At 34.1% G+C, this 72,089-nt stretch overlaps 6 protein-coding genes and 1 long non-coding RNA gene across 7 annotated transcripts in view; 6 read left to right on the top strand and 1 right to left on the bottom strand.

Moving 5' to 3' along the window:
* The window catches only part of LOC111884451 (membrane-associated progesterone-binding protein 4), a 2,450-nt gene extending 2,004 nt beyond the window's left edge, over positions 1-446 (bottom strand). The window contains exon 1 of the mRNA XM_023880777.3: positions 93-446. Within this exon, the coding sequence (XP_023736545.1) occupies positions 93-200 (108 nt within the window). The 5' untranslated portion in view covers positions 201-446. The remainder of the gene's footprint in view (positions 1-92) is intronic.
* A 20,750-nt stretch (positions 447-21,196) lies between these two features.
* LOC111884382 (succinate--CoA ligase [ADP-forming] subunit alpha-2, mitochondrial) lies at positions 21,197-24,430 on the top strand. Its single transcript, XM_023880697.3, has 7 exons — positions 21,197-21,501; positions 21,923-22,132; positions 22,232-22,402; positions 22,532-22,655; positions 23,450-23,511; positions 23,618-23,699; positions 24,002-24,430. The coding sequence occupies exons 1-7, from the start codon at positions 21,274-21,276 to the stop codon at positions 24,136-24,138; spliced, it is 1,014 nt and encodes a 337-aa protein (XP_023736465.1). The 5' UTR covers positions 21,197-21,273; the 3' UTR covers positions 24,139-24,430.
* Positions 24,431-28,162: 3,732 nt separating this feature from the next.
* LOC111884370 (chaperone protein dnaJ C76, chloroplastic) lies at positions 28,163-30,827 on the top strand. Its single transcript, XM_023880678.3, has 4 exons — positions 28,163-28,656; positions 29,092-29,348; positions 29,435-29,618; positions 29,711-30,827. The coding sequence occupies exons 1-4, from the start codon at positions 28,282-28,284 to the stop codon at positions 30,347-30,349; spliced, it is 1,455 nt and encodes a 484-aa protein (XP_023736446.1). The 5' UTR covers positions 28,163-28,281; the 3' UTR covers positions 30,350-30,827.
* A 1,894-nt stretch (positions 30,828-32,721) lies between these two features.
* On the top strand, positions 32,722-33,673 carry LOC128132753 (uncharacterized). Its single transcript, XM_052769688.1, has 2 exons — positions 32,722-33,030; positions 33,101-33,673. Exons 1-2 carry the CDS (start codon positions 32,722-32,724, stop codon positions 33,671-33,673), a joined length of 882 nt encoding a protein of 293 aa, XP_052625648.1.
* Positions 33,674-37,961: 4,288 nt separating this feature from the next.
* Positions 37,962-40,445, top strand: LOC111884422 (uncharacterized). The gene is made up of 3 exons (XR_002847761.3): positions 37,962-38,387; positions 38,902-39,420; positions 39,855-40,445. It is a non-coding gene; the product is annotated as an uncharacterized LOC111884422 (long non-coding RNA).
* Positions 40,446-43,157: 2,712 nt separating this feature from the next.
* LOC111884348 (uncharacterized) lies at positions 43,158-45,202 on the top strand. The gene is made up of 4 exons (XM_023880655.3): positions 43,158-43,470; positions 43,545-43,697; positions 43,774-44,023; positions 44,098-45,202. The coding sequence occupies exons 1-4, from the start codon at positions 43,174-43,176 to the stop codon at positions 45,051-45,053; spliced, it is 1,656 nt and encodes a 551-aa protein (XP_023736423.2). The 5' UTR covers positions 43,158-43,173; the 3' UTR covers positions 45,054-45,202.
* Positions 45,203-55,193: 9,991 nt separating this feature from the next.
* Positions 55,194-57,554, top strand: LOC111884363 (cytochrome P450 CYP72A219). Its single transcript, XM_023880670.2, has 5 exons — positions 55,194-55,637; positions 55,722-55,948; positions 56,038-56,279; positions 56,363-56,747; positions 57,051-57,554. The coding sequence occupies exons 1-5, from the start codon at positions 55,355-55,357 to the stop codon at positions 57,474-57,476; spliced, it is 1,563 nt and encodes a 520-aa protein (XP_023736438.1). The 5' UTR covers positions 55,194-55,354; the 3' UTR covers positions 57,477-57,554.
* The last annotated feature ends 14,535 nt before the right edge of the window (positions 57,555-72,089 follow it).

The raw sequence follows: 72,089 nt of genomic DNA, 5'->3' as shown, positions 1-72,089 counted from the left end.
TACGCAAGGGTATCTTGATATACACAGCATCTGGAAAGTGGGAAGCGGAATCTGGACGAGGAAAGAGAATAAAAAGGGGATAATATACATACTGGGGGTGATGGCGATGCAGGAGGACTATTGGTGAGTGGATAAAAAGCGAAGAGGAGAGATATCAGAGCGATGGTAATGGCGATTCCGACGAAAGATGAAACCCCCATTCTGAAGGGGTTTTGAGTCTTCCCCTTTTCAATTGGAGAACAACTTTAGCTCCGGAACCCCAATTTCCTCCAAAAACTCTCTGCTTTTGATCGGATCTAATTGCAACAAGATCGATTTTTTGGTTCCTTGGAGTACAATTTTGCGATTTGAGCAGCCCAAAAGCGTTGAACAGATTGATAAAGATTTGATGAAAACCATGAATCGCTTCCGAACACCATGGAAGTAGTTGATGTATATGACTATGGTTATAACACTTCAAACAAAGTCAATCTTTTATTAGGAAAAAAAAAAATCTTTTATATCCGTTTTTTTAAACAGCTAATTTTTTAAATAAAATAAATTCTATATATTTTTTGAAGAATAATATAACTGAATCTAAAGACTGATATTTTTTAAACAAATATCTGGTTGAGTTGATTTTGATGTAGATTAACGAAATTGTAAATTATTGAGATGTATATATAAATTATTTATATTAAAATTACAAATAGTATATATTGTTAAAATAAAAATGGGTCGGAAAGATGAGGAAATTCTAAGTTTTAGGACCAAAATTTCATACATGTCCCTCTTAAATTTCAAAATATTATATTTATCCAACTTAATTTTTCAATATCATATTTATTCTTCATAAACCTTCAAAAGATTATATTTATCCAAATTCTTTTTTATAATGTTTTTAATATTATATAATCATTTTTTATACCTTAGAATTATTATAATAATTAAATTTTTTAACCTTATTATCCTTACATCTATGATAATGGAATGTGAACTTCTAAATTGTTGGAATGTCGCCCTCTTGACAAACAAAAAGATTCATCTTCAACCCTCTTTATGGAATGTATATTTTGATTGTTTAGATTTTATTGTTGTTGATTATTATCATGTTGTAGATGGATGATATTTTAGATATTACCAATTGATATTTTGATGTTTAAAAAATACATATACAATATTTTGATATTTAAGAAGAGCATATATGATATTTTGATGTTTAAAAAGGACATATATGATATTTTGAAATTTTATTAATGGTAAATATGATATTTAGAAATTTTATGAAGGGTAAATATGATATTTAGAAATTAAGTTGGGTAAATATGATATTTTGATATTTAAGAAGGGCATATATTAAATTCTCTTAAACTATTATATAAAATATATTTTTTTGGACTAAACTGTACAAATGGTTCATGTGGTTAGCTAAAAATTGTCACTTTGGTCCAAAAAGATTTGGATTAGCACCAGAGGTCCGAACTTTTCATTTTGTTGCGAGTTTGGTCCAATTTGCTTTGAACTTTTTTTATAATGACTATTTTGTCCTTATCTTTTTATTTTCCAATTTTTTTATTTAGTTAAACACTTTTATAATTATGAGAAACATAAAAAATAAAATCTCTCTCTTTCTCTCTCTCTCTCTCTTCTGTATAGTTCATATCTTTTGCCTGGTTTTTCAAATAGAGAAAAATATTACCACCACGACCATTGGTCGGAGATATGAACGCCACCAACACCACCGAACGGTACCACCGATCTTTTACAGTGAGATTGTTCCAGAATATCAGTATAGCTTCCTTATCACTAGGATTGCAAATTAGGGTAATATCCTTCTCATATTCAGTAATAGGGGTACCTGATTCCATATTAGAACAATCCTCCAGCTTAATAATGTTATGAGAAGGGTCAGGAAGCTTAGTTATAACATCATCAACAACTAAAGGGATAGGAATCGATGAACTAGAACCATATTTATCGAATTCGCACTAACTTTCAAACTCAAAAATCGATTTTCTGGGAATTTCACTTATGTATCAAACTTTTTGACAAGTAATGCAGTCGATTTAGGTTGCAAAGGGTCAAAATGATGATTAGAGGCGTCAACATGAAACAATTTTGAGCCATCAATCGATTTTGCACTTATTACCCCTTCCGATGTAAAAACATCGAGATTCAGATATGTAGGATACCTAGGGGTGTCAATTTATGACACGACACGACAAAAATACACGAAACGAAACGAAATCGGGACGAAATCAAACTTCGGATTCGTGTTCTTGTCGTGTTCGTGTCAAGATTAAAAAACACGATGTCGTGTTCGTGTTCATAAATTGACACGATTAAGCATTTGTTTTTCGTGTTTATCGTTTTTGTCGTGTTATATATTTTTAAGTATGAATGAAATACACTAATATTTATGTAATATTATCTTTGTCGTGTCGTTTCGTTTCGTGTTGTCGTGTTTTAATTTGTTCGTTTTCGTGTTAATGAAAAAAATACGACATCGTGTCGTGTCGTGTTCGTGTTATACAAAACCTCGTCGTGTCGTGTAGTGTCAGACAAAAACACGACACGACTTCCCGATTTGACAGCCCTAAGGATACCCTCCGTGAAAACTAACAACAACTAGATTCGTGGAAAGAGGAGAAAAGGGCAGTCAAGACGAGAAGACGAAGGAACTAAAACACCCACCTGAAAGTCAACTACAACTCACCTGAAATCTTCAATGCCAGATTCCCCCTCTTGTATTTCCAACATATTAGGTTTGATTCATTAATTTCCCATCATCAAGAATCTTGGAGAACACGCAAAAGGACTTCATTTATGGGTTTAAGGATGGTTCATCCGAGAGTCAAGATCTTCCTCCTTAAGTCCTCTGATTTTGTTTTTCATCAGAGAATACAAATCAATTTTGATCTTTGTTTTGAGGTATGAGAATGGAGGGGTAGCAAAAGGGAGAGGCTACCTTTTTTCCAGTATGTATGTGTGTGTTTTTTTAGGAAGATGGCGGGTGTTTGTTTGGGGAAGAAGATTGGGATGGTGGAGATATTTTGGCCCGTAAGAGAGAGAGAGAGAGAGAGAGAGGGAGAGAGAGAGAGAGAGAGAGAGAAAGAGATTTTCTTTTTTATTTTTCTCATAATTATAAAAGTGTTTAAATAAATAAATAAAAAATAGAAAAGAAAAAGATAGGGGCAAAATAGTCATTATAAAAAAGTTCAAAGCAAATTGGACCAGACTCGCAACAAAATGAAAAGTTTGGACCTCTGGTGCTAGCCAAAATCTTTTTGGACCAAAGTGACAATTTTCAACTAACCACAGGGACCATTTGTGCAGGTTAGTCTTTTTTTTTTTTTGCTAAATGTAGGGATAAAGAATAAAAAGCTGTGGGCTTAAATTGTAAGCATTCAAAGGTTATAGGACCAAAACTGTTATAAAATGTAATTTTTTTTTATCAAAACTAGAAAAGAAAAGTGATGGGGCAAAACTAAAAATAATGAAAGTTTTAGGGCTTAAATTAAAAACTATGAAAGTTTTTAATATGAAAATTTCCTATAACAATGGAGCTACAACTAAAAATTTTAAAGTATTAGGATAAATAATTAAAAACAATAAAAGTTTTTATGCTAAAGTTGAAAGCAATAAAAGTTACTATTCATAATGTCGCATTAAATGGCAACAATTATATATATTTAATTAGTTTATAACCCGTGGGAACACGGGTTATAAAATTAATTAAACTTTCATAATAAAAAATTATAATTATTAATCAATAATTTTAAATAAATTACTAATTAAGAGATATATCAAAATTTTTAAAGATATTATAACTTTAAATTTAACATATAATTAGAAAATGTAAATTTGAATTTTGAAATGAGTTGCCTAATATATCTACATGTCACATTTCATAATATTAATGAGAAGTTGTATTTAAGTGACACTTGGCAAAAAGAGATTAAAACTATTCATTTATTAGAATAGGGATTATTTATAATTTGATAGATAAAATAGAACAAACTTGTTAATGGAGATGATATAAGACAAAGTGGGTCAACAACCATAGACCAATCTTGGTTTCGGTTGAACCGAGTATTTACCTTTTTTTTATTTCTAAATTATGTTCTTTTTTGTATCAAAATTTAGGTTGTTTTGTTTCCTGAGAAAAAATAATATTACAATTCTTACCCTTTTGCATATGTTGTTTTCCTCTATTATCGTATCCTTATTTTAATAAATGAATAGTTTTAATATCTTTTTGTCAATTATCACTCTAATACAACTTCTCATTAATATTATGACATATGTCATGTAGATATATTAGATAACTCATTTCAAAATTCAAATTTACATTTTCTAATTATATGTTAAATTTGAAGTTATAATAACTTTAAAATTTTGATATATCTCTTAATTAATAATTTATTTAAAATGGCTTATTTAAAATAATTGATTAATAATTACAAATTTTTATTATAAAAGTTTAATAAATTTTATAACCGTTGTTCTCAGAGGTTATAAACTAGTATCTAATCATAGTGTTGTCGTAATTATTACCTTCTCTTTTGTGTTTCATTCAAACTCAAGCCTTTTGAATTTCCTAATGTTCTTACCATAAAAAAAGATTTAAACCCACTTTGTTGTTTGTAGTTGGGTCCCTAATACATGAGCATCAAATATGCAAGGTTTCCAAGTGAAAGAACTATTTGTAATCATTTAAAAAGTCGGGTAATCAAATATGCAAGGTTTCTAAGTGAAAGGCTTATTTGTAATCACTTAGGTGTTGTTTAGTTTTTGAAACAAAACCTCTTCAGACCTCTTATTGTTGTGCGGCGTAGTACACGCGCAGCACTTTTCATCTCGAACTATTTGTTTTTCAAAAGTCTTCGGATTAAAAAATATCTACGCGTGCTCTTCTTGGCGCAACATTTGTTTTGCATCTTCCTACCTCTTCCAACATCTTCTTCTTATTTTCTTGCTAAAATATTGATTATATATTACTGAAATCTTATTTCACATTTTTTTTCGTTTCTTTTTTCTTCTTGTTGGAAAAAAAATATATTGAATAAAAATAATTTGTTGCTAAAATATTTTTATTTTTTGTTAAAATATCATTATTCTTTTGCTAAAATATCATAAATTCTTGTTGAAATGTCATACATTATTAAATTTACGATATTAAAAAACTATTTTAGGATTATAAAATCAATTTATTTTAATTTTTTAATATCTGCAGCAGCATGCAAAGTTAAAAAAACAAACACGCTTCTTATTACAGTCTGCAGCCGTTTAGTCCATCTCTTCTGCTATAGAGGGTTGCAGAGGTGGTCTGCATACATTATGAATTTTTGCTTCAAAAAAACAAACAACACCTTAGAGAATTTTTGCTTCAAAAAAACAAACAACACCTTAGAAAGTCATAGTAATCTTTATATCAAAGTCCTCATCCTTCACATTGAACTCTAAATACTCTTGATAAAGAACTTCTAAATATGATTCTTTTGTGAAGAACATTATACGTACCTTGATACCTATAAGGCCACAATTAATAATCATCTTTCACTTTTTAAATGTCACATCAGTTTTTCCTCACTCTCCATTCACTCATCAAAAGACATGAAATGATCACATTTTCGCTATCTTTAATTTTTCCATTTTAAAAAAAAGTATATATTTTATACAAATATTACACTCGTTTTATAGGTAATTAAAAACCATGAACTTTAATATAGTTTTATAATATTTCTGTGTGTGTGTATATATAATTTAATGAATATTAAAATAACTGAAAATAAAAATAAAAAAGGCTGACCAATCACACGAGGAGAGAAAGTAAGGGTTAATCTCCCCTCAGCCTTTCCCCGCACCCCCTTTCCTGCAGCCTCGATATGGTGTTTCGGGGTGCAGTTCCCTTTCCCACTCCATACCCATCGGTCTAATAAGGTTTGTCTTAATAAAGATCATTCCATGAAACAAAAGGATATAGTGGATTTGATTTATGTAGGATACAAGAACTTTCTTTTTTCCTCCAAATCTATGATGAATCACAACTACCAAAATCGTATTGATTTCATTCAAAATGGCGATAGTGCCTAGTTTGATGGAAATAAAGTCCCTAATATCACTACTACAAAATGGCAAATAAGACCCGCCATATAAAACCATCCAATTTATGGAAAAAAAAATAGGTCTTCTTATGTAAAAACCAGGTGTTTTAAATGTCAGACTTATATGACTCGGCGTGAAAGAAATAACCAGGATTTATGTCATACTTAAATAACCCGGTTTCCGTGTAACAAACAGGACTTTTAAATATATGATTATATGACCCGGTTCCTAGAATACAACTGCGTTCCAGGCTTGCAAGACACAAATTATAAAAGGGTTATAGGACCCGTTTTTAAACAACCGAGTTTTTTGACATACAAGTTACACAAAGAGTAAGGTTATCTCTAGGAGTGTACTTGAGCCAATCTACCGTATATAATATCAAACCTAAACACAAATCATATGGAGTAATAAATTGAAGCTCAAATAAATCCAAACTTTCAAGATTGGATCGAGTGTGCATTAATAAAGAAGAATATATTATTTATTTCATTTGAAGTAAAATACAACTAAATTTTAAAATTCATTTAAATGGAATCAGGAACTTCATAAGGCTTGAGTTTAAAATCCTTTAAAGTTTAAGTAGCAATGAACCAACAAATAGTCAATTAGATTTAAGGGACAATATAATAAGTCTTTGAGCTTCAAACTAGAGATATATGACATTTATGTCATTCAATCCAAACACAGTATATGAGTATAACCTACACTGTCACCATACCAACTTATGTTAAACACATTTATTTATTTTTAGACCATGATCATTCCACAGGTTCAGATGCGACTTCAAACTTATATTTTATTTGTCTAAGAACTCCAACGAGCTTAATGTTTATGGTATCAACTGCACTTGCAGCTGCAAGTAGCAAAATAGAATTTCAATAATCAAGTTAGAAATTCATAACAATGCAGAAATTCAGGAATCAAAAGTTCCTACAACACAGTTCATAAATTTAATTTTTTATCATTTTATAATCCCCACGCCGAATTAAAAATCTACAAATTTAAATGTAGTTGAATCAGTTATGACTATTTTCCACAAAATCCAGTTGAAATTTGAAATGGGATCATAGAACACATAGTTGCAAACACATATAGACCAACAATGGTAGCAATAAGTGCCCTTTTGTAAGGGAAACCAAAAATCTAAGAATCATTAAAAAAAATTAGAACCAAGTTACTTTCATCAGCAATATAAATTATTCAAATTTTTTACTGCTGAATTTCATTTACATATAATCAAAATGAAAACCATGAAATACTTTATATGCGCCAACCAGTATCATCTTGCTCTTTCAATATTAGGGCCACAAAACCTTTTAGACAGAGATGAGGAATTGATAGTGTTTACCCTGCTTCAATTTATCCTTTTCTTGGTATCAGACTAGTTAAAGATTGAACTAATCTGATTGTGGGGTGATGGGAGCAAACCCAAGGAGTTATGTATGTATATATATATTTGGAGGGAATGCAAAGTTCATTTCGGAAATGAAAACCATTCGAGGGAATGATAAATTGGTTTTGGAGGGAAATAAAATAATATAGTTTCTATATAAAAAGTAATATTTAATTATTTATTTTATATATTGAATACAGTATTTTAATTTTAAAATTATTTCTCAAATGTGAGATCGGTGATACTAATTATTTTGTAACTTTATTTAAGTTATTAAATTTTGATATATTTATATTTTAACTATTAAATATATTGTTCCTTTGATGTATGATATGATTTATTTATTTTTGTTGAAATTGACTAAATTATAAAGAATAGGGTAAATTTAAAAAAGATTTTTGAGATTTATTTCAGTTTGCAATTCTAGTCTAAGTTTATTCCCACCATCTATATGGTTTCAAAATATATCATTTTTTGTCATTGCCTTGGTTAAAAGCTCTATTAGACAACCCTCACTTTCCCTACACACATGATCAAACCTATTTTTTCGACATATCCTCAATTTTTGGACTTAAGGCATAAAATTAGATACTCGTCTGTCTTTCCCACTGGCACTATCTTTTTTTTTCTCAAATAGCTAAAAGGTTTTATAAAAAGACAATTAGCAAACAGCTAACAAGAAATTATCAAAGAATTACATAGGAATAGGAAAAAGAGAATTTAAAATCCATGAAACTCTACGGATGCTAATATGTCTATTCAAGTTCACAAACCACGTATAGGAATGATCCACCAATCTATCAAACAACGAATTCTTTCTAACAAACCGGTCACCGAATAAAATTCATTTTCGAAAATTCCACATCAGCCACCACATAACCGTGATGATAGCATCCAAGGTTGCTTGCTTCATGTTGGAACGAGGGATTAAGTCAATCCAGTGAAAGACGTCTTCAATCTTTAAAAACAAAGGAATGGTAATGTCACACCATCTCCCTATTAATCTCCATAAGTCGATCACCACTTGTCAAGAAAGGAAAAGGTACATATTGTCTTTAATTTTCGAGTTACAAACAACAGAAGGAATATTCAATCCTTTTTAATCAAGATTTATCCGATTAAGGCATCTTTTCAATCAGATTCATTGGTTATGTATATTAAGTTTCATAAAAATGTATTTATTCAATCTGGTAGCTACACTCCCTTCAGGAAGACATATCATCGATTTGCCTATGCACTTAAGATATTGTTGTTGGATTAGTGTCTAAGTCCATAACTATTTTGGTATGTACTTGACCCGATGGTGCATGGTCCTTTTGGGTTGCCTTCACCAAAACAACTTGATTGGAGAAATAAATAAAGAGAGAGAGAGAGGTTATTATGATTTATTAATATGTTATAAGAATAATATATTAAAGGAGAAATCATATTTGTTTAATTAATATTGGTCAATAATTAATTAAGAATTAATTTTGTGATCAAGTGTAATTAATTAAACTAGAGGGGCTGAATTGTAATTATGTGATAGTTACAAAATAAGGTAAGGATTATCTTATATATATGGTGAACGAATTTGAGGTGTAAATCCCTTAGAATTCGACTAGGATAAGGGTTTCTAGGACTTATCTTATGGTTGCTTGGTGGACAAGCAACTAGATAAGGATAAGGACTAAAACCTTAATCTTTACACCTATATAAACCCCCTAGGGCTTAGGAATTCGTCTAACCCTTCCCAAGAAGTCCTAAGGACGAATTCTAACCTCCTTCCTCTCTCTTTATACTTTCTCCACTTGCTTATGGTGTTTGTAAGCCATTAGAGGAGTGACACTTGTGACTCTCAGCTTTCCAATGTCAATTCAAGGAGGAATTGGATTGTTATTGCTATATAACAATCAAGGTATGTTCTTAAACCTAATTACATGTGAATTTCGATTTCCATATGCTAGAATTAGGGTTCAAAGTCTTGGATTCAAAGTATGTACAATAGAGAAACCTAGATCCAAGCTTTAGGGTTTGTATAAGCACATAGGATGTCTTATGACCAAAACCCATCAATTGTAACACCCAGAATCAGAAAGACCAAGAAAAGAAAGGAAACCCTAAGTCAAAAGGGGGTCAACTCGCCGAGTCCAAGGAAGAACTCGATGAGTCGAAGCGGGATCTGTGTGCAAGGTTAAGTGACCGACTCGACGAGTCGGAGAGTGGACTCGGCGAGTCAGGTATGGGTTAGGAAACCCTAATTCCGGGACTTGGTACTCTATTTAAGCATCTTATTCTCTTCCCCATGGCTCATTTGCGGCCCTTATTGTCCAGAACTCGAAACCCTAGCCACCCAACTCCATTGTTGAGCTAGTTCTTGCCTTGAGAGTGAATTAAAGCTTGGATAAGGAAAAAGGACCTTGGTGGTGCAAGAAGAAGTTATAGATCCAGAGTTGGGGTGACATTTCAAACCATTTAGAGGTAAAAAGCTTATACCTTGGTTGTTAATCATTTAGATCCCCTTTCTAGCATATATTTGGTCACATTTGGACCATTTCCAAGGTCAATCCGAGTATTGAGCCATTGAGGACGAAAAGGACTTAAGATCTATGCATTTCTGAGCTTTAGAAGCTTTGAGGGGGCAACTTTATCCATCCATGGCTTCATTTCATGACCTAGGCCTTCTTTGAAGCTTGGATTAAGTGTTATAGCCTCATAACACCTTGCATGCACGCAAAGTTAGCAACTTTACGTGCAAAGCTAGCATTAGAAGTCCAGATCTATGAGTTGAAGGTGTTGGAATGGACTGTGATCGACAGAATAAAGGTGTCACAAGGTGGACTCGACGAGTTAGTTCTTGGACTCGACGAGTCGGGTCGCAAACCCAAACCCTCCTGTTTATGATTCGGATCAGTGGGTGGAGTTAGTAAAGGATTCAACCAAACTGGGTTCGTAATGGACATGAAGATCATAGTACTCGACGAGTTCAAGGGGGAACGCGAAGAGTCCAAGGCAATCTCCTTAGCTTATGAAGATGGACTCGACGAGTTGTAGAACAACTCGGCCAGTCGGTTGAAGATGGTCCCGAATGTTTAGTTGAAGGAGAACCCGCCGAGTTGTTGCTAGACTTGACGAGTAGAGTCGAGGTTGTTTTGAGATTTGAGGAGTATGGACTTGACGAGTTGGTAGAACAACTCGGCGATTCGAGTCAACTGGATGTTGACTCTAACCGTTGACTTTGACCTTGAGAAGGACCTTGACCAGAGTTGACCTAGTTGACTTCGGGAGGACGGTTAGGCTAATTGTTATTATTGGTATTGGTAGCTCGGGGAGCTAGTGGAGCAGCGGTTCAGAGAGTTGTCGAATAGCAGCCAGAGGGTTATCATCAGAGTCAGAAGTGCATGTGAGTTTCCCTTTGTGTGAATGGGTCTACGACCACAATGCCGACCCATGTAGTTATGAGTAGGAAGAACCGGGGGTTAGCCCTAGGCACTGTTTGCCAATATGATATTCAGGACCAAGGTCCAATGTCGGGCGGGTGCCCAAGGAATGGTTTGCATGATAGAATATACTTGTTGTCTGTGTGATACTTGTATGTGCCTGGTAGGGAGGTGAGTATGGGCGAGGTCCCGTATCTCACTATTAGCAGAGTATGGATGGGGTTCCATATCTTATCAGTAGCTGAGCAGGGGCGAGGCCCAGGTTAGGAACGGAGCGAGTGTGGGTTGGGCCCGTATCTCACTGCTAGCAGGAGTGTGGACGGAGTTCCCTGACTCATCAGTAGCAGGACAGGGGCGGGGCCCAAGACAGGCGAGGCCTTAGTACAGGAATGCAGTAGAGTAGTTATAGTTATGTGTTATGCAATATGTTAGATGTTTGTATATGTTTATGTAACATCCCAAAAATACAGGCCAAAAATTTCATTTTTTAAATACGTCATTATAAAACCAACAGTGTAATAAAACATTTGTAATATCATGTCATGTCAAAACCAAAGTAGAAATAATCAAACATGTTATCATAAAACAATATCAGAGTGTAATCCCAAAGATCTCATGTGCGGAAAACCATAGTGTGATGCGCTGCGATTGAGCCAGCTCCTTCCCTTTGATAACAAAGTACTTGAAACCAAAACAGAAAACCGTAAGCACGGAGCTTAGTGAGTTCCCCCATCATACCGCATACCATACAATCACATAACATACATATATTGTCAGGCATATCTGGGTGTCCGACCTACCCCTTCGGTCCTCTCGACCGGATACAGACTAGTCTATCTGGGAGCTGGCATCCCCTTCGGTCCTCTCGACCGGATACTGACTAGCATATCTGGGTGCTGGTCTCCCCTTCGGTCCTCTCGACCGGATACTGACTAGCATGTATGGGAGCTGGCCTCCCCTTCGGTCCTCTCGACCGGATACTGACTAGCATATCTGGGAGCCGGCCTCCCCTTCGGTCCTCTCGACCGGATACTGGGGACTATTTCACCCCCTACTACTACTACCACATAACACATATATCACATAATTTATCTAGCATGGCTGGGCATGACCGCCCCTTCGGCCCTATCGACCAGTATTCTGGGGGACTATCTCCCCCTACTGTCACTAGCACATAACATCATATCATACTAGCACAATAACATATCACAGGTAGCAGCAACCCTAGATGAATATCACAGAGACAGACATCTATCATACAATTCCTACTGGTGGGCTGGCATTGTGGCCGTAGACCCACCGCTACTGGAAGGTAACTCACCTCACACTGCTGAAGTCTCGTAGACACAATCCCGCCCTGCTGAAGTCCCGCAGACTCGACCCCAGCTGCTGGCTGACAGATTCCCGAACTGTCAACACCAAAATAACACCCAATTAATAATTGGATCCCACTACATAACCATAAGTACATTCTTTGGGTGATTACTACATTACCCCTAGCTTGGCTTATTCAAGCCCAAGGCCCAATCCACAGGCCCAAAGTCAATTAGGAATCAAAGCCAAACACATGGCCTAATTTTCCAAATTGGGCCTAGGCCTATACATGGTCTCATTCTAAGGCCCAACATCATATAATCATTAAAGCCCAAACTATGGCCCATCTATGGCCCAATTTTCCAAATTGGGCCCAAGCCCCTTACATGGGCCTTACCCTAGGTCCATTAACTTATTCTAGTCCAATTGCTTGACTTATGATGGCCCATTAATAACTCGATCATCAAGGCCCAATAATAAACCCAAATGAGATTAGGGTTTCACATAAAATGATGATTAGGGTTAAGTTTCCTACTTAACCCGTTAAGGACTTAATCCATTAAGTCCATTATCGCTTAGATTAATCTTTGCCAAAGTTTATTATTTAATATCTCAAGTTATTAAATAATTCTTGTGTGTCCCGATTAATTCCCCCAAATTAGGGTTTCATGGCATTAGGGTTTTCCAAACCCTAATTAGAGTTTCCAACCCAATACTAGTCCATTAATTAATTTGTTGGGTTTTTAGGTCAATTAGGGCTTTATTGGGCCTATTAAGCCCACTAGAATACCATTAAGCCCATTAGGGTTTTATTAGGGTCCATTGGAGTCCATTAAGCTTCATTGGGCCCATTTGAGCTTCTTTGGGCCCATTAGGGTTTCAAGCATTCCCAAACGAGTCAAATCACAAGACAAGCACACCGCCACCCGACACGGCGGCCGGTGGCGGCAGGAGGCGGCAGCCACCACCCTAAGGTGGTGGTTTTCAATTCCTTTTATTATTAAAATCTCATATTACATTTTACAAGGCTAATAATCGAAATAAACACACAAAATCACTACGACACATGGTGTTTCAAGGCGACAGCCACCACCTCACGGTGGTGGCGATGGCCCTTTCTCAATTTTCTGGCCAACAGAGCTACATACATCACACACTAAAACACAACAAGCTAGCACACACCTAAACACATAGAAGCACACGCATACAGCCACCTTCCACGGTGGCTGGTGGCGACAGGAAGGCGGCGAATAGAGGCGGCAGCAGCTTATCGACTTCAACAACCACAAAACAGTGGGGATGGCGGTTGGGGTTGCGATCTCGACAACTGAATCACGGCGAAGCAGCAACCTTTCTCTTCATCAGCCGCTAGGCAGCAGCGGCGGTGACATGATGGCTAGAAAGTGGTGCTCGGGGAAGGCAACGACTGGAACAGCGCCGGCAACAGCCGGGTGTGGCTGTGAACAACGACAGAAAAGGATGAAGGAGAAGGAATAGTGGCAGCGACTTCAACCGAGGGCAGCGGCTCCTCCATGGCTTGTTTCCTCGGCAAGAAAAGGCCACGGTGACCGGCGGTGAGCGAGTAATCCAGCAGCAACAACCACAACTGCATGTCGACTGTGACTCGACCCTCTCCACGACCGACTACACAACGCCTCCGTTGATCTTCATCTTCATTCGCAACGCAAAGGCGACGGCTGCACTTGGCTCGGCGGCTAGCGACCTTGATACAGTGGTGGCGACGCCGGAGCATAGGAGAAGGGAAGGTAGCGGCTGGGAAGGGAAGACATAAGGAGGGTGACGGCTGGTGATACCCTCTAGGGTTAGGGTTATGCAATGACTAAATACCCGGTGCCTTAAAACACATTCCCATATTAACATAATCGATCCCTCCTTCCTTCTTTTCTTTCAAAATAAGTTCATAATTTACACTTTTACCCTTGCCTTCAGAAATCTTTACAAACTAACTCCAAAATTTACATTTTAAGCCTTGATCTCATAAATTTTTTTCATAATAGATCCCTAAATTACCAATAAACCCTTAAGCCTTCAAATCTTAGCAATTTAAGTCCATTAATTACCCAACGCACCCTAACTTCTGAATTCCTTTTCAAATTAAATCCAGAACTTACACTTTTAACCCCCAACTTCTTAAATTATGACAATTAGCCCTTCAAGACCATCCTTTGATATATAACTATTTATTTTAGGGCTACTATTCGTTCATTAATTTATTTATTTATCAAATAAATAAACAGGGTATTACAGTTTAGCGGGCGGGGCCCAAAGACAGGTGGGGCCTAAGAAAAGCATATTTGTACACCGAGCGGGGCTCGAAGCCATGCGGGGCCTGTTGTAGCGGGCGAGGCCCAATATTTGTAGCATGCAGTTATGTGTATGGTATGTGGTAGGTTGGGGAACTCACTAAGTTTCGTGCTTACAGTTTTCAGTTTTGGTTTCAGGTACTTCCAGTAGCAGAGGGAAGAGCTCGGGATGATCGCATGACACACACCATAGTTAGTCAGCCTGGGATGTTTTACTCTGATAATAAGAACATGTTTTGAATTGATACTACGAATTTATGTTATGACTTATGATATGGTTTTATAAATATGGTTTTAGTAATGTTCTAAAAGAAATTGTTAGTCGTGATTTTTGGGTCGTTACAGATATCATAAACTGTTGCGCACCTCCCGAATTCCAAACACATACATCTTTAGAAGACAAAATTTCACATTCAAATATCAAAACCTACAGTTGTTGCACGTGGTCTAACAAGATGCCTACGGCCTACCATAATCGGTCTAGACCAATCCTGAAACATCCCAAAAATACGATCCAAAATTTTCGTCTTAAATCACTAACAAAACCATAAATATCATTTATCATATAAAAACCATAAGTCGTATATCTCATAAATATCATAACATTTGTCAGTGTATCAAAATCACGTGTCTAATATCAGAGTAAATCATCACATGCTAAAAATTGTGGTGTGTGCCATGTTGTCATCCTGAGCTCTTCCCCTTGCTAGCGGAAGTACCTGAGACCAAAATGAAAACTGTAAGCATGAAGCTTAGTGAGTCTCCCAAACTACCACATACCATACACATATCACATAATCACATAATCACATATCAACATATCGTGGGCCCCTCCCTGCTACATAGGGTCCCGTCCGGCATCAGATCGCATCTGGCATCGGGACCCGCCCGACATCGGACCAAAGTATGGTATACATATAACATATCAACAAACATATAACATAAACACATAGCATGAACATATAAACATCTCCTCGGGCTTGCCTCGACATCGGACCGAAGCCCGGTCCATATAAACATAACATATAAGCTAAACATTCCTCGGGCTTGACCCGTCATCGAACTAAAGTTCGGAACACATAAATAAACACATGCAAGAATCACGAAGACAACAAACATTCAAACATTCCCAGGGCTTTCCCCGACATCGAACCGAAGTCCGGAAACATATAATCTACATTGGGCTAACCTCGTCATCGGACCTAAGTCCGACATAAGCTAACATACATAAACAGGCCGACATTGGTGCCTTCGACCCGTTCCTACTAGAGGAACTCACCTCACAAGCTGGTTGTCGAATCTCTCGGTAAGGAAATCTCTATCGGCTGCTTCCACGACTTCCCAGCTAACATCATCACAATAACACATGGTCAATATCCAAAATATTTCTTAGGGTAAAATGACTACTTTACCCTTGGTCAAAGTCAGCATTCTTCGTCAAAGTCAATGTTCTGGGTTGACTCAACTCGCCGAGTTGACCTATCAACTCGCCGAGTTCTATAATTTAGAATTCCTGAAATCACGACCTAACTCGTCGAGTTCCTCTATGGACTCGATGACTTCCTCAGTCTGTTTGGGCTTTCTTAATGGATTAAGCCTCTACTCTTTAGATCTAAGCTTCTTCCCTCTAATGCACACCGAAAACATCCTTTTAAGGGTAAAATTTCCAACTTTACCTGTTAATACTTCTACTTTGTGGGCTTAGCTTAGCCCCTAACCTTTAAGGACCTAGATATTGGTCCACAAGCCATCCATACTCCAAACTAAGGCCTATTCTTTGATATTTAGACTCTAAGCACTACAATAACACATAAAGTTCCTAACTTTCCCCCCATGCATGACCTTTTGGAGCTTAAAAGGCTAGAATGAAAACTTATAGCTCGCATGGTGCTTCCATGGCCATGAAGTTTGCACCTTTATGCCATGTGAGCCCCTTAAGGTCATAGATATGAAGGTATACCCCTTAGGACGTCCTTGCCCCAAAGATCATGTTTCTTTGACCAACAACCCCATAAAATGATAAAAAGGAGATCTAACAAGCTATCAAGCAAGTCTAAGACTTGCTTACCAGAAAATGAAGATGATGAGATGTTGTTTCTAGATCTACTGGCTTCCTTTTGAATCCCAAGCTCCTCCTTCTTTAACAAGCTTCAAAGCACACAATATTCACTCAAAAACAACTCACAAGCTCATACAAGGCACTAGGGTTTCGTGGATCAGGGTTTGGGACTTGGAGGCTGGAAATGAAGCAAGCAAGTGGGGATTAGGATACTTAAATAGGGTGAAAAACCTCGAAATTAGGGTTTCATTCTAGCAACCCTACTCGTCGAGTTGAGGGCTCTCAACTCGTCGAATGGATTTCTTAAAACCCGCATCCATTTCTAGCCTCTACTTGACGAGTTTGGGGCTACCAACTTGTCGAGTTGCTTAATAAAAATGAATAAATTATTATCTAAATGTGTACCAGGAACCAGACGTTACAAATCCCACTCCCATGAAACTCTATCCCACTGCTTCCTAATTGTACATTGTTTATTTGTTTCTAAAGTATGTACTCGAGAAAACCTTTCCGTCGAAGGTTTATCACTAATCCACCAATTTAGCCATGAAGAAGTTTTAGTGGCATCTCCAATTACCCTTTGAATGATGTTACCGACTATAATTATATAGTCATAAATGGTTGACAGTGCCTGCAGTTTTTACCCATAACCCATTAATCCTGGTAAAACTTTTAGGTTACAACTCAATTGTACATGCATAATTTCCTTAACTCTTAAGGATACGTGCATGTCACACCCCGAGCGGCACGATGTTAGAATGTTGGTTCACATATACGGATCTCCCTGTCATTCATGACATAGATATCACTTCCATTCAACAATTAATAACTTACAAGAAACTTTAGTTTTGTTACGTTGAGTTTTGTCTTGGCAACCATACTCTTCGGTAGATTGCAATTCGTTTCATAAATTTTAGCTGAAAGATCTTCTTTCTCCATTGGTGACATAGGAACACATGTGATTTTTGAAAGGTTAGCATAATGTTGGTGAGTTCACAGGTTTTGCATACTTGAAAATACCTTGTCGAGTTAGGTCAGCTCTTGTTATGTTCTCAACTTATGTTAGTATATCTGTGTGTATCAAACTGTCCCTTTAGTGTTTCTGGTAGTGGGTTCAGATAGTTTAGTAACTAGATCTGAACCTGGATTCTTGTTTATGAATAGAAGGATGTATTGTATTACTTTCATTAATTCCGACATCGGGCCCCACTCGGTAAACATGCAAACACATAACCTATGCAAGAGTTACGCAGACATCTAGCATCCCTAACATAACAAACCATGGGCGAACATTGGTACCTTCGAACCGCTAAACACAGTGAGGAAGTTCACCTTTAGCTGTTGAATCTCTCTAAAGAATCTCTGGATGCTGGTCTGGAAAATTCCCGCGCTATCAATATCAGTAACATCCAATTATTAATTGGAACTCAACCCATAACCAAAAGTCTAATCTATTGGGCCCATAACCAGGTCAAAAGACCATTTTACCCTTCTATCTAACTTGGACCAAAATCAAGGTCCAATCTAACTACTAAGTTGGCCCAAATTCTACTAGGCAACCCAAGGCCCAATTATGGCCCAATCTTCCAAATTGGGCCCAAAACCCATCACGGGCCTAAAATCCAAGGAACCCTAACATGATACTCTAAGTATAACACAAAAATTTGATGGACCAACAAGGCCCAAGAAATGGAATCCCAAACATTGGCCTAATACCGAGAACGTAAAGCCCAAAGCCCATCTGCTGAGTACGAAGGGCGTACTCAGCTCGTACGCTTAGCGTACTCCTTCTGGGGCTAGTACGCGTAGCGTACCAGTTGGGTACGCCCAACGTAACCCCTAGTGTGCCATGCAACTCCATTAAGAACTTAATTGGTTAAGCCTTTTCTCCAAACTCAAATATCTGGTCCCTAAAGGCGATTTATCATGTAAAGTTGACAACAACAGTGCACAAAATTCTCCATGAACTAGATCTAACATATAAGAGCATAAAGATGTAAGCTTTTTACCTAAAAAAGCTTACATATATGGAGGTGATCTTGGATCCACAAGCTCAATCAATCCCCTAAAGTGTTCCTCTTCTTATTCTCTTCACAAACCACCAACAAACACTCTTTAAGCTCAAAACTCACCAAATCACTCTAAGGTTTCGTTTTCTGGGACTAGGAGAGGTCGATGATGGTTAAACACGTCTAAATGAGGCTATAATGAGGTTTATATAGGGTACAAACCATAAAAATTAGGGTTTGCCTCAGCCTCACGTACGCCCTACGTATGTGGTTAAGACTCGCGATCATCAGGATGGCTAGTACGCTCAGCGTACTAACCAAAGGACCAAATTGAAAAGAATTAACATTAAGGACTAAAAGAGAAACTTACCAAAAACTTGAATGTCACACTTCTTTTATACTTGTAATCGTTGTGTTAAGAACATTATGAATAAAAAATATTGTCATCCTACCCGTGAACGTATGTCACCTTGACCGAACCACATAAATTGTGTCTTTGTGTGCTTTTGGTTTCGTGTGTTATCCGCATTACTACATAACAAGGATCATCATAACCTGGCAAATGACATCAAATTTGTTATAAGTCTAAACAAGAATTATCTTGTTTCCTTAACACTCCGTATTAAAGAACTATAACACATACTTTTCAATGTCTCCTTTAAAACCATTCCAAAAAGTTTTTAAGAGCTAGAAAAGAATACTTATATGGCCTTAGAGCTTTGTACTACCACATTAAAATTGTTCTTAGTAAAACACATCATGACAATATTAACATACTTTCATTGTATTATAACATAGTTTTCCGTACACCGAAACTTGATTTAGAAATTTGGGTGTTTTATTGGAAACATTCTAACAAGCACATGCAAGAATCACAAAGACATCACACATACAAACATTCCTCGGGCTTGCCTCGGCATCAGACTGAAGTCCGGAAACATATAAACCTACATTGGGCACAACCCGACATCAGACCTTAGTCCGACATATACTAACATACATAAACGGGCCGACATTGGTGCCTTCGACTCGTTCCTACTGGAGGAAAACTCACCTCACAAAGTTGACTGTGAAATCTCACGGTGAGGAATCTCTAACAGCTGCTCCAACGACTCCCCAACTATCATTATCACAATAACACTTAGTCAACATCCAATAATCATGCTTAGGGTAAAATGACCATTTTACGCCTGGTCAAAGTCAGCATTGTGGGTTGACTCGACTCGCCGAGTTAACCCATCAACTCGCCGAGTTCCGTAAATCAGAAACCCTGAAATCGCGATCTAACTCGTCGAGTCATCCCCTGACTCGCCGAGTTCCCTTGCTACTCGTAGTCGTGATAAAGCGAGTCAACTCGTCGAGTCCCTCCTCAGTCTCGTCGAGTTCTACCCTATTCAGAATCGGGACAAATCGATTCATCTTGTCGAGTTCCTCTATGAACTCGACGAGTTCCTCAGTCTGTTTGGGCCATCTTAATGGATTAAGCCCCTACTCTTCAAATCTAAGCTTCATGCTTCTCATATACACTGAAAATATCCTTTTAAGGGTAAAGTTTCCAACTTTACCCGTTAATACCCCTCACTTAACGAGTTTAGCTCAAATCCTAACTCTTTAGAACCTAGATCTTGATCATAAAACCATCAATACTCTAAACCAAGGCATGTGAATTGAGATCTGGACCCTAGACACTATAATAACGTGTAAAGTTTCCACCTTTCTCTCAATGCATGGCCTTTTGGAGCTTAAAAGGCCAAAATGGCATCCTATAGCTTGCATGGGGCTTCAATGGCCATAAAGTTTGCACCTTTATGCCATAAAAGCCCTCCATGATTCCAAATATGATGGTTTACTCACTTGGGACGTCCATATCCGAAAGATTAAGCTGGACCAAAACCCAATAAAATGATAAATGATAGATCTAAGAAGTTACTAAGCAAGTTTGAGACTTGCTTACCAGAAAATGATGAGAATGAAATGGAGTCTCTGGATCTACTAGCTTCTTCTTGAATCCCCAAGCTTCTCCTTCCTTCACAAGCTTCAAAACACACAAAGTTTCACTAAAAAATGGCTTACAAGCTCACAAATGCATTAGGGTTTCTGAATCTAGGGTTTGGGACTTGGAGGCTGGAAATGAGGCCAACATGTGGGGATTATGATGCTTAAATTAGGTGTAAAACTCCGAAATTAGGGTTTCATTCTGGCAGCCCTACTCGTCGAGTTGAGACTTTCAACTTGTCGAGTAGGTTACTTAAAATCTTGCATCTTTTCTACAAAAATGCATGATTTTGGGGCTCCAAACTCGTCGAATGCTGTACAAAAATGAATAAATTATAATTAAATGCGTACCAGGAATCAGACGTTACAAATAAATTTGCGTAAAATTGTGTCCAAAGCCAAAAAAAAGAGAAATTATTGGATTTTTTTCCAATTACACATGAAAAGATTATGGTTTTTATAGTATTTGCATTATTTCGTGAAACTCTTTTATTCACATTCAAAATAATACAAATACAAAAAGTCAAATATTGACCCGGTCCAACCCGACCCGAATAGTATATTTTTCCCAATATTGTGCCCTTCCTGGCTGCTTTGCTTATTCCCTCATATCATTGTCGTCTCTCTCCGTAAGGTCTTTGCAGACGAGAGATTTGGAACTGCAGCCAATATGTCTCGACAAGCCACTAGATTCATCGCTAATCTCTCTTCAAAACTCACCTCTCGTACATCTCCTTCATCATCGTCGAACTCGATCTCTCAAGCGCGTTCATTCGCGACAGCTCCTCCACCTCCGGCCGTTTTCGTCGACAAGAACACCCGCGTCATCTGTCAAGGAATTACAGGCAAAAATGGCACCTTCCACACCGAGCAAGCCATCGAATACGGCACTAAGATGGTAAAATTATACGTTTCTACCACTGACTGTATATACGTGATCTGATTTACCGTACGTTAACGTTTTTGATCGCGACATGATTTCGTTAGGTGTTTGTGGGCGGATCTAGGGTTTTATTTGTCTGGTGATCTGTAAAATGATTGTTTGATTTTGTATTGTTAATTACGAAAATGACACTCTGGAGTCTGGACACAATTTAATAAGAATGTTTGACTGACAAGTAATATGCCAAATTAGAGAAAACGTTTAGAACAATAAGCCTACCGATACTTTGTAACGCTTAGCAATGACATTGAGATAAATTTTGGATTAGAAGTGAAAATGTGAACATAATGATCTAACAAATGTATAAAAATAATTTCAACATGTAGCTCTGAAAGTGCTTTTCGTTTATTTTGAACCTTGTTCTTGACTTGTGTAGGTTGGTGGAGTTACCCCAAAGAAGGGTGGAACAGAGCATTTAGGGCTCCCTGTTTTCAACTCAGTTGCAGATGCAAAAGCTGAAACCAAGGCTAATGCATCTGTAATTTATGTGCCTCCACCATTTGCTGCAGCAGCAATCATGGAAGCATTAGAGGCTGAACTGGATTTGATTGTTTGCATTACAGAAGGAATTCCACAACATGACATGGTAACCTGCATTTTTCATCAATATCTTGGCTACTTGTGCTTTCAATGTAAGAGAATGTTATTGACTATCTGTCCCTTGTAATCAATCATATGCATATAGGTTCGTGTAAAGGCTGCTCTACTTAAGCAGTCAAAAACTCGGCTGATTGGACCAAATTGCCCTGGTATCATTAAGCCTGGAGAATGCAAGATCGGAATTATGCCTGGTTACATTCATAAACCAGGGCGCATTGGTATTGTATCTCGATCTGGCACACTAACTTATGAAGCGGTGAGATATTCTTGATTTCTTCTTAACTTATTTTATGATTGGTTTAAGATTAATTGCTTATTTTGCATTTGGAAAACATTATGATTCTATGCAACTTTTTGAATGATTTGTTTCTTCTTTTTGTTACAGGTATACCAAACTACTGCTGTAGGGCTAGGTCAATCCACATGTGTAGGTATTGGTGGGGATCCTTTTAATGGGACCAATTTTGTTGACTGCATGAGAAAATTCATTGCTGATCCTCAGACAGAAGGTAACTCAAGTTTTCAAATGAATTTGATATTTGGTTAGGGTTTTTAAATTTGGGTAATTGCATCTCATTTTGATGTGTGGATAATTATTGTGTTTCCAACATGAATATCATAAAAAATTTGTTACTTAGTTTTTAAGTTTTTTGGTAACTGTTAATGATTGCTGTGTTAGGTTAAAGCACAACTCTATGTCTGTGTTACTTTCTTCCTGAGGTTAAACATGATACTTTCCAAATATGAAGTAATGCTCTGTTTAACATCAGCTTTAGCAGTCTTTAGTTTTTCCATGTGTATTCCAAAAGTATGATTTAAAAAAAAAAAAAAAGTTGAGTTACTATCAATTATATGTCTTGGGACTGGTTATCTTGACCTCAAAATATATTTATGGGTGACTGGAGGGTTATAATTTTCTTGTATTTCCATAAATAAGATGTCCGAATAACTTTTATTGACTTTTGAAGTGTCTCAATAATATGGAGAAGCATATTGGTGAAGAAAGAATTTAGCATGGTTAATAAACATATATTTAGATGCCTCATTTTAGTTTTATGTCAAATAGAGTTAACATCAATTATTGTTTTCTAATGATGCTTAATCGTTAAGAGTTGCACTCAGGAAAATACTTTCAAAAAATAGGGCTAAATTTTTTACATGGTATAGTTATAGTACTTGTTTGGTCAAAAGGAGTCTCCCTTTTAAGTAACTTGTTTATAATAATTGAATTCATTTGGTCATACAATTATAATTTATTTTGTTACAAAGTTTTAAAACTTCATTTGGTTGGTTGGCAATTCAGGTATCATTCTGATTGGTGAGATAGGTGGTACTGCAGAAGAAGATGCTGCTGCCCTCATAAAGGTTAGATATTTACTTTAATATCAGAATGAGATCAATTATATATTTCTATTAAATAATATAAGTTTCTCATAATTACATTTTAAAAAAAAAAAAAATTTGGAAACAGGAAAGCGGGACTGACAAGCCTATTGTTGGGTTTATTGCTGGACTTACTGCTCCACCTGGGCGACGCATGGGCCATGCTGGAGGTATTCTTTTGCCACCTGTCACGTCAGTCTAGTTTTTACTGACATGACATGACAGAACAAGTTGTACTGTGTTTGGTCATGAGAACTGGAAAAGGACTAAGACCAATGTCAGTGGGACAAAAGTTGTAGTTCTTAGTCCCATCTAATAAATTAAAAATGGAACATGGACATCTCTCATCTGTGTAAAAGACGAGAATGCCCTTGCAACAACGATAAATAAAGTTATTATTATTATTATTATTTTTGGTGTGTGGGATGATTATTGATTAACTTAATAATTAAGGTTTGGTTTGAATTTGCAGCCATAGTATCAGGTGGAAAGGGTACAGCACAAGACAAAATCAGGACCCTAAGGGAAGCGGGTGTGACAGTGGTGGAATCACCAGCAAAGATTGGAGCTGCTATGCTTGAGGTTTTTAAACAGAGGGGTCTTGTTTGAGTGGAGACCATGTATTAAGAAGAAAAAGAAGAAACCATTTTCAGTTCAAAATAACGAAAGATAAAACACCCGGGCGAGTTTATATGGTTGGATTTTAACCTTGTTGAGTATTTTTAGCAATCTTTTTCTTTTTCTTTTTCTTTATGAATCCAAAGCCAAAGCCAAGTGCCACGGCATATTTTCTTAGTTTTGCAAATTTGGAAAAACGTACAGGGATTTGGAATTGAGATAACTCAATTGTGGTTGATTGAGTTGAATGGAATTGGAATGGAACCTTTTTGTGCCTACTCAATACTCATGCGTGTTTTTACATTTTACCTATGTTTCAAAAAATTCCAAAAACTTGACAAGAAATGCCATCAAGTATGGTGACCTATTCTTAAAAAAGTTCTGACTTGAGATTGATTTTAAATAAGCTCGAGCTTAATATAGGCTTCTTTATTAAACAAGTTCAAGCTTGTGTTTGGCGTGCCAGAGCTAGCTGATAAGCTAATTTATTTTTCGAGTTTTTTTATGTTGTCGTGTTTGGTAAGCTAAAAAATAGACTAGCTTTTTAAGAGGGTTTTTTTTTTTTTTTTTTTTTTTTTTTTTTTTTTTTTTTTTTTTTAATAATAATTACACCCTTTAATTAATTATAAAAATACATACTCTTACATATCCTTTTATGTAATTTCATATATTTCAGCTAGTTTTATCAAACGTTATTTTTTATCAGTCAGTTTTCAACTATCAGCTAGTTTTTTATTTAATAGCTAGCTTTTTAGCTAACAACTAGCTTTTCAACTAATACGCCAAATATATTCTAAGTTATTAGGCTTGTGAGCCTAAACGACCCTACATATATATAATAAAAAACTTATTTCTATTTTTATATCTTAAAATAAGTAATTATTTAGTAAAATACCATTAAATAAAAAGCTAGCATTTAGCTAACAACTAGCTTTTCCACTAATACGCCAAATATAGTCTAAGCTATTAGGCTTCTGAGCCTAAACGACCCTACATATATATAATAAAAAGCTTATTTCTATTTTTATATATTAAAATAAGTAATTATTTAGTAAAATACCATTTTAAAGAATTGTATATTGTATACGAGCTGAGAGTCTGTATAAATCTGTACAAGTTGATCTCCAGCTCTATGGCATAAGACTCAAAAGGAGCCGAACTCGAGCCCCAAACATTTTAAACGAGCCGAGCTCGAGCCTAGTCATGCTCGGGCTTGGCTCGGCTCTTTTGCACCTTTACCCTGAGAATTAGTAGTCATAAGAATCATATATGAAGGTACCCGTGTTTAATCTATTTGGGCAGTTTTGTAAAATCATAACCTGAATACATATCCGATATCCGGAAATTGTGAATAATTTTGTATTTTGGATTTAAATATTTTTTAGTACACCTAGAGACCTAGCTATTAGTGTACATATAACTTTGAAGTCGTTTTGTACATTTAAGGTAAAGAAGTAAAACAAAAAGAAATTTACAGCAGTCATATATTCTAGAAAATATAATTAAAGAAAAAGATGCAAGATCACAATTGCCGTAAGTTAATTAAAGATTGGTATTTTAAATAACTATTAGATATATCCTCAAATATTAGGGGTTTTATTTTTATGGGCGTTTCTGCAATAGTCAATACTGGATGTTTGTGGCAGTCGCGTTCAAACCGGCAAATATAGTCTTACAAGTTACAAACATTCAGCATACGTGGTCAACTTTTGTACTAATAACCTGACCAGTCACATTAGAAAGCTACGGTTACCCATTAGATTACGGCCTTAAGGCTTGGGCTTTTATTGAACTATTTGGATACAAAAATAAACACGAAACATATAACAAGTTGAACTTTAGCTTATAATTATTTGACCTAAAATCTTATCAAGCTTTCCAGTATGATCTATGATGTATGTTTTATTTTTTTTTTGTGCCGAACTTGAATCAAACTTGCTTTATCGAACATATCCCACGAATATTTTTGAGCTATATCAGCCAAGCTTGATTTATGATTTATCAAATACATTTGATAAATATTTTCAAGTAATTTAAAAGCTTTTGAATCGAGCTTATATCTTTATTGAATAGAGTTCAAGCCGTTCCTTGAGCACTTGAAACGAGTTTGAACTTGGCCTAATATTGTTAAGTCATGCTTGAGCTTTTGTCAATTCATTGCAACTCTAATTGTAGTTTACACTTTACATATATTATATATGTATTTCATATAAGTATTTTTGATATGTAAGTATGATTTATATATTTAATATTTGTGTTTAGTAATTTAAATAAGGTTAAGTGGTGGGGTTTATTCGGTTAAATTTTTAAGAAAAGGCCTTAAGTCATTTTTGTAAGTCGAGGGGTTGATTTGTGATGGGAATACAAGGAAGAGAAATGTTGAAAATTATGTAAAAGATGTTTATTTATTTATTTTGTGAAATCAGTGAAATCTGATATTGTGCAACACCTATCAACTCAAGTAAGTACACTATTTATTTGAGTATTAACTTCTCAAATATTATGCATATTGACTTTAAAATAGGCTGTATGTATGGCTGTAGATTATAGAGTGCAATGACAATAACGTGAAGTTGTAAATAATATGTTATGCTGTACAATTTAAACTAGACTGTTCTTTAATTATTGGATTGGACCAATATTGTGAGAAGTGAGTCTAATTGGAATTTTCAAGGCATTATCGGTCTTTCAAAGGCCAAGGTGCAATTGTGGGTTATTAGTATTATGAGTTAATAATTACTAAAATTGGGAAATTAAATATGTATACAAATGTTATGAATAAACAAGAAAAAGTCACACACATACATAACGTTTAATGCGTTTCTTCAATATGACTCACATCACATGACATAAAAGAATATTCATATTCATGAGCTTGAAAATATTAGTATCAATTGAAACCTTAGCTATCAGTCATATTATATAAGCAAGATATAATATGTAACCTTAATTAGAAGACTATGATCTGAGCTGACTTTAGAAAACGGGTTTAAGATCAGAACAACAATAACATCTGCTTAACAATACCAAAAACCATCTTGATGAACTCATGTTTATAGGAATGTAAATGAATTACTTCAACTCTTGTATGGATAAAGAAATATTATGGTTAACGTGTTTATATAGTGTTTGAATAAAGTGGTAAGTGAAAAATAAATATTGTTAGGTCATTCTACCGGAATATACATATTGTTAGTTTAGAATGTATAAAATGAGTTTCAACCTTGAACAATGATCTTCATTTTCAACCCAACAACCTATTTAAAAGTTATATTTGAGCACTTAAATTGAATTATTTGTGTTTCCAAAATTTTTCCAACTAGAATAATTATCCGTATTTGTAATTTTTCTAAATTTTAACTGAATAGTTATTGGGTGTTTAACGTATTTAATTAGAATCAATAAAAGTTTTTTTTTCTTTTGTAAATTTAAATAAATTAACCCGTATTGAACCTATATATTATACATATTGGATTTGGGAGAAAGTGAATTAATAAATCAAAAAACCATTTATTAAAAACATGTTGAATAATTCAAGTGAATTATACATATTGGATTTGGGAGAAAGTAAATTAATAAATCAAAAAACCATTTATTCAAAACATGTTAAATAAATCAAGTGAATTATACGTATTGGATTTGGGAGAAAGTGAATTAATAAATCAAAAAACCATTTATTCAAAACATGTTAAATAAATCAAGTGAATTATACATATTGGATTTGGGAGAAAGTGAATTAAAAAATCAAAAAACCATTTATTCAAAACATGTTAAATAAATCAAGTGAATTATACATATTGGATTTGGGAGAAAGTGAATTAAAAAATCAGAAAACCATTTATTCAAAACATGTTAAATAAATCAACTCAAAAAAACCATCATAAAACATATGATTATTCATATAAAAAAATCGAAATGATAATTATTTTGAGAAAACCCATCCCCTGTTTTAGCATTTTTGTGAATTTCTAAAATTGGTTTCATCAGGATAAATGGGTTAGTGGCAGGGGAAAAAAAGAGAAAACAAAAAAGGAAAAAGGAATAAAATATCTCTCACGGCTCAACTACAAAATTTCTTTCATCTCTGCGTCTCCTCCTGCCCCCACCTCTACTCCCATCCGATCGGAGCTCACCATGCATTCCATGATCTTTTCACCGTACACACTAACGCCATCAAGTTCATCGATCATACCACTAACATCTCTCAAATCCAAATCATTCATCACCGCATCTCCAAATTTTTGGAGAAAGTCTCGCTCTGATTCTGCTTCGGTGATATGTAATGTTTCAGGAACTTCATCTTCTTCTTCTATCACTGATTTCGATCTGTATGATCTGCTCGGCGTCGATAGTTCCTCCGACCATTTGGCGATAAAACAGGCGTACAGGTCACTGCAAAAGAAATGTCATCCGGATATAGCCGGAGCGGCGGGACACGACATGGCAATTATTCTCAATGAAGCCTATGCTGTTCTATCTGATCCTCTTTCACGTTTCTCTTATGACAAGGTTTGTTTCAATTGCTCTCTCTTCGTTCAATTTTGGTTATGGAAGTTTAACTTGTTTACTTTTCGAATTCAAGTTGATGTTCATACCGTTTGTTCTGAAATCGATCGTTTATATGTGGATTAATAAATTAATGCTTAGATCGTTAAGTACTGAAGTTGAATTATTGCTCCAGAAAATATTAGATGCTTAATTTGATTACAACATATTCAAGATTAATTGCAATGTTTCAAACATTTAAAGCTGAAATTGACTTGCCTTTTTAATCAGATCATGATAATATTGATTTTGTTCGAAGGTTTACTTTGGGTTTGAAAGTTGAAACCTACAAGCTATTTCAAATCATTTTCCCTCCAAGCTTCGTATGATTAAAATATAATATAAAGCTTCAAATAATAATCAAAGATTTCATATGCATAATTGAGGTTTCTGATACAGGAGCAAGCTAAGGTTGCAGATTTCAAAGGTTATACAGGGAAACCAATATACTCCGTATGGTATGGATCCGAGAGTGAGCAGAGAGCTATCTTTGTTGATGAAGTCAAATGCATTGGCTGCTTAAAATGCGCCTTATTTGCCGAAAACACATTTGCAATTGAATCTGTTTATGGTAGAGCTCGAGTCATTGCTCAATGGGCTGACTCAGAAAACAAAATTCAAGAAGCCATTGACGCATGCCCTGTTGATTGCATCTCGTAAGCTTATGCATTTTGACAAACACCTACAGATGTTATACATAAAAATCAAATATTATGTTCTGAATTTTTAAAAACTTTTCTAGAATGGTGGAGAGGTCGAAACTTGCAGCATTAGAGTTCCTGATGTCAAAGCAGCCACGTGGCAATGTTAGAATTGGTGCAGGAAATACCGTCGGCACTCGTGTATCAAATATCTTCGTTGAGGTTGATAAATTCCAAGATCAATTTCATGCAGTCATGGAGAAACAATCTTCAAAGCATTCCAAGGTGCGTATATCTTGAAATAATATGATTCTAAAATCAAATTCAGGATATGTTTTTGCTTCATGTTTACCAAATTCTGTATATATATATATCAGGAACAAGACCTACATTGGGAAGCACGGATGTCTGCAATTCAAGTCATCAGATCATTCACAAACTGGTTATACTGGAAACCACCCATTCCAGGAATGCCTGCATCTCAAACATCTAGAAAATTATTACAAATTCCAGAAAACTGCACACAATCAAACTCACCAAACATCAACAAGCTCAAAGAAGCTGTTGCTGCTCGAAAACAATCACAAACAGCTACAAAACCAAAACCAAACGATTCACCAGAATACTGGACTCCATCGGCATTCATCCTCCCAGAATCAACAAAGAACAATTCCGACCCTAAAGCTTCACCTAATACGACAACTAGTAAGAAACCTAAGGGGGAATCATACAGTGATAAGTTTGTGGGTTCAAAGATTCGAAGGAGGAGTAATGGTTATGAAATTGGTGTTCCTGTTGGGATGGCTGTTGTTGCAGCAGTTGTAGTTAGGGTAAAACTTGGAGATGCTTCTGGTGGTGGAATTGAAACACATGTTGGTGGTTCGTTGTTACTGGATGTGGTTAATAGTTCGTGGCTGCAAGTCATTCTGGCTGGTGTTACGTGGTATCTTGTTGGTATGGCTGCGGTTGAACTCTTAGCAGTCTTTAGGATAAAATCGGATGATACTCTAGAATGAATAAAAAAAATAAAATAATACAGTACTATATGTTATAGGTTAAATTGGGTTAGTCTTAGGTTATGAATACATACTCCATGAATTTACTGAAATGGAACCTAGTGCTAGTGCTTATCACTTGAGATTTAAACACTAATAAATACTATTAAATAATAGACTAAATAGAGTGAGTCTATGATCAAGCTTCAATTTAAAGATGGTCTTGGTCTGCCATTCAAAAGAACCGGTGTAACCTACATGATCTTCATACTTTACAAATTTTAGTAATTATATATTAAAGGGTTAATGTCACTCTTATGCTTCCAACTTTAGGTTTTCGATCTCTTTTGATCACTATTCCTTTTTAATATTCTAAGCGATTATTTAGAAGATAAAGAGGTCATCCGGTTGCAAAGCTTAGATGGTATGTATATGGCATGACATTTTGTTAATCAAAGATTACACATGTGGCGCCGTACACACATGTTTTTTTTTCTTATTTTAGTATATATTATTATTATTATTACAAAACCGATTATCATGATTAAATTCAAGAGTCAAGACATCAAAAATGATTCCGAATTGCAAAGCATCATTTCTCATCCCGATTGTTAAATCTTGACCACCACCAACCTATTGATTACTATTCTCCACCACCGACCAACATCATCCACCATTGAATAGTGATCAACATCCTCCACCATCCATCATCATCTTTCGGAACAAAATAATCGAACAAAAAATAGCTAATCGAAAGATCTCTCCTTTAAATCGTCTAGAACCAATATAATCCTCCAAAATAGTCTCATGTGCAAATTACAACCTAATACATTATTATTAGGGCCGGTCCATTGATTTTAGGGCCTTCTACCCAACTAAAAAATTGTCCAATAAATATAATTTTTTTACTTATAATCAAAATTCATTAATACTATCATAATTGTTATAACAAACTTATAACCTATATATATATATATATATATATATATATATATATATATATATATATATATATATATATATATATATATATATATATATATATATATATATATATATATAGAGAGAGAGAGAGAGAGAGAGAGAGAGAGAGAGAGAGAGAGAGAGAGAGACTTAGGGGTTGTTTGATACCGTGTCTAACTGGGTCCAAAGAGGGACTGGGTCCATAAAATACCAATTGGCATGTTTGATAGAAATTATAGATGTTTGGATTCGGTCCAATATGTGGACTCGGTCCATAAAAAACAGCTAACTCGGTCCTTGTTTTTTATTTGATGGACCGAGAAAATAAACACAAATATCGACGTTGCCCTACCACACTTGCAATCGAGGATTGATTTCATCCTCTCCCTCCGATAACCTCCCATTACGAAGCAGCGAGAGTTCCAGTCACGATAAAAAAAAGAGTAGCAATCGTGATCAACAGCAACAACATCAACATGTATGGGTTATATTTTTCTGTACTTATTTTTCTCAATTCATCAACAACATGCATGTTCAGTTTCTATGTTCTTGATTCATCAACGTGTGATCGAGGTTTTACTTTTTGATTCTTAAATTCTTGGCTTCAAGATTGAGGTTTTGCTTTTTGGATTCTTAAATTCTTGGCTTTAAGCTTTCATGGGAGCATGCATGTTGTTTTTGTCATTACCCCATTATAAACTTGTAAACTGACGCAATATCTTATGTATTTATGTATATAGTATGTAATGTATGCTTGTATATACGCTTATATGTTTTATAATATTTAGTGGTTTTAATGAAAAAAAAATGACAACCTTATCATTGTAATTACAGTAAAATTTCTTTTTCAAAATATGGAGGTTTAAATGAAAAAACGCAAATATAAATGCTTAAACAACAAAACTAGGAAAATATAATGATTTCCATGTATTTTACCCATTTTGGTTCTTGAAAACAAGAAATAAAAAAAAGCTGTCATAGATCTTGTAATGTGAAGTTTTTTAAGCTGCTTTTATGTATTATAATATTTGGTAAATGAATTCTTGAAGCTTCAATGGGAAGGTTGTAATATGAAATTAATATGTAGAAAGTGAATGTTGGAATTGCAGGAAGAAATAGTAGAAAAAAATGATATTTTTGTTATCTAATTTTTGTTCACTGTTGTTGTTACTTTTAAAAATATATAAATTTTATTTATCTTTTAATGAATTATTTATTTATTGTTTTATCATTTTGTATCTTTCATCTTAATAACATCTTTTTATCTCTTAATAATTTTGTATATTTATAAATATGACATATTTACTATATATATATATATATATATATATATATATATATATATATATATGCATGTATTTGTGTTAAAGTGTGTAAATATGTGTATATATATTTGTGTAGCATGTTTACCATTCATTTATTCCTTAGACATGGCAGAAAAGAGAAGTAGAGCTAGTTGGTCTTCAGATTTTGTGAACAAAACTTTTCTTGATGCATGTATAGAAGAACTAACAAATAACGGTAGTGATCTCAAAGGTACCTCATGGAATACAATAGCTGAAAAACTAAAAAAAGAACATGACTTTGTTGTTGACAAAAAACAAATGAAATATCGTTATGACTACTTGAAAAGCAAGTATGCTGTTTGGTTGAAATTAAAAAACAAAACCGGTAATGTCTATAATCCTATCACAAACACGTTTCAAATGACAGATGAAGAGTGGAAAGCGGAGGCGAAGGTAATCTTTTAATTTAAAACACATTATTATTTTTTAAAAAGTTTAATAAAAAAATCATTTATTCAAACAGTTGAACAAGATGGTTGAGAAATTAAGAAATGCACCCTTCCTTTACCCTGATCTATGCACCCAATTGTTTGACGGTGCGACCTCGACTGGTGCCGCTAGTTGGGGACCATCTTCGACACTCCCTCACCCTACAGAAGTCTTTACTACACAAGATTATGAGGATATCGAGATGGTAGATACACCACCTCAAATGGATATCCCAGCCTCAGCTTCAACTGTACCCCCTACAAGTGCATCACATGCAAGTGGAGATTCGTCTGGTTGGTCCAAAAACAAAAGAGGAAAACGAAATGCACCCATAGACTCAGTTGATGATGACATAAGAGAGGTTGGCAAGGAAATTATGAAGGCGGCTCAGGCGTTCGCGCAAACTAATAATCTTGACAAGGAGATGGATGAATGTATTGAAAAATTGAAAGGCTTGTTGTGGGGAAATTCTGATCCGAAATACATCACTGCTCTTATGTTGTTCGCTGAAAATGCTGGTAACAGGAAAATTTGGTTACGCCTCGAGTCTTCGACTTGTGAGTTGTGGGTGAAAAGTGTGGGAAAGAATTTTGGATTACTTGGTTGACTTTAGTATGACTTTAGGATGTTTTTGGCTTTATGCTTTATGGATTTGTATTATGGTACATGTTATGGATTTTTATGTGTAGGGTTGTTATGTGTTATGTTTAGTTTAGGTTGTTTATGTGTTATGTTTAGGATTATTATTTGGTATTGAATTTTATGTTATGAAATTTTTATGTGATGGATTTTTAGGTGATAGAGTTATATGGCATCCATTTTAATGTTATTGATTAATTTTATGGTTTATGTTATAAATTTTATATGATTTGTATTTAACATGTAACAGGTTACTTATGGATAAGGAAGGTGAGTTTTTAGGTTTCCTTATACTCTCATGCTATTGGTTGATGTTGGTTCGAAAAAGGAAAAAAATAATTGAAAGAATAAAAGCTAACGAATCGGAAGAAACCGGGCATGCATATACACAAGATTTGATATACGGATGTCCTATACAATGTTTTGATATGATGCGTCTTTCACAAGATGCATTTGTATTATTATGCAATCATTTTACTCAAAGAAATTGGTTGCAACATAGTAGGACAATAAGCGTTGAAGAAGAAATGGCTATATTTTTACATGTTATAGGACATAATGAACGTTTTCGAGCTGTTAAAGAAAGGTTTCACCACTACATACAAACGATTCATCAATGTTTTCATGAAGTGCTAAAAGCAATGATGTATTTTGCAAGAGAGATTATTGTACCAACATCTTCTAATACAACAAGAAATACCTCGGAACGACATAGACGGCTAAAAACATATTTCCTGGAGCATTAGGTGCACTAGATGGAACACTTGTACATGCAGTTGTGCCCGTTGATGAACAAACCCGCTATAGGGGAAGAGGAAAAGGTGAATGTTATCAAAATGTAATAGGAATTTGTGATTTTGATATGATATTCACCTTTGTATGGGCTGGATGGGAGGGCATAACACACGATTCTAAAGTTTTGAAAGAAGTTGCATTTAATCCGACTTCTGGATTTCCATTCCCTCCACCAGGTTTGTCATTTTTCTATAAGTTTTATTATCTATATTATTTATATGATTAATTTGTCACCCATCTACAGATAAATATTACCTTTGTGATGCCGCATACACCAACACCCGTGGATTTATAGCTCCTTACCGCAATAGTAGGTATTGGTTAGCCGATTTTCGAAGAAACAGAGCTTTAACTAAGGAAGAAAAGTTCAATCATGCTCATGCACAACTTAGAAATATCATTGAACGTGCTTATGGTGTATTGAAGGCGAGATTTCCAATTTTAAAACGTATGGCTCCTTATCCTTTTCCAGTGCAAAGAGACATAGTCATTGCCTGTGTCGCGGTCCATTATTTTATAAAAAAATACGATATTCAAGATGACCTATTTATGAACTTTGAACAAAACACTATGGTTACTCCTAATGTGGGAGGTGGAGGAAGTGAGGGCCAAAACATACAAGGCATAAAATGGGGTTTAGAGGCGGTTGAGTATATGACTACTTTGCGTGACCAGATTGCTACTCAGTTGCTTTCAAATAGTTCACGTTAAATGATATAGTTTTTTATTATGTAGACAATGTGTATTTGGGTTTTGTATTACACTTTGTATTTGGATTTTAAATTATGTATGTTTAATTTGGATTTTATGTGATAATTTTTATTTTTATATTTATTCCATCCAGCACAAAAAGACAACATAAGGATAATATTCAACACAATCAGCCAGATAAATAATCAAACAACATAAATTCAGTTAGATGTGGACCCAGTCAGTATTTCTAACCCAGTCAGCTTCTAACTCAGTCAGCTCTAACCCAATCAACAACTATCAAACGACCCATTAGGCTATTTTGTTTTCTAACTATTGTGTGTCAGAATACACAGATCTGGACCACAGGATGAAATAGAATCAAAGGTCATGATCTGAGAGTCTATGATTTTACAATAGGGTAACATGTACCATATAATCACATAAATTTCAACATAAGAGTATTTTGGACATATAACCATATTTAAAAAAGGAAAATTTCAGATTTTAAAGGATCATTAATTATCTTAATTTTAAAAATATGAATTTTTTAAATTAATTTTAATGTTAATTTCAACTTAATTTTGAATAATATCCGAATTTATTCTGTCAGAATAGCCAAATGTCAACCATAAATTAGTAAAGATATTACTGAATTCAGTTTTACAAAATTTCATTCAACATATTTTTAAAACATGCTTAAAGATTTATACAACACATTATCAAGAATAACATTTTTATGAAGCATGTTTTATTCTTTAAGAATTGCTAATTATATTAATTCTTACAGAATAAGACTATAAACAACAATTACATTCATTCTGAAAAAAAAATGACTATTAATGGTTACAAATTACATTTGTTCTTGAAGGTTAAAACTAAAAATGATTAAAAAGGAAAAAAAAACTTCAAAAACACTTATCAATTCTGAAAGAATATTATTGTTAAGAATCATCTTATACATACTAGCAGAATACATTATGTTAGAATACACTCTTGTTCTCTCCATATTTTCTTTTTTTTCCACATCAATGACAGCGTCTTAAAAAACCTAAATCCATAAAGAAAAATCATTAGTTTGAACATTAATCTTTGCAAATTTAAAATAAAAAATAAAAATAATTTGAGATCAAATCTCTTGGCAATGCACACTTATCTACTAAACATTCTTCCAACATATAAATAGTAAAATTATTTTAGAATGCAACAGTAAAATTCTGTTAGAATACATTATCAACATATAAATACTAAAATTTTATCAGAATAAAACATTAAAATTCTAACAGAATTTATTATCAACATATAAATAATTAACAAAAACCATGATCGGAAGGCATGAATAAAAAAAATTAACAGATTCTTATCGTCTCAATTTATTAACAATCAAATGAATAACAAATATCTAACCATGGTTTTTATCCTCTCATGTTACTTGCAATTCCTATCACTTTATGTATTCTGACAGATTATAAAGAATATGATAGAATACATAGAATACATTATGACAGAATATATAGAATGCATAAACATATATACTTATTTGTTGGTTAAAAAACTGATGATTGTGTTCCAAAATCAAAATAAAAAAGCAATTAGATGTAAAATCTATTGTCAGGATTGAGGTAAATAATTTCTATAGTTAAGCACAAGTTGCTACATCACATAAACATTCTTTTGTTTTCCAGTTACAAATACCTAGACAACATGAAATAAATTCATCGCTATATCATAACAATCAAATGAAATAACTAGAAGAGAGAAAAACCAGAGTCAAATTCCATGTGATATGAACTGTAGAGAAAGAAAGCATGCCTGTATTCTTGATCGGTGGCAGCGTTCGACGGTGGTGGCGGAGTCGATCGATGTTGGGTGAAAGCTGGAGAGAACGGAAAATAAGTGAAGGGATCGACGACAATTGTAATTTTCAACCGTAGGGTTTTTTGGGTTTGACTTTGATATCCCATATTTGAAGGGATGATCAATATATTAATTATCTACTATATTTAAATATGTCAAGATTACTATAATACTCTTAAATGATTTATTTAATGACTTATTATTTCCTGAATTCTCATTGGTGCATACAAGCACACAATAGTTGTTAAAAAACATTTGAATCTCTCTCACTCTCTCTCTCTCTCTCTCTCTCTCTATATATATATATATATATATATATATATATATATATACACACACACACATAGAGGTTATATTAAGAATATATAAAGGTTAAGAATACGAAAATGATTGTAGACCAATCAATACATAAAGGGTATTATAGGAAAATTACATTTTCATGTAATGTAATTAATAAATAACCTATTAATAATCTTATGGGTTGTTACATCCGTTTCCATTAATTTAGCTATGTCATAACAAAAATTTATTTGATTAATTAAAGATATGACATTATCAAGAAATTGAGTTTCAATTCCTATTCACATAAATAATCGTTATTATTATAAAATAAATATGGTCATATAACGTAGAATATATTATGTTGTATATATTTGTTTATTTCTTTTTTGAATAGAATAAAATTAATAAAATATAATTTAATCTTCTCTTTTAATAAAAGACTCCTAAACATGCCACATGGCCTTCTTCTAAACCCACTAAATGCCATGTGTTGTTCCGATATTCATCTCACTTTTATTTTCCCATTTAAATTCCAATTGTGTTTTTAGTTATTCTTATATCCCAATAAATCAGGTAACATATTTCAATTTCTTGGTAAAAAATCAGTAATCTGAAAAGTTTCCTAATTTATAGAAGATTTTGTTTCTGATCACAACGCATCCCATAAAATCAGCATTGTCGATTGCAACAAAATCATTTGCAGATTTAAGTCAAGGACCTTCTTCTTCTAACAAAAAAACCCAAGCTTCTTCAACGCACCACCGTCCACCGCCATCTCCTCTCCACTATGTCTGTTATCTTCTCCATTTTGCCATACCACCGCTTTCCCAGCACACCTTTACCATATATGTCATATGGTTCCTATTCCTCTTCCTCTCAATCTATTTTCCGCTCCTTCATCTTTCTCTCTCTCTCTCTCTCTCTCTCTCTCTCTCTCCATCAGAAAGTTTTTCTCTCTAATTAATGTAAAAAAAATCAGTACAGAGATGACGAATCAGTGGCTCATTTTCACGGGTTAAATTGAAGCTACAAGATTAGGGTTATATGTTACGGTCAAAGTAAGCGTTTTGTAATTTTGTTGCTATATTTTTTTTAATCGGTATGCCTCTCTCTGTTGTTCTATTATCTTCCTCTTTATAATCCGATGAGCATACTTTTTGGGCCGATGTTTCCTCCCGTTTCAATTCGGTTTGTAATGGTAATATTTGACATCTTCATCAATGGTATTCGTTTTCTATTTTGTGTATGTTGCATATTTGAGCCCTGAGATCTTGTCTTCTGTTTTCAATTTTCAAATCAAACATAGGGTATGATTTTGATAGGTTTTTCAATTTGTGCAATAGAGGTGTTTTGGAAATTGGAAATCGAGGTAAAGTTTAATTCCGGTTCTTATAGGTGTTGAGACATAACTTATTTTCTTAATTTAACTTTTTAAATATCCTGAAATTTTTTACTTTATGATCTTTTTTCTTTCCATTTGTAAGTTTATTCAACCGATTAAGAAATTGATGGGAATTTAACTTTCTTTGTATGTTTTTAATTTTTCTCTTTTCCATTCTATGAATCTATCAGATGAAAAGTGGTGAGCCAGTTGATGGTTGTGCAATAGTTTGGCGTTCATCAAGGCATCCCTTCATTATACCTTAACTATCAAATCGGTTGTGAGATTTAGGCTTTTATACTACATTCAAGCTTCTACATGAGCAAACCATTGAGTACAATAAGCTTGGACTTCGGGATAATCTGGTTCAGACCTGTGTTATACATGTGTGTTTGTACTGTGCTTCAATAAAGTGTTAAAAACTCACACAATACATATTAATGTTCATTATTTCACTAAATGTTATTCTTACTTTGAACACTCACTAAATGGAAAAGGAAAAGAAAGAGTTTGTTAAGTATGAATATTACATCATCCGGTTGGTTTACCTCAAATTATTTGTTCTTGTGATCACATCAACACATTTTATTTTGTTAATTTGATACTAACTTTTTTTTATAATTTCAGAATGACCCATAAAAGCTTGGCTTATCTGATGTGTTTTGGATTTACTAGGGCAGTAGTTTTCCAGAAAACCTTCTGAACTAGAGGTAAGAACTTGTCCACTGACATTTTGTTTTGTTTTATTTTGTGCTACTTTTATGGTACTTGCAATTTGGTTCTCACCTACCAGTTTGTAGATCAAAACTACATTCTAATAAATCCTTGAGATGGTGAAGTTCCATGATTATTTTTCTCTAAAATTTTATATTTTAATTTTTGTTTTTGCAAATCAAACAAGCTACAATTAATTCCTAGAATCATTAATCTAATTCTATCATATTTTGAAAACTAAACACTAACTTATTACTTATAATCATTTTTTTAACAAATGTTTTTATAGCATCCTTCATTTACTTTTCCTCTTTCATTATTGTGTGTGTTGTGTAGGTCAGATTTTGCAAACCAATCACTAACTTATTGTCTATAATCATTTTTTAATTAAAAATTTTATAGTATCCTTCTTTTATTCTTCATACTGCAGCAATGTGTGCGAGTGGCATCCTACTTCGTATTAAATGATCTGGAGATCTACTCGATAATTTCTTCCACTATCAATAACTTTTAGCATTTTCTTTCAACCTTTGATGTTTTGGTTATCATCTTCAATCACATTACTCAGTTAATTAATAATTTTTTGAAAATAATTGATTAATAATCATGATTTTTAACTATCAAAAATTATTTTATTTTGTAACCGTGGTTCCCACGGGTTATAACGTAATACACTTATATGCATTTAGTAATAATATAACAAACATCTTTTCCCTAATAAATGAAAGTTTTTTTTGACACATGTCATATTGTCATTCAATTTGCCACATGTCATTTTGTGATTATTTTAAATTAATTTCATTTCCACATGTTATTTTATGGATTTTCCTATTTTAATAAATTACACATTAATACTTTAATGTAATAATTGCAATAAATATAATAATAAATGAATATCAATTTCATTAATGGACATACCTTCTTATTTCAAAATTCCCATATTAAAACCCATTAGTTTATTTTTTTATAAATTTAAATTTAAAAGATAAAAAAATCAATTTTAATAATTCATTATTTTTCTTATTTTCTTATAAATCTAAAGTTCTTAAATATTTAGACCTTCATATTTTTTTTTTAGTTAACCCATGTAATATATGGGTCTTACACCTAGTTATATTCATAAATAAATAAGACTTTATATCTTTTATAATATTGAAGTTTTTTCATATTAGAATATATAACATAATTATAAGTAGAGTAATATTTATTCAACACAATGCAATTCATTGTTATTTATGCATGATTAAAATAACAACCTATTTTCACCGATTAATCTATGTATTTCATTCCAGATTTAATCATCAGTGAATATATACAAATGAATAAAACAAAATATAGATAGAAAAATAAATCAATATAGTTGTAATTATATAAAAATATCTAATACAATCATATTCATAAATGTAGAATGTATTATATTGTACATATTTATTTATTTCTTTTTGAATAGAATAAAAATTAATAAAATATAAGTAATACACTTATATGCATTTAGTAATAACATAAGGGATGTTATATTCGTAATTAAATAAGGCTTTATATCTTTTCTAATATTGAAGTTTTTCACATTGGAATATATAACATAATTATTAATAGAGTAATTCATTGTTATTTATGCATGATTAAAATAACAACCTATTTTGACCAATCAATCTACATATTTCATTCCAGATTTAATCATCAATCAATATTTAAAAATGGATAAAAAAATTGTAGGTAGAAAAAAAATTCAATATAGTTGTAATTATATATAAAAAATCTAATACAGTCGTAATCATATATGTAGAATATATTATATTGTACATATTTGTTTATTTGTTTTTAATAAAATAAAAATTAATAAATTATAATTTAATATGCTTATATTCATTTAATAATAACTTAAAGGACATTATATTCTTAAATAAATAGGCTTTATATCTTTTCTAATAGAACAAATTACTGAAATAGTCCCTGTGGTTTGGCTAAAGTTGCGCGTTTGGTCCCTATGTTTTGTTTTGCACTCGGACCATCCCCACGTTTTCTTTTTATCACCTGCCTGGTCCCTGGGTCCGTTAGTCGTCAATTCCAAATGTTAAGTCCCTCACGTGCTTCGCACATGAGGGGTATTTTCGTCATTTTATACATGGCGCCTAAATGCAATGCCAATCGTTTCTTCATTCCGATCACCTCTGTCTCACACATACTCTCTCTCACTTAATCTGTAACTCATCAAAATCGAGTAGAAACCCTATCTCCTCAAAATTTTGCAAGAATCATCGAAGCAACAATGGTGGGTTGGAGAATTAGAGCAAACATGGAAGAAATAGACGTTGAAAACCATTACAGTAACCCCTTAATTTCAAAAGTTAAATTTATCACTTACAAATTTCAAGCTAATAAGTTGAAGCTTTCTCTTTTATAGCTGGTCATCCAACCATCTTCTCCATCAGATTATTCTATGGTGGAGAGTTTACGAAGTTTCCTGGAAGGAGGTACGTCAAGGGCAAAGAAAGATATGTTGATCTATTGGACATTGATGAGTTTTGTGTGCACGATATTGATGAGATGATGGAGACCCTAGGCTGTGTTGAGGAGGGTAAGTTGCTTTATTACCACTTCAAAAGACCCTTTTCAGATTTGGACTTTGGGTTGTTTGCATTGGCTAGTGACAGTGACATTAACCATTTGGGTACATACGTGGGTCAACATAAACTGATTGAAGTTTATGTTGAACATGGTAAAACAAAGTTGCATACATATACAATGTCATCTACCCCTAGTAAAGTTAGGATAGAAGAAATCGTTGATCAACCTTCGTGTAGTAGAAGGCTTTTTTTGGAATGGAAGGAAACTGAAACAGGGGATTGTATTGGATCAAGTAAACCAAATGTTGTGCCAACAAAAGAAACTAAAAGTGTCCAAATTGATGCCCAATGTGAAACACAAGGTATATGTGATGAATTTGATGAATTTCTAAATGAAGAAACTGGAGGGATTACTCATGAAAGTGACAATAGAGATGATGCTGATGATAGTGGTGATAGTGGTGATAGTGATGATAGTGAGTTCTTAGTAGACTTAGATAACCTCCTAGATGAACCTGAGATAGACATGAATGAGTTTTTGTTAAATATTGATGAAGATATAGAGTGGGTGGGTGATCTTGGAGGGTCAAATGTCAAGGAAACAGAAACAAGGGAAATTGATGATATTGAGGTTGTAAACAATGAGGTATTCTTATATGAGTCATCATCTGATGAAGGTGGGAGCAACAAGAGAAGAAAGTCAATTAAGGCAATCCGAAGGGCAATGGAAACAGTGAAGCAAGAGTTAGTGATCCATTCTATGTGTACCAAATATTCACCTCATATGAAGAATTGAAAAATGCAATAAGACAACATGCTGTGGAGACAAGGAGGGAACTAGACTTCATAAAAAATGACAAAAACAGAGTAAGAGCTATTTGTAAAGGTACTATCCCAGACCTTGGTCAACTTGACCCATGTGGGCCCAGTCAAAGCAATAAAGAAAGTGAAGAAAACAACTGTGCATGGGTACTTTATGCTAGCAAGTGGGAACAAGATGTTGACTGGGAGATCAAGACCTATGAAAAAGAGCATATATGTCTACAAACAAGAAATGTGAAAGCTTGTACCTACAAGTTCTTGGCAAAGAAAATTGTGCAACAGATTGAAAGCAACCCTACAGTCCCTACATGAGCTTTACAAGAACAACTTCAACGTGAATACCAGGTAGATATTTCGAAGATGAAGGTATTTAGGGCTAAAACAGAAGCATTGAATCAAGTAAGGGGCGATTATGCAGGGCAATATATTACACTACGAGACTATGTTCAAGAACTTCGCACTCGAAACCCAGGGACAACAGTTAAGATAGAGGTCGAAAGTGAGCCAAACCCATCTCCTGAGACTAGAACTTTCAAACGGATCTACATCTGTCTAGGGCCATTAAAGAAAGGTTTTCTAGCTGGTAAAAGAGATTATCTTGGTTTGGATGGGACTTTTATGAAAGGGCCTTATCTTGGAATGATACTCACAGCAGTGGTAAGATGTAAACACATATCTTGTGTCATTTTATTCCATTTTATTTAAATTACTAACTCCTTCACTATGTTTAGGGTCTTGATGGAAATAACTGTACATATCCTTTGGCATATGCTGTCGTGGAGGCTGAGAATATAAACTCATGGACTTGGTTCTTAAGGTGCTTGGGTGATGACATTGATTTGCAAGCTAGTTCCAACTTTACCTTTATATCTGACAGACAGAAGGTAAGTAATTTCAATGGACTTGGTTCTTATTGTACAATGTATACATTACATTTAATGTTGTTTACTTTTTGTACAGGGCTTGTTGCAAGCAATTGGTACATTGTATCCATGTGCAGAACACAGGTTTTGTCTGCGACACATTCATGAAAACATGAAGAAAATGTGGAGGGGAAAGGTGTTCCAAGACATGTTGTGGAACTGTGCAAGTACAACAACAATACAAGAATTCAACCATGCTATGGAAGAGTTAAGAAAGCTAAACAATGACTGCTACGAATGGGTCAAAGCTATTCCACCTCAACATTGGTCTAGGGCACACTTCACAGGTTTGTTTTATTTTGTTGGGCTAATTGTTACCAAATGATTCACTTTCTTACATAATTTTTTATTTATATTGTAGGGAGGGCTCATTGTGATGGGCTTCTGAATAACTTGTGTGAGACCATAAATAATCAAATTAAGAAAGCACGCGACCAACCAATTATCACATGCCTTGAGTACATTAGAGAGTACCTTATGTTAAGGATTGTTAGTGTCCAAAAGGTAATTGATAAGGCTGTTGGACCATTAACTCCAACTGCAACAAGTATGCTTGAAAAAAACAAATCTGATGCAACTCAATGTGTGGGTAAGTTCTGTGGGAATGGAAAATATCAGGTGAGTGGTCCATGGATGGACCAATGTGTGGTAGACATGGCTCAGCACACATGTTCTTGTAGAAAATGGGAACTCACTGGTATACCCTGTAAACATGCCCTTGTTGCTATATGGGACATGCAAAAAAATAAGCAAAATGTTGGCGTACCTGAAGAATGGGTTCATGCTACTTACTGGTTAAAAACTTGGAAGGAAATGTATTCTTTCAAGATTGAACCAATTAATGGAAGAAGAATGTGGGAAAAGTTTCCATGTCCAACCACTTTTCTTCCTCCTAATCATCATGTCCCCATTGGAAGACCAAGGAAGAAAAGAAAGAAATCAGCTGTTGAATTAGAAGATATGGTGAAGGGTGGTAGGGCATCAAGGAAGGACAAGAGTGTGACATGTTCAAAATGCAAAAAGCTTGGTCATAATAAAAGAAACTTTAAAGGTCAAAGTGCATGTGATACTAGTTCAAGCAAGAAAGGGAAAGATGGGAATAAAGCTAAAAGTGTAGGTGATGGTAGTTCAATCAAGAAAGGGAAGGATGGGAAGAAAGGTCAAAGTGCAGGTGATGGTAGTTCAAGCAAGAAAGGGAATGTTGGGAAGAAAGCTCAAAGTGTAGGTGGTGGTAGGCAAAGTGGAACTCAAAGTGCATGTGATGGAATTTCAAGCAGGACAAGGAAGGCTGGGAAGAAAGGGAAGAGTATTGCTTAAGTTATGATTGTGTTTTTATATGTTGTGTTTGTGTTATGAACCAATTATGGTGTTATGATCTTTTGTGTTTGTTATATTTGTCATTATGTTTTGTGTCTGTGTTATGAACAATTATGGTATGACTTTTGGGACCTGTTGTCTATATATGGTATGACTTTTAATGTATCTCTATTTTCAATTATGGTATGAACAATTAGTGCTATAATCTGTTGCTATGTTTTTGTTTTAATTCAATTCCATTTAATTCTATTCAATCATTCAATTCAATTCCATTCCAATAGAAAACCAATTAATTGCATTCCAATTCTATCCAATTCTATTCAATTATTCAATTCATTCCATTCTAATTCAATACCATTCAATTCTATTCAATCATTCAATTCAATTCCATTCCAATAGAAAACCAGTTAATTGCATTCCAATTCTATTCAATTATTCAATTCATTCTATTCTAATTCAATACCATTCAATTCTATTCAATCATTCAATTCAATTCCATTCCAATAGAAAACCAGTTAATTGCATTCGAATTCTATCCAATTCTATTCAATTATTCAATTCATTCCATTCTAATTCAATACCATTCAATTCTATTCAATCATTCAATTCAATTCCATTCCAATAGAAAACCAGTTAATTGCATTCCATTACAAACCACTCAATTTCATTCCATTATAAAACAGTCAATTGCATTCTAGTACAAACCACTCAATTCCATTCCATTACAAACCACTAAATTCCATCCCATTAGAAAACTGCCTTGATGAAACAAAAGATAAGTACATTGATAGCATAAATTAAAGCTTGTAAATTAAAATTGACACAAAAAAACCCAACTGAACACTAATAACAGCCTCAAGGCCCTATTCTCATGTTGAAGCTCATCCAATGACTTCTGCAAATCAGGGGAGATACTTTTTTCAGTTTTTTCACCATTAAAGTTGTCCTCATCAACCCAATCTATGAAACCACATTTTGCTCCCTGTATTTTGAGTAATTTGGTGTGTGTTAAAGGTATGTGATATATAGATATACTTAAGAAGAAATTGCCCTTACCTTTCCAGTACAACAATAGAAAAGTCTTCCAGGGTTTTTCTTGGTAGTCGATCTTCGTATCACACCAACTTCACCACACTTGCAGGTTTTTTCCGTTAGGGTTGATCGACACTTCAAAGAAGACGAAATGAAGGAGAAGAAGAAAGGGCGTATTCGAAAATAGAGAGAATCGGGGTTTAGGGGTGTTATAATAGATTTTTTATATAAAATGACGAAAATATCCCTGATGTGCGAAGCACGTGAGGGACTTAACATTTGGAATTGACGACTAACGGACCCAGGGACCAGGGGGTAATAAAAAGAAAACGTGGGGATGGTCCGAGTGCAAAACAAAACATAGGGACCAAACGCGCAACTTTAGCTAAACCACAGAGACTATTTCAGTAATTTGTTCTTTCTAATATTGAATTTTTTCACATTGGAATATATAACATAATTATTAATAGAGTAATATTTATTCAACACTATGCAATTCATTGTTATTTATGCATGATTAAAATAACAACCTACTTTAACCAATCAATCTACATATTTCATTCTAGATTTAATCAACAGTGGATATATAGAAATGAATAAAACAAAATTTAGGTAGAAAAAAATTCAATATAGTTGTAACTATATAAAAAAATCTAATAAAGTCGTATTCATAAATGAATAAATTATAGTTACAATCATATATAAAAATAAGATAAGTTCTAATAATAAACGTATAGAACACTTGGAATGAATGATATTATTCTTTTTATTTCTCTCATCTCATTCTCCCATCCCATCCTCCTAGAAGATTTTAGTGTTTCAACTCCAATATTGATGATTCAAAATATTGCTTGTATCTTTAAAGACCTTATGAATCCCACGAGGTCTATCAAAATCATAAAAGAAATCATCGATGGATAAGACACCATAGACAAACTCTTCTATCCCTTCATCAATGAATAAAACACTAATTATATATAAAAATCTAATATAGCTGCAATCATAAGTGAATAAGACACAATGTAGATATAAAAAAGACTTGAAAAAAAAATCAAAGATAGTTGTCATTAGTGTTTTCATGTTTTCAACAAGAATATTAATAAGAAGGAAACATTAAAATATTAAACTAAAAAATGATACAAACAAAAGTAATTGTATCTATGGATTTTCTGGAATTCACGGTTAGAAATTTCTACATGGCTAACCAAAAATTTAATTGAAGCATCACCGCTCGACACGTCGACCAAACAAGAGCCAATGAAAGTACAAAGATGCTCCAAATGAATTGAACCTACAGGCATTAAAAGGAAACACATATGTATATATGTAACTCATTTATGGAATACATTTTATTTTATATTCATATTAAAAGGAGAAAATAATGCTCTTCGTGAGCTTTCTAAACTATTATACTTCATTTTAGACAAAACTGTAAATTTGGTCTTTGTGGTTTTCAAAAACCTTTGGATGAGGTCCAAAAAGTTTCCGACTTGCATGGAAGGTCCAAAATCAAGGTTTTTCTGGGTTTTTGGTCAAAAAAAAAAAACTTAAAAAGACGATTATGCCATTTTATTTTGTTTTTTGTATTTTTATAATTATTCTAATGTTGTTTTAATTAAAGATTAAAGAAAAAAGAAAAAAAGTATCCCCACCCCACCCACTGTTCTCTCTCTCTCTCTCTCTCTCTCTCTCTCTCATGGACTTTATCTTTGATATCCCCAAATTGATGAACAAAAGCCAAAGTCAAGCAATAGAAAGAAATTGAAACCCAAACACACAGACACACACATTCTAACGCAAAGCACCCACATCGATTGGAAACAATCTCATCAATAGGATTGAGTCCACATCGACTTATAGGTTTTCTTAAACAAAAATGGAGGTTTGCTTAAACAAAAATGGAGATTCACAATGAGTCTCTTGTCTCGATCGAACGAAGCAAATAAGAGGGGAAGGTAATCACCTTCAAATTAGAGTGGTGGCTGGACAGAGAGGGTCGACAAAAGCAGCCTTTGGAGGTGGCGATGGTTCACAATAGTGGCAGCAACGAGGAAAAGGCCAAGAGCGTTGAGAGTTGAAGTCGTCTCGACAATTGTGGGAAGTATCAGGAAAGCTCAGGAAGAAGCTTTAGAGAAGAATGATCGAAAGGAAGAACGTTTGGGCAAAACGTTAGTATTCGTACAAACAACCGAGGACTGAAGGTATTCCAAGATCGAATTTGGGTACCTAAGACGGGAGGAATGAGAGATCTTCTGATAGAAGATGCACACGAGACCATGTACTCGATTCATCCCGGTAGCACTAAAATGTATAGGGACCTAAAACCCTACTACTGGTGGCCAACGATGAAGCTCGATGTTGCGAAGTACGTGGCCGAGTGTGTAACATGTGCGAGAGTTAAGGCACAACATCAGAAACCGTATGGGAGTTTAGAAACTTTACCTGTACCCATGGGTAAATGGGAAGACATCACCATGGATTTTGTGACTAAACTACCCAGGACGAAGAACGGACACGACATGATTTGGGTAGTCGTGGATCGTTTCACCAAGAGTGCACACTTCATAGCAGCCAACGAGAAATGGTCTGTGGATACGCTCGCAAATGCTTACGTGAAGGAAATTGTAAGACTTCACGGTGTACCTCTTACGATCGTATCAGATCGTGATAGTCGTTTCACGTCAAGATTTTGGAGGAGTCTACAAGAGGGGTTGGGAACGAAGTTGTGTTTGAGTACTGCTTACCATCCACAAACCGATGGCCAGAGCGGAAGAACGATTCAGACACTGGAAGATATGCTGAGAGCATATACCCTCGAGTTCCAAGGGAACTGGGACGAGCACTTACCTCTGGTAGAATTTTCGTACAACAACAATTTTCACTCGAGCATCAAGATGGCACCTTATCAAGCCTTGTATGGACAGAAGTGTCGTACGCCGTCTTTTTGGCTTGAAGCCGGAGAAAAGCAGTTTATGGGCCCCGAGATAGTCTATAAGACTGCTGAGAAACTAAAGGTGATTAGGGAAAGGATGTTAGCAGCTCAGGATCGTCAGAAGAGCTATGCTGACAAGAAAAGACGATCGATGACCTTCGAAGTTGGGGATTCGGTTTTGCTAAAAGTCTCACCGTGGAAGGGACTTATAGGATTCGGGAAACGAGGAAAGTTGAAACCAAGGTTTATTGGACCGTTCAAAGTTCTTCAGAAAATTAGGAACCAAGCTTACAAGCTGGAATTGCCTGAAGAACTCAATGGTATTCATAACACCTTCCATGTGTGTTATCTGAGGAAATTCGCGGGAGAAGTTCCCGACATAATTCCAATCTCAGAGTTAAGGATGGATGAGAATAAGAGGTTGATCGAAGAGCCTGAGGCAATTATTGACCATAAGAATAAGAAGCTACGATGCAAGATGGTCGACTTAGTGCTAGTCCGATGGAAACATTCGAATGGGCCGAATCTCACTTGGGAAACAGAGGATGACATGATGAGTCGCTATCCACATCTGTTTGCTGATGCATGATTCCGGGACGGAATTATCCTAAGGGGGAGAGAATTGTGATGTCCGGGTTTTAGGGCTAAGCATTTTTAGATGATGTAATAGTCTAGGTCAACTATTGCAACTCATTTTGAAATAATAAAGATGAAATATTTGAGTATTATGTGAATTATAAGTGTATTTATGTGCTTATTATTTAATTATAAATGTATAATTAATAAAGAATAAAAATAAGTTTCAAAATTAAAGTATGAGATAAGTCCGATATCTTTACATAAAGTTGTAGTGGTAGAAACAAGGATTCCGTGGATATAAAGAATGCCAAAATCCGAGTTATAACGAAGAAGTTATGGCTCGCCGAAGTTTTACGGCAAAACCGGCACGGCACCGGGAGACGTAAATAGTGAATTTACGATGGAGGACTTTTTAGCCTTAGTGATCTAAATGAAAGTCGTAAAATATGTTAAACCGAGAAAATCCATAAAAAGAACGCCCAAATCTGACTTCGTATGAAGAAGTTATGATTTTTCTAAGATTCGGCTTAGCAGTACACGACCCGAAACTCGATTTTTAGTTCGAGCGGTTTTTGGCTTACGCGACCTAAATGAGAGTCGAAAATCTCATTAATAGGAACTCAACGGTAAAAAGATGGACGAAAACGGAGTCCGTATGAAGGAGCTACGAATTCTTCGCGGTCATTTAGCAGTCTAAACGCCTCCTACTGTTAAATTTGATATCGGTCGAGAATTAGCCGACGGAGTCTAAATGAAAGTTGTAGATCTTGTTTTTACCTACGTGTGGAAAAAAAGAACGTCAAAAACGGAGCTCGTATGCGAAAGTTACGGGGTTTAGAAGTCGGCAGGGTGCTGCTGCAAAAGGGGTGACGTGGCTGAATATGGGCCAAGGCTTTCTCCCCAAGGAAAGCCATCAGGTGATGACACGTGGCACTGACTCGCCGAGTCCGTCAGGATTTCACCCTATATATAGAAGTGTCGAGTTCTCTCCTTTCTCACACCTTTCCCCACTTCTTTCTCTCTCTATACTCTCTCTCTAGCCTATCCTAACCCCCCTAAGGTCTAGGTAAACCCTCTAGCACCCGAAGGAAGCCCCGAGGCTCCCGAAGTCCCAAGAAAAGAGCCTTTCGGCTCGGGAATACTGCTCCAGCGAAGCCCGGTTTTCGAGAAAACCCGCTGTAAGTGAGCTACGCCTAACCTATCTTTAGTTTAGCTTATGTTTTAATATAGTAATGTTATTAGGACCTTATAATAAGTACTTGGGCTATTATTATGGGTTATATAAGTATCGTTTAACGCTTATATAATAGTAATAATAGCTAGACTATTAATTAGTCGCGGTGAATATTAGACTAAACCCTAGTGGCAATGATACTAGGTTTTGCCGAAGGAAAAGTGTGTTAAGAGTAACAAAGTGCTGTCCAAGCGCCGAGTCACCACCTACTCAGGTGAGTGCATAGTTACTTTCAGCTTACACATATATATGAAGTATTTTACATAAAGTACGTGCTATGTGTGCATATTATCTGAATACTTGCTATCTATGCTGGATGAACATTGTTATACATGTTTTCAATGATTTGAACTGTATATGTATTTTATATCTACAAAAATATTGGGGTAAAACATGGGTAGATGTAATAGGTGATGTGTGATAAAAATGATGAGAGGCCTCGATGTTGATGTTATTGATTCTGTCATCTAGCGGAGTATGGATGACGACCACGGACTATTCTAGACAGTCCAGTGGGACACTAGCAGGCTCGCAACCTGTAGGTGTTTGTGAACGATGTGTTCACCGGTGTACTCCATCCCCCACATGGTTGCCTTTAGGACATTTATTGCTAAGGAATCCCCTTAGCAGTAGTGTGCGTCCCGATGATGATCCTTAGGCTAGGTCCCTTATGATAGGTGTTTAGGGACGTAAAGTGAGGATAACGGGAATGGGTAATCGGGTTATCGTTGATTGATGAAAATAATTAACTTATTTATTGTGGGTTGAAAACCCTATGTGCTCACCAGGCTCTCCAGCCTGACCCACTCAGTTTTATGTATTATAGGTAGTGGCGCTTGAGCATAGATATGATGTTTGAACGAGGGATTACGGATATAGGCCTGTAGATATGAAATAATGTAGTAAGGCTTATAGTGTACTGTTTATGCTTTTGATCTGTACGAACATGACATCCCAAGTCTTTTAATGAAATACATTTATATGGAAATGCTTTTGATAAATCTTTATCATATTTTGTTTTGGGACAAATTCCGCAACACTTTTATTTAAAATGTTACTCTGATTTTCAAACAAAGCATAAACAAAATCGGTCTTTTCTGGCCGTGATTTTGGAGATGTCACAGTTAACCCTTGTTCTGATCTCCGATCTCGCCACCTCTGTCCAGATCTGTAAACGTTAACGTCTTCACAATATCTCTGATCTATGGTTTTGATTTTTCAAGGGTGGGTTTGAGACCGATCTGAAAAATCAGACGACCACCATAGCTGTCAGCCTAAAAAACCTTAGTTCAGGTAACGTGTAGATGACGTGAAGATTTGGAAACTCTTGGTTTTGTTCTTTAAACAGTAGATAAATTAAAGATGATGTTGCTCCAACATGATGTTGGTGCTCCGACGAGTGTTGTGTGTTGAATCAGGTTTGTGTGTTGGGTCTTGTATATCAGATTTTTGATTTTGTATACCAGATCTTGAACATATGTATGTGTTTAGTCTCATCTGTATTTAATCAAGTCTAGGTTCATCAGAGTATGTGTGTATTATGAGTCATGTTCATATGTTTGTGTTCTTGTACATACGATTTTTGGGTTTTTTATGTTTTCTTGTATGTTAGATTTCCTGGTTTTTTTCTGTGTTCATCTGGAGAGACAAAGATTTATGTATGTGTGTGGTGTTGGTCGGAGCTAGGTAAACTTTATGACGGCTAAAGTTTCCGACGATTAAGGTTATTAAGGAATCATCAATGTCGGCAACGACGGTGACGTTGACCGGTGGTGGTGGTCTTTTGCATAGTACGAGAGAGATCATATTTTCTTTTAATCACAAAAGTAGTTAAATAAATAAAAAATTGAAAAAATAAAAAGTAAGGACAAAATCGTCATTATGAAAAAGTTTAAAGCAAATTGGTTCAAATTCGAAAGAAAATGAAAAGTTTAGATATTTGGTGTTATTCTAAACATTTTTGGACAAAAGTGACAATTTTTAATTAACTATAGGGATTATTTGTGCAGATTTGTCCACTTTTATAATAACCATAATAAAAACATATAGCAATTACATATTGAATGATTAAAATCAATATAGCTTGACGAAAGACATTATATAGATAAATATATTGATAAATAATTCATGAAATGTGAAAATTTCATTAGAGTTTCATGGATTAAAAAAATATTGATAATTAAGAAGAAAAATATAAATTGGCAATATAAAATCAACCAAAACAAATCCCTAACCCCTAAAATCAAACTAACAAACCAAGTCTTGCTAAAATATGCGACATAAAATATCTTGTATTGCGGTAAGTAATTTTTATCTTAATTGGTATTAGGGATGGCAAAAATCCCCATACTCAATGGGGAACCCGAAATCCGCACCTGTTTTGATTGGGAAATCCTCAAGTTGACCAGGGATGGGGACGGGGATGGGGAATCCCCGAAAAAAAAAGTGGGGATGGGGATAACCCTAATCCCCGACCCTGGACCCGCCCCGGTACATATTAATATACAAAAATAATACAAAACATATATTTATAGTAAAATTTACAATACATAAATTTTGATCCAAGTAACCTAACTCATTAGTAATTACTTGGTTGAAATTATATTTTTTTTTTATTTTATCTAACTTAAACTCGTGTATAATTTTTCTTTTCTATTTGGTTTATTTGTTTTACCTCAAATATCACTGTGATAAGTTTTCTACGTGATTTTCATGTATATATTTAAATTTGGTAGAAAAATTGTTTATATTTTTTATGCAATCTAAGGATATTTTTATATTTTGGAAAATATCTTTAAACTTCTGTTAGAAAAATTGAAATTTAGAGTTTTCTTTATGAAAAAATATTCATATTAAAAGAGGAAAAAAATCCCCGATTCCCCGTTGGGGATCCCCAGTCCCCGGTGGGGATGGGGATGAGAGTTTATTTATATTCTCCGTTGGGGATGGGGATGAGGATGAGGATTGGAATGATAATTCAGGGAAGGGGATGGGGATTGGGGTCCCCTGTATATCCCGCCCCCGTTGCCATCTCTAATTGGTATAATGGTATTAAGAGCATCCACAATGTATAGTTCAATATGAGAGTTGAATGAACTGACATACTTAATTAACATTTAATGGATTAAACTCTACCATTATGAGATACAATGTTGACATTCAATAGATATGAAGTTCATTGACCATTGAACTCTTCAATGGAAAAAAACATTTGAACTATTAAATACTCTCTCCGTCCAAAAATTATTGTCCACAGACAAAAAACACATAGATTAAGAAAAGCAATCATTAGTTTTGTCTTTTTGAGTAAAATGACCCTCTTGCCCTTTTCTAAAACAATGGAAAATGTGTATTTGTAATTTTTGATGTTTACTTTATTAAATGTTAAGGTAATATGGTAAAAATGTATATCTACTTTTGGTAGTGAACAATAATTTTGGGACAAACTAAAATAGTAAGGTGGATAATAAAATTGGGACGGAAGGAGTATATATTATATTGAACTCTATTGAGTTCAATGCATTGTAAGAAAATTAATTTATAGTTGTATATTAAGTAAAATGATAATGTTTTAATAAACTAATAATAATAGAAAAATAAAATAATTATTATGTACAAATTATTTTCTAACAATTTTTTGGCATGGTTTTAACAAAAGAAAGAAGTTGATGTTTAGAGTTTAAAAATCAAAGCTTAAATTATGGATAACGAGCTTTCTTACCGACAATCACATGAAGGCTCGTAATGACTAAAAAACAACCAGATATTTTAAGACTTTGTCTATATAAATCAACGTCTTTCGTGTTTTTTTTTTATTTGTTGTATCGCATATGTGAAATTAAATTAATATTTAAGCTGATAATAATTAATTAAATTAAAATAATATAATACAATGTATTTTTCTAGAAGCCTTTCTAGTTTCTATGATAGGTTAGATTCATGGGTACCCACGTGTCCATATGCTACGCCATTTTATTCGTTTCATCACGGAAGCAGTCGGCCCTTGAAAATAATAATTATGTCCTATTATCAATATTTTATTATTTCTATGTTAGATTTTTTATTTATTTATTTATTTATTTTTATTTTTATAAATAGTATAATAAAAGTATGGTCCCTGGACTTCATGTTTAGTCGATGAAAGATTCGTTTTACGGTTGGTTCATTCAAAAAATTATAATTTCATCTCATTTGGTTACTTATGTTATTGATATGACTGTAAAAGTGTAAATGTATGATCATGTAACATTATTTATTTATTATAATAAGCATTGTTTAGGGGAGAGTATTGAAAAACAACCGCAACATATGAAGTATAATTTATAACAACTCAAACACTACACGGACTTGATTGATAATTTTTCGTCGACAAATACAGTCCTTTCAGTCATATCACAACACTCAAAAGTCAAAATCATCCCCAATTTCTCTTTGACTTACCTGTTATACAACTTGGATCTTTAAACAGAGTGTGCATCTATCCTCATAGATAGGGAAAAGAAAACCACCCTACATCCTCTAATTATGGAGCTAAATTTTAGTATGATGAACACAGTGGTATGTGTTGTTGGAGTGATAGTGATGATATACGGATGGAGATTTTTCAACTGGATCTGGTTGAAGCCGAAGAAGATGGACAAGTTTCTCAGAGAACAAGGTCTGAACGGAAATCCCTACAAATTTCTATACGGAGACATAAAGGAGATGGTGCAGATGACCGCTGTTGCCAAATCGAAACCCATAAATCTCAACGACAACATCGTCCCACGTGTCATGCCATTTCTGTACTACTCCGCGAAGACTTATGGTAAGAAAGTTATTGGATATTATGATCAAAGTATTCTTGATTGTTGAATGAAAGAGTAATGATTTGTACTTGTATGATATATAGGTGAAGGAAATAATTTCTTTACATGGATGGGTCCACGACCTTTGGTCCACGTCACAGAACCTGCACTAATAAGAGAGATTTTAGCCAACTATTCTCAGTTTCAAAAGCAAAGGGGAGGAAATCCATTAACAAAGATGCTAGCAAGAGGGCTGGCAGATGTTGAGGCTGATCAATGGGCAAAACATAGAAAGATAATCAATCCTGCTTTCCATGTCGAAAAGCTCAAGGTTCATTCCTGTTTCTTTCTAAGTTACCAAAAATACCAACAAACCCTATGTTGTAAATCACTGATTCCATTAATGTTTCGTATTTGTAGCATATGTTACCTGCTTTTTACGTAAGCTGTAGTGAGATGATCAACAAATGGGAAGAATTAACAAAAGAAAGATCGAGTGAAGTTGATGTTTACCCTCATCTCCAAACATTTACTAGTGATGTAATTTCACGTACAGCATTTGGTAGCAGCTATGAAGAAGGAAGAAAGATATTTGAACTTCAAAAAGAACAAGCAGTGTTAGTTATTAAGGCTGCACAATCAATGTATATTCCAGGATCAAGGTGAGCATGCTTTCCATTTATAATACCTTTGAGATTTTGTCCAGAAATACTGTTTGATTCTACAATTAATTATCATTTCTTAGATTTTTGCCCACAAAGAGCAATACAAGGATGAAAAAGATTGACAGAGAAATAAAGGGATCGATAAAGAAAATTATTAATAAACGAGTAACAGCAATGAAAGCTGGGGAAAGTAGTAGCGATGATTTATTGGGCATATTATTGGATTCCAACTACAAAGAGATCAAACAACAAGGGGATAAAAATTTTGGGCTGAGTATTGATGAAGTCATCGAAGAGTGCAAACTCTTTTATTTTGCAGGGCAAGAAACTACTGCAAACTTGCTTGTTTGGACAATGATTTTGTTAGGCCAACATACAGATTGGCAAGATCGAGCTAGAGATGAAGTTTTAAAGGTGTTTGGAGAAAGAAAACCAGATATTGACGGATTAAATCATTTAAAAGTTGTAAGTAATTTCTCTAGTGCCTGGATTTTATAAAACTGTATATCAACTAAATAAAATCATAATTTATCAAGTACTACATTTTTTATACCATGGGGTAAAAAAATGTGTAGGCCAATCACAATATCTTATAGAGCAAGAATCAAGAAGGTAATGCCCATTTTTGAACTCAGACCTCACTAATAGGTTCTTGAGGTTTAATCAAAAGCAATTCACAATAAATGAAGATAAACATGATCATATTTTTTATTATTGCTGTTGACAAAAATCATATTTTTTTGGTGTATTCTAATAATTTTTTTGCAGATTAATATGATATTGCACGAGGTCCTTAGGTTATACCCGGCGGGTATAGTGTTGGGGCGGATGATTCACGAAGACACTACAATAGGAAACATAACCTTACCTGCTGGTTCACTCCTCTACTTGCACATGATGCTTTTACATCATGATAGTGATATATGGGGTGATGATGTGCACGAGTTCAAGCCTGAGAGATTTGCAGAAGGTGTGTCAAAGGCAACAAAGGGACAGGCATCATACTTCCCTTTTGGAGGGGGTCCACGTATATGTATCGGCCAAAACTTTGCTATGTTGGAAGCAAAATTGGCACTTGTTATGATTTTAAGAGGTTTCTCGTTTGAGCTTTCCCCATCATATGTGCATGCTCCACATACTATCATCACTTTGCAACCTCAGTTTGGTGCTCAATTGACTTTGCACAAACTTTAGTGGTTATTGTAAAAAAAACGAGATACATATATAATGTTGGTTTATATCTATTCTAATAAATAAATGTTCTTTTTGCCATTTGTGATACTCTCATTCAATTTGTCAAATGTCATTTTATGGTTATTTTGAATTAATTTTTTTTTCACATGTAATTTTATGAGTTTATTTATTTTATTAAATTTAACATAAAATTTTAATGTAATAATTGCAATAAATGGATATCAATTTTATTAATGAACCTTAAATTTTAATTTCAAAATTCCCAAAATTAAAGTTTATTAGTTTCTTTTGTTTATTTATTTAAATTATTTGTTTAAATTTAAAGATAAAAAACATTTCCATTATAATAATTCATTATTTTTCTTATTTTCTGATAAATTCAAAGTTCTCAAATATTTAGACTTTTATATTTAACTTTTTTTTTAAATTAACTCATATAATACATGGGTCTCACAACTAGTATCTAATATATTTAATGCACAATAGATGCATTATTCATAGGAACATCTAGACGCAGATGAATTGGTTATCAAAATTTTCTATGATTGTCATCTAGATTTTGTCCGAGGAAAATATTGATGCATTCAATAATATATAGCACGATCAAAATCATAAAAATAAAGAGTTGTGGGTAGAAACATCGTAGCATGACGTGGAATTACCAATAAATATTGTTTATAGGTTCATAATAACGATAATAAACTTAAACAGAAGTTACACTTAAAGCATGATAAGTGTAGCTTAACTTAAAGAGTTTCTAGTGAAAAACGAGAACTCAAAGGTAGAATCTCGACCCGAAATCTACTTTTTGTCGAGCTCCTAAATACCTCAGAGCCTTGCTCAAGTGGTTAGAAGCTCGGAAAAAGTTGGACTCAAAGGGAGGAAAAGGTTTAAGAAAGAGAGAGGGATTGAAAGATGTGAAAAATAAAGAATTTTCGCCATCTATTTATAGGAGATTATAAGGTACACTCCCACACTATCCATAGGCATGCCGCGTCTTCAGCTGATGCATCTGGATTGGGTTGGTGCCACATGTTGTATTGGGCCATGTTGCCTTGTCTCGCCGCCTCTGAACCTTGCTACATGTCGATATTCCATGTCACCACATGTTCTAACCTCATGGTGCCATGTCATCATGTCAGTAGAAGGGTCCTACCTTCTCTTTGCCACATAGAGCACTCAGGTGCAGCCACGTCACTCCCAACAATTATTTTTTTGCGAATATTCGAATAGTCATAATTTTCGCATACAAGCTCTGTTTTCAATGTTCTTTATATTCACACGTCCGTATCGACGAGTACTACAATTTTTCTTTAGGTCTCAACATCTAATTGACACTCCATTTTAAATTCATATTTGGACCGTTTTAGACTGTTAGAATTCTTGAGAAATTCAAAACTTCTTCATACGAACTCTTTTCTCAGCATTCTTAATATCAATGAGTTCGTATTTAGGATATCTTTAACTGTTGTTCATATTGCATTGGCTAAAAAGCAACCGATCTCTGATTCACTTTTTATTACACACATGGTTGTGTCGGGCCAAGAGAAAAATCATAACCTTCTTATACGAAATCATATGTCGGTGTTTTTTATACACACAAAATCTTCATCACGACTACTACAACTTTTATCAAGACTATTTATCCTCAATAATCTTCTATAAAAATGTCTACTTAATGTAATTCGTTAATTTTATGATACAATTTTATACAAACAATATAATCCAATAATATTTGCCCATAAAACATGTACGAAGTATATAAATATCATATAAATCAAGCGTTATAAAAAAATCAAATTAATCTTTCTTCCTAAATGTTGGGAGCATCTCACTTAATACAAATAACTCAAAAATTATGAAATCTATGAAACAAACAACTAATTAAAAAAATCACCATAAACAAAAATATAAAACACAAACTCTATGTAATAAAGAAAATCTTAATTTCTACTACAGTGGTGGTATTGTCAATGCAACCTAAATTGCAATTTGCAAGCTAAATCCAATTTGCAAAAACAAAATTAAAATATTTCGAATCGCATAGGAACAAACAATACAAAATCTATCAGACCTAATTTAATACCAACAATAAAAGAGTTTGAGATGGGATTGAAGAAACCGAATGCAATTCCAAACTTAATCCAAATCTAGTAGCCTCATTCCACAATTTTAGTTTAAATTCCCCAAAATCAATAAACTAAAATGTTGTATAGTCTATAAGGAAACAAATAAGCTTCTCATTATGTATCAACCAACAGGCAAGAAGAGAGTACATCATGATCTTTTTCCATGCTTAGATAGTTGGGGTAGATCGGTCAATCATATGCTTCAGTAGTGGACCTTCATCTCTTTTCTCCTCAAAATGACATAGATTTTATCAGTCTTCATCTGAAAGAATGTGATTATATTCTTTCTTAACAACTGATGAAGTACAACAACAACAAAAAAAATTAATAGTGATTCCTATAAGAATCAAATTAATTAAATTAAAAATATTAATTAACATGTAAGATTACAAAATTAATCTTTTGAAATGATTGTCCTACATGGATTCCTATATCCATACAATAGATATCTACAACAAATGAACACACACACACACACACACACACACACACACATATATATATATATATATATATATATATATATATATATATATATATATATATATATATATATATATATATGCAAAAGTTCAACAAGGAACTATTTTAAATCATAAAACCAAAGAAACATTATTTTTTCAAGTTTTACATTTTATTATTTATCGAAAAAAAATTCTAAAAATATAGAAATTCATAACTTTTTATCTTCTTTCCATTGATATCAAATTTGATATATATATATATATATATATATATATATATATATATATATATATATATATATATATATATATATAGGATTAAGATTAAATGTGAATCACAAATATAGTGTGAATGTATGACCAATTTGTGTCCATTAGATTAAAAGGAGTGGCATGGCTTGATGGTAATTAATTTGAAAAAGATTAATTGTTTTTAATTTTGAAACAACTAATAAGATATAATAATCAAATTAGTTTAATAACAAAATATGGAAAATGCATATTTTAAGGAATATATTTTAATTAATGTGATTTTTTTCATCCGACTACATTTTAATTTTCTTTTATTGATTTTACAAAATTCTTCAAGAGTATGATATAAAATTCTTCGTATTGGAAATTCTTTACATATAAAATTATTTAAGAACAAGTTAATATACCAAACGAAATATCAAATTTAGGCTGTGTTTGGCGTGCCACAACTAGCTAATAAGCTAGTTTATTTTTCGAGCTTTTTTATGTTGTCGTGTTTGGTAAGCCAAAAAGTAGCTGATAAGCTAGCTTTTTGAAAAGCTACTTAGACTAGCTTTTTAAGAGCTTTTTTTTAAAATTTTCCGAATACACCCCTTAATTAATTATAGAAACACATATTCTTACATGTCCTTTTATGTAATTTTATATATTTCAGCTAGCTTTTCAGCTAGTTTTACCAAACGTTGTAGCTTTTCAGCTATCAGCTAGCTTTTTATTTAACAGCTAGCTTTTCAGCCATCAGCTAGCTTTTCAGCTAACAGCTAGCTTTTCAGCTAATCCGCCAAACATAGCCTTAGCCAAAAAAAATTATACGATAAATGATGTATAAAACTTTAAAATTCTGAAAAGTAGGAATGCATTGCCGACGATCAAGTTCAATTATTTAGAAGAATTTTAAATCAAAATTTACAATTTAATAAATCTGGTGCACCATTAAGTCGAGAAGAAGAATTAAGTGATTCTTGAAGAACCAAATGATTTTTGTAGAATCAGTGTTATTTTTTATTCTTAGTAGAAGTAAAATGATTCTTATAGCATAAAGTGATTGTTAAATAAATGTACTTATATGAAAACTTATGTGAATGTATAACCATAATACATCTATGATTCTCAAGGAATTAGTTGATTGTTATGCATGTGTACGAAAATGATACATAAAAAAGCTATAAACTCAACTTTCTGGATTTCAATGATTATGTTATATTAATTAAGAGTTTTATTCTTTTAGAATGATTTAAAAATTAGGTTTATAAATTCTTTAAGAATATATTTGCGTCAATCAATTGAAAATATACATACGACCTAATATAAACGGCATTCTTTAAGAATATAGGATGTTTTCCTTCTACGATTTATGAAAAGCATTTACAGTGACTTTGTGGTTATTACTATAACTGATTGTGTATATGTTGAAAAAATGAAACGGTTGACGTATTTAAACGAAAATCTTATTCATTCCAAATAGATAAAATATTTAATAATGGAAAATAAATGTCATGCAAAAATGCCAAAATTACTCCTCTATATTAATTGGACCACAATTGGTCACACATTCACACAATATTTGCTGGTCATATATGATCCTAACTCTCTCTCTCTCTCTCTCTATATATATATATATATATATATATATATATATATATATATATATATATATATATATATATATATATATATATATATATATCAAGGTTGTAGAAATCGCTCGACGTAGGCTAATCGGTGGACTAGGGTCAAGGGATTAATCGGCTAGGCGGCGATAAATCGGGGATCATTAATTATTAAAAATATTAATAAATTAATAAATATAACATTAATCCTAAGAATATAAAATTAAATACAACCTTATAAATGAACAAAATTATTAAAATATTAATAAATATAACATATAACATTATAATTGAACAAAATTATTAAAAATTTAATAAATATAACTATCTCCAAACACTAAAGCCATTTTCATGGCCAAATTTGCAGCCATTTCTCTTCTCTGGAAATAAGGCATCAACCTCAAACTATTAGGCATGTTTCAAATCTCAGGCATCAATTTTTCCAAATCCTTATCTTCAAACATGATTCCACCTTCATCATCATCATCAAAATCATTACCTTCATTTGAATTTCATTATCAATTTCTTCTAGCAATTTGGATGTTGATGTTGAAGGCTACATATATCCAGTGACTTCTCTTTCATTCTTGATAATTAATTATGTGGTATCATCTTTAGTTGCAAAAACCCATGATGTCAAATTTGTTCCTAATGCATAACAAGATGTCAAATTTCCCAATATCATTGCGAGCAACACTTGAGAACTTCATTTAAGCATTTTATCGAACACATGGGGGGCATGAAAAGTAGTGTTCGATTTGAACTGATGAGACTAGAAAATTTTACCCAGGATTAGTTGTAGTGTCCCATTTTATCGTACAGCTACACAACTTTGATGATGGAGTTTGATAATTAAATATAAAGAGGTTTGATAATCGAATACAAGCACCTCAAAACAAATGGAAGGCGAGCTTGAAATCAGATATGGTTTGCTGAAATCTTATTGAGTTTGAATGTTAATTTGATCAACAATAGAAACATGAAACACGAAATCAGATTGAACGTATATAATATATTAAAACTTGTCAAGGGAAGAAAGAACGTTCAGTTAAGATGAATTGAGAATCAGAATGAATCGACAATTAAGTCATCATCCATTGAAATCGACAACAACAAGAAAAAATTAAGCAAATAACTCATCAATTATTGCATACATAACCTCGATTTGACCTAATCTCCTCCTCACTAATCCTTTCCAGATTACCCAAATATTGATTGTTGATTGGGTTCGATACTTGAGAACTCGTGGAAGAAAACAATGGCAGAGTCGGTACTTGAGAACTTGTGGCAGAAGACGATTATTGATTCTAGATTAAGCAATTATTTATTGTTGATTAGGTCCGGTACTTCGTCAGGGGAGGAGTAGTCAAGCAGGGGAGGAGACGAGCCATCAAGAAAATTGGGGGAAGAACGAGACGCAAAGAACATATCTGAAACAGTAAAAGTTTAAGGATCCCACATCGAAGCTGGAATATTCTATCAGGGAAAACATACTCTATATAAAGGGAATCCTCCTTACGAAAACAATCACATTTATGTTTTAGGCAAGCCGTCTCCATAAGCTGGTGGGTCTTTTAAAGTCTTTTGGACCGATTAGATCTGAGTTGGACCGATTGGTTCGAGTTGGGCCGGTTTTGACCGATATTAACCAATTCCGCCTAGCTTAACCCTCTAACCCTTATTCGTAGGCAGTTAGAGGCCGCCAAGCGTGTAGGCGCCGATTAATCGGCCACCTAGATCGATTTTTACAACCATGATATATATATATATATATATATATATATATATATATATATATATATATATATACTTTTTTATCTGTTCAGATTCACATTGTGAATTTGTACTATAAATCATTGATTTTGTATAAATTCACTGTATGAATCTACACAAATTCATAGTGTGAATTTGCATACATTCACAGTGTGAATATGCACAGAGTCACATTGTGAATCTGCATAGATTTCACAGTGTGAATCTATATAGATTTCACAGGGTGAATCTGTATAGATTTACAATACGAATCTAAACAAATTCACAATGTGAATCTAAACAAATCATTTTTTTATATCAAATTTGATATCAATGGATGGATGATGAAAAGTTATGAATATCTATATTCTTAGTTTTTTTTTGATGAACAAATTGCTTTAGAAGTTGAGAAAAGATTAGTTTGTTGGTTCTAAGGTTTAAAATGGTTCCTTGTTGAACCCAACCATATATATATATATATATATATATATATATATATATATATATATATATATAGAGAGAGAGAGAGAGAGAGAGAGAGAGAGATGCAAGTTCTTTTGAGAAGCAAAAAATTTGTGCGAACTTGAGAACTACTGATCCAAACATTATTTTTCAAAATCAAAATAACAAATATAAACGAAATGCAACATCTAAGCCATATTTAAGCTAAAAAAAGATTTGATGAATTTTTTTGACTGCTGATTCATATATATGTATGCATGCATATTTATGAATCAATAGTCATAGAAATTGCTGATGCAGGCTTATTAGCAGTTATATGCTTATGAATGCATAATTAACAACTACATATTTGGAGTTCCCAAGCTCTCACAAATTTATAGTTCGGACATGTTGGTTTAATCTACAATATTTGTTAGTTTAATCAATATCTGAATTTCCAAAACTAAGGGGTTGTTTATTAAAAAAAACATTTTGGGCTCTGGCAAGAAGAACACATGCAACACTTGACAATTCACAATTGTTTGTCTTCTAAAAGACTTTCGACTTAAAAAACTGATGCGCATGTGTTGCGCGATACATCACTGAACCTTTCTCTTCAAACCATTTATCACCTTACTTTAAGTTATATTATCAACATATAATTTTTTCAACATGTTTATTATTTTTATAAGAGTAAATTACACAAATGGTCCCTATGGTTTGGGGTAATTTGCGCGTTTGGTCAGTAACTTATTTTTTAACTCGAAAGGTCCCTACTATTTGCTTTTGTTACATGCTAGGTACCTACAATTTGTTTTTGTTACGCGTTTGGTCCATGTCTTACCTAAAAAGACAATTATTCAAATAGAAAAAATTGGTGGAATAGGTAAGGTAAGGTGAGGGGGTGGGGTTGGGGGTGTGTTTATTTAAATAAACTAAAAAATCAAAGGCAAAATAGTCTTTCTAGTTAAGATAGGGACCAAGCACGTAACAAAAAAAAACAGTAGGGACCTTCCGAGTTAAAAAAATAAGTTAGGGACCAAACGCGTAAATTACACTAAACCATAGGGCCATTCGCGTAATTTACTCATTTTATAATATTATGAAGGATATGATAAACAATTCAAATATAATTTATAGAAGACATTATATAATTTAAAAACCCTTTGGTTAGTTTCATATAAATACTTTTTTGTTACATTTTTATAACCAAAAATTATTAAATTATAGATTTAATCACTAAAATTACCAAGTCTATCGAAGCTAACCGAAGAAATAACCACCGCCCTGAAAATTTTAAGAAAATGAACATGCTGCTCACTAAATTAATAATTGACAAAAGGGAAATCCGCGAAAAAGTCCCAAAATTTTGCCCCAATTTATGATTTAGTTCTAAATTAAATTTTACTTATGAAAAAGGACAGATTACCGGCTAATACAGTCAGTTTGGCCCTAAGAACCGGTAATCCTTATAAGAGCTGGTTACCCCAGCTCATTGACCTTATAATCCTCCATTAAACACCCCGTCATCAACTCCTCCTCTGTAAAAACCCCTTCTTACCTTCCATCGAAGCAAAACGTTACCTGAGAAGAATCAAAGGTAGGAAAATCCACATGGTCCTCCAATATCGTGTTTCCCTTAAAATATTTGATTAATTTTTGTTTTGTATTGATAATGGAGACAGTAGATGACTTCGATACCATTGACGTGGAATTGGATGAGTTTTTCAAACACAAACAAAGAAGTCGATGCAAATATGAGTTCCTAAATACTCTCACAGACGAAGCGCTTGACGAATGCACCATACCTGAGATAAACCTAAATGATTTTGAAGGAATGTCAGAAGATAAAGCACCGCAGGACAAGTAGAGTGATAGTGAAGGTGACGATGAAGACAAATTGCAGTTTCAATACTCAACCCATGATCCGAAGGTGAAATGGAACAATATGAAGCCAGTTCTTGGAGAGAGGTATGAATCACCACACCAACTGAAGCTTTGTTTGACAAATTACTCTATAAGTAGGGGTTATCTAATTAGGTTAAAAAAATGTGATAGTGTAAGGCTCGTGGCTGTATGTGCAAGTGACCCTGAGAAATTTGAATGTCCCTTTGTTGTAAGGGCCTCATGGATGAGCACTGAAAGATCATTCCAAATCAAAAAAATGGTTGAGCAACATACATGTGTTAGGAATTTCCATAGTGTTAATCTTATGGATCACACATGGATAGCAAGGCAGTTTCTGAAGGAGATGATTAGGAAACCAAATCTGAAATGTAAGGAAATGCAAGCTATTATTCAAAGCATGTTCCATTGCAAGGTTTCATTGTCAAAATGTTATAGAGCAAAATGTAGGACAATTTCTTTAATAGATGGAAAGTTGAGTGACCACTATGCAAAAGTTTGGGGTTATGGACATGAATTGATGAGGTCCAATCCAGGGAGTACAATTCAAATATCTATCACTGTAAACCCTGATAACACTACTACTTTCCATATAATGTATACATGTTTTAAGGCTATCAAAGAAGGATGGAAAGTTGGTTGTTGAAGAGTTATAGGGCTTGATGGGAGTTTTTTGAAAGGACAATGTAAAGGTGAGCTGCTAACTGCCATAGGGAGGGATGCAAATAACCATGTGTATCCCATTGCTTGGGCAGTAGTTGAAATTGAGAACAAGCCCAACTGGCAATGGTTCTTGGAACTATTACATGATGACCTAGAATTACAAGGAGGCTTGGATTTGTGTGTTATTTCTGATCAACACAAGGGAATGTTTTCAATTATCTACTTTTTTTTCATTTCATTTATACATGGATCAAGCAGTTAGTAATGATATTTTTTAATGTAATTGATAGGGTCTTTTGGAAGCTGTAAAGGTTGTATTGCCACGTGTGGAGCACAGACAATGTGCAAGACATGTGTATGCAAATTTCAGAAAGGTCTTCAGTGGTACAAAGTTCAAGAATATGTTTTGGATAGTTGCCAAGTTAACTGTTGAAGGGGACTTCAAATTGAATATGGAGAAGATCAAAGAAGTCAATCCTGCTGCTTATGATCATTTGATGGCAAGGGAGCCTAAATCTTGGTGCAGGGCATTTTTTAAAGGTGGAATGGCATGTGAGGCTGTTGAAAATGGAATGGCAGAGTGTTTTAATGCCATCATACTTGATGCCAGAAAGAAGCCTTTGTTGGCCATGCTTGAGGAGATTAGACTATATATGATGGAAATGTTATTTAACTTGAAGCAAGAAGCACGTAAATGGGTGAATAATGTGTGTCCAGGAGCTATTAAGAAAATGGATGAGTTTGCTTTTGATATCAAGTTAGTATTATGTTCATCCTAGTGGTTTGAAATTGTTAATGTGTACACTAATTAAAACTGTTAATGTGTTTGCAAGGGTTGGTATGTTCATCCTAGTGGTTTGAATGCTTTTGAAGTGAGAAATGGCTTCCACTCATATGGAGTGAACTTAGAGGGGATGTACTATACATGCAGACTTTCAGAGTTATCTGGGATCCCATGTGTCCATGCCCAAGCAACCATAATTTACACACAATAGGATCCAACTAGATTCATCAGGACATGGTTTGGTAAGGACAAGTTCTTAGCTACTTATGAGTCTAACATCCTTCCTGTTAATGGCAGTAATATGTGGGAACCAACATCTTACACCAAACCACTACCACCTATTGAAAGAAGAATGTCAGAAAGGCCTTGTATGAAAAGGAAAAGGCATGTCTCTGAGCATCAATACAGGTTTTCCCAAGTCTCCTCTAAGGGTAGAACTGTCCAATGTCAGAATAGTATGCAAATGGGGCACAATAAAGTGTCTTGCAAGAATCCCTCAGTCCAACCAACACCAAAGCCTAAGAAGAAAATAGGAAGGCGAAGGTTGAATCCAGAATTGACCAATTGCACTAGACTTGGGAGAGGTGGTGGAAGAGGTGGTAGAAGAGGTGGTGGAAGAGGTGGTAGAAGAGGGGGTATAAGTGGTGGAAGAGGGTCTACCAGTGTTTATGAAGAAGGTGAAAGTTCTGGGAGAAAAGAACCTGGGATTGAGACTCAATTTTTCACCCAAACAACACCTAATGTTGAGAGTCAATTTGTCACCCAAACAGCACCTAATGTTGACAGTGAACATGTACCAGAAACACAGGAAGCTGATGTTAACATTGATGATGAAGGTGATGGTATTGATATAGCTGATCTGGATCAAATACTGAGTGATTTGACTTACCTTAGAGAGTCAAAATACAGTGAAACAGAGATCCTTATGTGTCTTAATATCACCCAATCACAACTGAAAGGATTTGATGCTTTGATTCACCAATCCAAACAAGCTGCAAAGGTATATATTATAACATTGACAATGAATTTTATTTTTCAATAACATAACTAACTTGTATTCTTTCCAATGCAAGGATGTGCCTTATGTGAGTGAACATGTACCAGAAACACAGGAGGACAATGGTGAAGATGGAGCTGAAGAATCACAGGAGGACAATGATGAAGATGGAGTTGAAGAATCACAGGAGTACAATGATGAAGATGGAGTTGAGGATAACGAAGAGGGAGTTGATGATACTCAAGTTAGGGTTAGAACTCAAGTCAGGGTTAGAACAAGAAAAACTTCTAAAAGGATCACTGAAAACATGTTGAAGAAAATTGTGATTGACAAGAAAGGAATAGGAATGGCTCCAGAAAAACCTCTTACTTTGGATTAGATTGGTTAGGATTTAAGCACTTATATAGGCTACTTGGGCAACTTTGTTAGGAAGCCCTTTTTGGTAAATTTGTTAATATGCCATTTCTTTTGTAAACAATATACAATATGGCTGCATTGTTAACACTTTGGGACTTTAGATTGGTTAGGATTTAAGTAGTTATATGGGCTATTTGGGAAAATTTGTTAGGAAGCCCTTTTTAGTAAATTTGTTAATAGGGATATGCCCTTTCTTTTGTAAACACTTTGGCTGATTTTGGTATGTTTTGTTGATGTATAACTTACATCCATTTTGTTCATTATGTTATATTGAAAAACATCCTTTATTTGCTCACATCATACACTTACAATTGTACATTGCTCAAACAGTAGGTATCCAATAAACCATTTTTCGTTCAACAACATACAACTTACATCCAACTGTCATTTAAAAGTTTTACAACAACTTAAAACTACTTCAACATAATCCACACAATCACCAACAAACACAAAAAAACCCAATCTTCCATTTTTCACCTTCACCTTGTATAGGAACCTCTTGTTGGATTAGTGTCTAAGTCCATAACTATTTTGGTATGTACTTGACCCGATGGTGCATGGTCCTTTTGGGTTGCCTTCACCAAAGCAACTTGATAGGATGAATTATGGAGAAAAAGGATTAAATATGATTTATTAATATATTATGAGAATAATATATTAAAGGAGAAATCATATTGTTTAATTAATATTAGTCAAGAATTAATAAGAATTAAGTTTGTGACTAAAAGAGATTAATTGAACTTAAGAGACTGGAATTGTAATTATAAGATAATTGCAATTTAGGCTATGGATTGCCTTATATTAAGGAGTGGACGAATTCTATGGGGAAACCCATTAGAAATCGTCCAAGGCCTTTAAGGAAAGGAGTCCATGGGTTGCTTAGGGCTTAAGCATCCAAATTATGGTTTCCTTGTTAGATAACCCTAATAGCCTCACTATATATAGAGCCCTTATGCCCCAAAAACGTGGACAAGCTTTCTTCTAGGGTTTCCACACGTTTTGGGCAGCCTCCTTCTCTTCTCCTCTTCATTCTCTTGCTCTTGGTGTTTGTGAACCATTAGAGGAGTGACATTTGTGACTCTAAGCTTTCTAAAGTCAATACAAGAAGGATTTGAGATTGTTATTGCTACATAACAATCAAGGTATGATCTAAACCCTAATTTATATGTTATATTGATTATCATATGCTAGATCTAGGGTTTATAGTCTTGGATAAATTGCATGTACAATAGAGAAACCTAGATCCAAGCATTAGGGTTTGTATGAGCACATAGGATGTTCTTATAGCTAAAACTCATCACCTCTTGAATCCACAGCTTCTTCCACAAATTCTTCCGCAAACTCATTGTGTACTTGAATGTCATTATTGTGAAACTCCATCAACAAGTTTCTGTACCAGTTGTTTGGTAATGGGGGATCGACCCAAGCAAAATACTTGCAATCTTTTTCCTCATCCTGTTATATAGGAAATAAAACCTAATTGGAAGAGATTTGAGATGTAATTAAAGAGGTTTAAGGGATACTTACCCAAAAATTAGGGCAGCCGATGAACCTCCTGCCACGGTTTGTTGGCCTCCATGATGTCCACTTACCAACGGGGTCTTCACAAAAGCATGTTGCCCTTAATGCTTGCCTTCGTGATCGGATATTGCTCCTACTTCCCACTGAGCTTGAAGATGCCATTTTGGTAGATGGAGGGTAAGAAAGGGTTTTTATAGAGGAGGAGTTGATGACGGGGTGTTTAATGGAGGGTGATAAGGTCAATGAGCTGGGGTAACCAGCTCTTATAAGGATTACTGGTTCTTAGGGCCAAACTGACTGTATTAGCCGGTAATCTGTCCTTTTTCATAAGTAAAATTTAATTTAGGACTAAATCATAAATTGGGGCAAAATTTTGGGACTTTTTCGCAGATTTCCCTTGACAAAACTGCAAAAATGGTCCTTATTGTATGCATTTTTTCCGATGTTTAGTGTAAACCTCGACTTTTTCGGCTTCATGGTCCTTTAGAGGTAGTTTCTTTGTGGTCTTGGTCCCTCGGTAAACTAAAATGACTTTAATGCCCTTATGATATATATATATATATATATATATATATATATATATATATATATATATAATATTTAATTTAAATGAAAAAGAAAACAAGTAATTAATTTGGACAAGGAATAATGTCATAAAAAGCCTTAATTTTGTAAAAAAAAGTCGGTTTTACCCTCCGATGGGTTTTTGTGTCATTAATGCCGCATACTTGTCTCACTTTTTGCGTTTATGCCAAATACCCGATTGCAAGAAGGTTTATCGGTTACCCCTCTACTTACCCCTCAACTTTTCCAACCGTTTCTTAACTAATGAAGAAATTAACCCCGTTTGGTAAACGTTAGACATAGAGCTCCACACCCTCTCTCCGAAGCGTCAACTCAATCACAGTCAATCGTAGTCTACTGAGAAAAATCTTGGGCTTTTGGAAGGGAATCATCACGAAATTTGGGTATTTGAAGAGGATTAGGTCTACATTGTTGGTATCGTTGTTCTAGCAGGAAGATAGTTGGGTGATAGTCTCGTTGAGTTGTTGAACCAGTAAGTTTCTCAAATCCATGATTAAAGCAATTATCTAGTTAAAATTCTTCAATTTTGTTTGTAAAATCTTTTTGATTTTGTAGGTAACTGTAATGGCTTCATCGGATGACGTTTTCAAAGAACTATTTGCTAGTATATACGAGCCCTTCTCTGGACTAAATGAGATGGATTATGAGCTCCATGGTATTTATATGGATCACGAACCAGAGCATGAGTTCGTGACTGCGCTTGATAAATGTAGGGACGTCTTTCTCAATGTTCTACTTAGTGATGAAAACTTAAGGAATTCAAGCATGGCTGATGAAATCAGAGCACAAGTTTATCATGCTAATGAATGGCAAAGTGATGAAGAAGGTGAACAAGAGGCGGTGAAGAATAAGTACATAATTCATGATCCAAACACACCATGGGATAAGATGGAACCTAAGGTAGGTGATATGTTTGAGTCTCCTGCACAACTTAAGTTTTGGATTCAAAATTATGGGGTGTCAAATGGATATCAGATATACTTTGAAAAATGTGATAAAACTAGACTAGTTGCAAGATGTGGGAAGAGGACAGAGATGAATGATTGTCCTTTCAGATTGTATGCTGGATGGATGTACAATGAAAAATCATTTC

This window comes from Lactuca sativa, chromosome 3, assembly GCF_002870075.4.
Source record: "Lactuca sativa cultivar Salinas chromosome 3, Lsat_Salinas_v11, whole genome shotgun sequence".
Lineage (NCBI taxonomy): Eukaryota > Viridiplantae > Streptophyta > Magnoliopsida > Asterales > Asteraceae > Lactuca > Lactuca sativa.
The sequence above is the reverse complement of the archived record's forward strand: the minus strand, read 5'-3'. Positions and strand labels throughout refer to the sequence as shown.

Bases quoted from the DNA above. Each gene is read 5' to 3' on its own strand.
- LOC128132753 (XM_052769688.1), top strand. From the start codon at position 32,722: ATGGCAGAAAAGAGAAGTAGAGCTAGTTGGTCTTCAGATTTTGTGAAC. The intron at 33,031-33,100 runs GTAATCTTTTAA...TTATTCAAACAG, and splicing joins AGTGGAAAGCGGAGGCGAAG to TTGAACAAGATGGTTGAGAA.
- LOC111884382 (XM_023880697.3), top strand. From the start codon at position 21,274: ATGTCTCGACAAGCCACTAGATTCATCGCTAATCTCTCTTCAAAACTC. The intron at 23,512-23,617 runs GTTAGATATTTA...ATTTGGAAACAG, and splicing joins ATGCTGCTGCCCTCATAAAG to GAAAGCGGGACTGACAAGCC. The intron at 23,700-24,001 runs GTATTCTTTTGC...TTGAATTTGCAG, and splicing joins ACGCATGGGCCATGCTGGAG to CCATAGTATCAGGTGGAAAG.
- LOC111884363 (XM_023880670.2), top strand. From the start codon at position 55,355: ATGGAGCTAAATTTTAGTATGATGAACACAGTGGTATGTGTTGTTGGA. The intron at 56,280-56,362 runs GTGAGCATGCTT...ATCATTTCTTAG, and splicing joins ATGTATATTCCAGGATCAAG to ATTTTTGCCCACAAAGAGCA. The intron at 56,748-57,050 runs GTAAGTAATTTC...ATTTTTTTGCAG, and splicing joins GATTAAATCATTTAAAAGTT to ATTAATATGATATTGCACGA.
- LOC111884370 (XM_023880678.3), top strand. From the start codon at position 28,282: ATGCATTCCATGATCTTTTCACCGTACACACTAACGCCATCAAGTTCA. The intron at 28,657-29,091 runs GTTTGTTTCAAT...TTTCTGATACAG, and splicing joins CACGTTTCTCTTATGACAAG to GAGCAAGCTAAGGTTGCAGA. The intron at 29,349-29,434 runs GTAAGCTTATGC...AAACTTTTCTAG, and splicing joins TGCCCTGTTGATTGCATCTC to AATGGTGGAGAGGTCGAAAC.
- LOC111884348 (XM_023880655.3), top strand. From the start codon at position 43,174: ATGAAGGTATTTAGGGCTAAAACAGAAGCATTGAATCAAGTAAGGGGC. The intron at 43,471-43,544 runs GTAAGATGTAAA...CACTATGTTTAG, and splicing joins GAATGATACTCACAGCAGTG to GGTCTTGATGGAAATAACTG. The intron at 44,024-44,097 runs GTTTGTTTTATT...TTTATATTGTAG, and splicing joins GTCTAGGGCACACTTCACAG to GGAGGGCTCATTGTGATGGG.